The sequence below is a fragment of the Ranitomeya variabilis genome, chromosome 1, assembly GCF_051348905.1.
Source record: "Ranitomeya variabilis isolate aRanVar5 chromosome 1, aRanVar5.hap1, whole genome shotgun sequence".
Lineage (NCBI taxonomy): Eukaryota > Metazoa > Chordata > Amphibia > Anura > Dendrobatidae > Ranitomeya > Ranitomeya variabilis.
Window position 1 is genome coordinate 694299044 of NC_135232.1, and position 72089 is coordinate 694371132.

The 72089-nt window shown below is 44.7% G+C and overlaps 1 long non-coding RNA gene across 1 annotated transcript; it reads right to left on the bottom strand.

Moving 5' to 3' along the window:
- Positions 1-43019: 43019 nt before the first annotated feature.
- LOC143817645 (uncharacterized) lies at positions 43020-46145 on the bottom strand. The gene is made up of 3 exons (XR_013224179.1): positions 45801-46145; positions 45548-45613; positions 43020-43322 (listed from the first exon to the last, which is right to left on the bottom strand). It is a non-coding gene; the product is annotated as an uncharacterized LOC143817645 (long non-coding RNA).
- Positions 46146-72089: the final 25944 nt, after the last annotated feature.

Genomic DNA, 72089 nt, shown 5'->3' on the forward strand with positions numbered 1-72089 from the left:
ACAAAACTTCAGCTGCGAACTGGAACAAATAGGCAAAACAAAACATGGACAAAAGTCCAACTTATCAGTAGTTGTCTAGAAGCAGGAACAAGCACTGAGAGGCATCAGATAACATTGTTGACCGGCAAGAAACCACCAGAGAAATGAGCTTAAATAGCGACACCCACTACTGATGGAATCAGGTGAAACAGGAAAGAGGATGACAAGTCCAATTCCACAAGCGGCCACCGGGGGAGCCCAGAATCCAAATTCACAACAGTCCACCTTCATTGGCTGAGAAATGGCGCTTTTAGCGTCATTGAAACGCGACTTTGGCGCGAAAGTCGCATACCGCATGGCCGACCCCACACAGGGATCGGGTCATGTTTCATGAGACGCCGACTTTGCCAAAAGTCGGCGACTTATGAAAATGACCGATCCGTTTCGCTCAACCCTAGTGTTAAGTTCTGCGTGTGCAAAGAGCTAAACTAAAATAGCTACCTTTTCCTTGTGCAGCATTACTGCTGCACAAGGTGGCTCTTTCAGTAACAAACGCCTGGGGGGGGGACAGGTTCCCTTAAATTTCAGTTGTTGTGTCAGCGTGGCGGTCCCAGGACACATTGCCGGCAACACAGCTGGGGATCAGCTGACGTTACTGAAACCCAATAACACTGGGTCGTATGTTTTGACTGTGCAGCCTGCACTTCTGAGCCTCAGCTGGCGGTGTTGGAGCCCAGGAATTACAGTTCAGGTGGTAAAAAGATGAACACAACAGGAGACCTGGATACTGTAGACAGTCACCCAATTATTTAATCAGGAAGAGGAGTGGCAAATTCCTGCGAGATCCAGGCCTGGTTCATTTTCAGAAAAGTAAGCCGGTCAACATTATCGGAGGATAGTCGCATGCGACGGTCTGTTAGTACACCACCTGCAGCACTAAAGACGCGTTCCGATAATACACTAGCCGCAGGGCAAGCCAGCACCTCCAATGCATACTGGCTTAGCTCTGGCCATGTATCCAGCTTAGAGACCCAAAACTTGAAAGGGGAAGAGCCATCTGGGAGTACAGTAAGAGGGCAAGACATGTAGTCTGTCACCATCTGACGGAACCGTTGCCTCCTGCTGACTGGAGCCGCAGGTGATGGTGTAGACATTTGTGGTGGGCACACAAAACTGTGCCGCAGTTGGGCCATACTGGTCTTGCCTTGGGCAGAGGCACTGCTTCTGCTCCCTCTTTGTGCAGAGCCTCCTCCACTGCCTCGACGCACTGAGCTGCTTTGTAACGCACTAGCAGCACTGCTCTCAGTTGGACTGGAGAAGATGATGGAATTCACCAGTGTGTCTTGGTACTCCCGCATTTTACGCTCCCGGTTCAACGGTGTGATGAGGCTTTGTACGTTGTCCCGGTATCGAGGATCGTGGAGGGTATACACCCAATAATCAGCCATGTTGAGAATGTGGGCGATGCGGCGGTCGTTTCTCAGGCACTGCAGCATGTAATCAACCATGTGCTGCAGACTGCCAACTGTCCAAGAAATGCTGTCCCCTGCTTGAGGTGTGATCTCTGCCCGCTTTTCATCACCCCACCCTCGCTGTACACACTGACTACTGGACAATTGTGTAACTCCCTCCTCTGGACGGATGTCTTCCTCCTCCATTGACTCCTCCTCATCCTCCTCACAAAGTGTCCCCTGCCTACGCATTTGTGAGGAACCACGTGGCGCTGACTGTCCCGAAGCTGATGGAAATGGTGACTCCTCATCCTCCACCTCTTCCACAACATCATCCCTTAGCGCTTGCAGTGTTTGTTGAAGCAGGCAGATAAGGGGGACAGTCATGCTGACTAGTGCATCATCTGCACTCGCCATCAGCGTGGAATAATCGAAGGGACGCAAAACCTGGCAGACGTCCTTCATAGTGGCCCACTCTGTGGTTGTGAAGTCTGAACGGCGCGGAATGCGACTTCTTTGCGCCTGATGCAGCTGGTACTCCATTACTGCTTGCTGCTGCTCACACAACCGCTCCAACATATGTAACGAGGAATTCCACCTGGTAGGTAGGTCACATATGATGCGATGTTCTGGAAGGCAGAATCGGCGCGATCTTGCCGTGCTGGAACGCCGCAAGTGAGCACGCTCTAGGCGGACCTTGTGCAGCAGTGCATCAAGATCCGGATAGTCCCTCAAAAAACTCTGCATGACCAAGTTGAGCACATGTGGCAGACATGGGATGTGAGTGAGGTTGCCGAGGCCCAGAGCTGCCACCAGATTTCAGCCATTGTCACACACTACCATGCCTGGCTGGAGATTCGCTGCCACAAACCACACATCGCTCTCCTGCTTGATGGCATTCCAGAGCTCCTGCGCTGTGTGGCTTCAATTCAACAAAGAAATTAATTTCAAGATGGCCTGTTGACGTTTGGCCACAACTGTGCTCATGTCGGTCGTAACAGGTAAACGTTCACGGGTCCATGTGGAGGTGGACTGTGACGGCTCCTGCAGGGATGATTCAGAGGAACTTGTGTATGAGGAGAAGTCAATGCATACAGACTGGATTCCTGCAATCCTTGGAGTGGGCAGGACACGTCCTGCGCCACTCGCACGATCTGTACCCGGCTCAACAACATTAACCCAATGGGCAGTGAGGGAAAGGTATCGCCCCTGTCCATGGTGACTGGTCCACGCATCGGTGGTGAGGTGGACCTTGCTACTGACGGCGTTCAGTAGCGCGTGTTTTATGTGTCTCTCCACATGCTTGTGCAGGGCAGGGATGGCTTGCCTGCTGAAATAAAAGCGGCTGGGCACAATGTACTGTGGGACTGCCAATGACATCAAGTCACAGAAGCTGTCAGTCTCCACCAGCCTGAATGACAGCATTTCCAGTGACAGAAGTTTGGCAATGCCTGCAGTCAGAGCCTGTGCTCGTGGTGGTTTGCCGAGAAAGGCCGCCTTTTCTCCCATGCCTGTACTACCGATGGCTGTAGACTGGGCTGGGAGTGTGAAGATGACTGGGAACGTGGTGCCAGAGGATCTTCCATGGCGATCCTGGGAGGAAGCCAAACCAGCTGTGTGTGAGCTGGAGGAAGAGGCAACACGAACTGAAGAGGTGGTAGCTGCTGCTGTTGGTTGGCCTAGGTCTTCAGTGTGTTTTTGTAACTCCACCCCGTGCCTGGTCCGCACATGTTTCCACATGTTTGAGGTATTGAGGTTGCCGACATTTCTCCCTCTTTTGATTTTATGATGACACACCTTGCATTTGACAAAGCAAATGTCATCTGCAACTGTGTCAAAAAAGGACCAGGCACTGCAAGTCTTGGGAGCACCCTTTTTGGCTTTTGGAAGAGACATGCTCCTAACGGGTGCCAAAGTGGAGGTTACAGGCTCCGCAGTCTTCCCCCTCCCTCTCCCTCTTTGGCCCGTTCGGGGAATCTCTTCCTCAGAGCTGCTCCCACCACCTTCCTGTCCCTCACGCCATGATGGGTCAAGGACCTCATCATCTACACTACCCTCTGCCACCAACTGCTCCTCCTGGGTAGTCTCGGCAGCACAGCATGCACCAGAAAGTGGCACCTGAGTGTCGTCATCAGATGCGTACTGCGGTGTGGTGACCGGAGGCACTGGCCCACCCACCTCTTCAGAGTCAGAGAGACAAAGCTGTTGCGCATCACTGCACACTGCCTCTTCTTCCATTTCTCCAATGCTGCTTGGCTGGCCCCCTGTTTCCAAGCCAAGAGATTCAGAGAACAGAAGTAGAGACGGCTCCTGTCCTGGGCTCTCTGACTGCCTGGGCAATTTGGCAGGTGGTGAAGAGACAGATGGGTGCTCTCCAGTGCTCTGTGCCTGAGAGGATGTGGCACTAATTGAAGTCGATGCGTTAGCTGCCATCCATCCGACAACGGCTTCAATTTGGTCTTCACGCAGCAGCGGTGTACGGCGCTCTCCGACAAAGCTGCGCATGAAGGACTGTTCCTGAAACTGGGTGATGATGAGTCACTAGTGCCCGCAGCAGGCACAGAATCCCCACGTCCTCTCCCTGCTCCGCGCCCACGCCCACGTGCCTTACTCCCTGCCTTCTTCATCTTGGTTGACTGATAAAGATAAGCAAAAAAGTACTAAGGGCTTAGTGTGCTTATTCCTGAACAGCTCCTAACAGGTATAAGAAACACTAATTTTCTAAAGTGTGGACTAGACTTTAATATGAGCTAATGTGGCCTACTCAACTGTAAAGTGGTGTGTTTGGTGAACTTTATTATTTTTTTTATTTTTTTTGGCAGAACTGACTACAGGGCGAGCTGCACTCACACGGAGACCGTGCAGACAGCAAAAAAGGACAATGTATTTTACGGTATGAGGCAGTGACGCACCCTGAGCTGGATACAACTGGCTGTGGCTGCACACAGACTACCGGGTGAGCTGCACTCACACGGAGACCGTGCAGACAGCCGTAAACGGCGCTGCAAGGCCCCAAAAAACCTCCTCTATGTTATCCTATGTAGTGTTTTTCCACAATTTAGCTGGATACGGGTGGAAAGCCACTAATAGGAATTATTTGAAAAAATGTGCAGCAGCCTGCACTATTTGCAAAAAAGGACTATGTATTTTACGGTATGAGGCAGTGACGCACCCTGAGCTGGATACAACCGGCTGTGGCTGCACACAGGCTACAGGGCGAGCTGCACTCACACAGAGACCGTGCAGACAGCCGTAAACGGCGCTGCAAGGCCCAAAAAAACCTCCTCTACGTTATCCTATGTAGTGTTTTTCCACAATTTAGCTGGATACGGGTGGAAAGCCACTAATAGGAATTATTTGAAAAAATGTGCAGCAGCCTGCACTATTTGCAAAAAAGGACTATGTATTTTACGGTATGAGGCAGTGACGCACCCTGAGCTGTATACAACCGGCTGTGGCTGCACACAGACTACAGGGCAAGCTGCACTCACACTGAGACCGTGCAGACAGCCGTAAACGGCGCTGCAAGGCCCCAAAAAACCTCCTCTACGTTATCCTATGTAGTGTTTTTCCACAATTTAGCTGGATACGGGTGGAAAGCCACTAATAGGAATTATTTGGAAAAATGTGCAGCAGCCTGCACTATTTGCAAAAAAGGACAATGGATAGAACAGTATGAGGCAGTGAACCACCCTGAGCTGAATACAACCGGCTGTGGCTGCACACAGACTACAGAGTGGGCTGCACTCACACACACACACAGAGACCTTGCAGATCGCTGTGAAAACAGCGCTGCAAGGCAAAAGCAAGGTGAACACACAGCGGTTGCTAAATTAGCCTGGAAAAAGCACAATGAAGCAAATCGCTATCTCAACTGGCCCTCAGTCAGAACACAGCGTCCTATGCCTAACTGAATTCACAGCAGAGTGAGCCAGAAAGGGCGGCAGCGTTTTTTTATAGTGCATCATGACATCATTTCAGCAGCCAATCACAGCCTTGCCAGTAGTTACATGCCCACCATGCTGAACAGGATGTGCCCACACTTGTAATCATTCCTCATTGGCTGATTTTGTGCAGTTTGAATCCTGGGAACTTCCGATTCCGGTATCCGATATGCGGTAAGTATCGGAACTCGGTATCGGAATTCCAATACCGCAAATATCGGCCGATACCCGATACTTGCGGTATCGGAATGCTCAACACTAATCCTAACAGGTTAAATGTCTCCCGAGGATACCATTGGTAGCAGGAGGTGACCTGTATAAGGCACCGTCAGGCATACCAGGGTGAGTTATGAAGTCCATATGCTCATACTTTAGCCCATATACCCAAAAAAGTTTGTGCAATTTATAAGGTTAACAAATAAAGGTGTATACAAACCTAAGAAAATGTGATACACGAGCGTTGGAGTAACAAAAGAAGATTACTTTAAAAAGTCTTTATTTTCCCTCTACCAAGATGGCGCCCGCATGTCAGAATAGACAAAATGCGCAGGTGTTGAAGGGATGTTGACACACATTGTACCTCATTGGCTGTAAAAGCCGGCTGACGCAATGAGAATCTTGCGCAGGCGCAATAGAATTGTATACACGACATACAGGGTGGAATAGCGTCCTCCATGTGTTTTGTTGTGATCCCTACTTAGCGGTGAGTTTTCTTAAAATGTTTTAAAGCACAGTAGCACTTTATTAAGAATTAATATAGAATTGCTTTGTTTACACTGCACGATGCACTTTAGGAGATGATATTTACTAGCAAGAAGCACAATGTATTACATGTTGGATCCATGCACAAAGTAAGGGCTCTTTCACACGTCCTGATATTTCCGGTACCGGAAAAAAACGGTACCGGAGATATCCGTGTCCGTATGTCCGTGTGCTCAAGTGGCACATACGTGCGGCATCCGTGTGCCGCCCGTGTGCCGCCTGAGGACCACACGGACCGTGCAGGAGAGACAGGCTACACTAAGCGCTGTCCCCCCCGCATGTGGTGCTGAAGGTAGAATTCATCTCTTCTCCCCCAGCGTTCGTTGGAGAGAAGAGATGAAAGATCTTTTTTTTTTTTTTTTTTTGGGGGGGAAATAAAGTTTGCATGTGCGTCCGCGTCCCCGTCCCCCCCCCCCCTCAGTGCGCCGCCTGCCCCCTTGCCGCAGAAATACTCACCCGGCCAGCTCCTGCGATGTCTCCTCTGTCCTCTCAGCGCCGGCAGCTTCTCCTGTGTGAGCGGTCACGTGGGAGCGCTCATTACAGTCAGGGAATATTCACTGACTGTAATGAGCGGTACCACGTGACCGCTCACACAGGAGAAGCTGCCGGCGCGGAGAGGACAGAGGAGACATCGCGGGAGCCGGGTGAGTATTTCTGCGGCAAGGGACCAGGCGGCGCACTGAGGGGGGAGGCGGGGGGCACATGAAAACTTTATTGTTCACAAAAAAAAAAAAAATGATCTTTCATCTCTTCTCTCCGGCGGGGGGAGAAGAGATGAATGCCGCCTTCAGCACCACAGCGGGGGGGACAGCGCTTACTGTAGCGCTGTCTCTCCTGCGGGCAGTACGTGCACACGGAGGAGAGTGGACACTGTTCTCCGTGTGCATGTGTGCTGTCCGTATTGTGGTCCGTGCTGCCGGTAGAAAACGGACATGTCGACGTGTTTTCAGCACGGACATACGGTCCGGGTGAAAACACGCACATGTGCATAGACCCATTCATTTAAATGGGTCTACGTGTGTCAGTGTCTCCGGTACGTGAGAAAACTGTCACTACACGTATCGGAGACACTGATGTGTGAAAGAGGCCTAATATGTATTTGTTTTTGCAAAAAATGAGCAATGTTTGTGACACTGTTTTTACTTTTAGGCTTGAGAAAGGCTCATCCAGAGCCGAAACGTCACCTGCCATGTGGGTCTGAATTAAAACACAGATTTTCACTTGAAGAAAAGGAGTGCTGCCTTATTTTTTCTTCATTTTGGATTTATGCATAGTGGATGGATTGCAATTAATGCCTGTGCATCCGAAAGGCATTTATAGTGTGCTGTTTTGGTTTATATATATATATATATATATATATATATATATATATATATATATATATATATATATATATACTAGCTATTGAACCCGTTCTACGCCCGGGTGGCGAGCATTTATATTGGTATATGGTCTCCATCCTGGTATGTGCTGCTCCCATCTTGCTCTCCCATCCTGTCATGTGCTGCTCCATCCTGCGCCCCCATCCTGTCATGTGCTGCTCCATCCTGCGTCCCCATCCTGTCATGTGTTCCCATCCTGCGCCCCCATCCTGTCATGTGCTCCCATCCTGCACCCCCATCCTGTCATGTGTGCGCCCCCATTCTGTCATGTGCTGCTCCCATCCTGCACCCCCATTCTGTCATGTGCTGCTCCCATCGTGCGCAATCATTCTGTCATGTGCTGTTCCCATCCTGCGCCCCCATTATGTCATGTGCTGCTCCCATCCTGCGCCCCCATCCTGTCATGTGCTCCCATCCTGCACCCCCATCCGGTCATGTGTGTGCCCCCATTCTGTCATGTGCTGCTCCCATCCTGTGCCCCCATTTTGTCATGTGCAGCTCCCATCCTGTCATGTGCTCCCATCCTGCACCCCCATCCTGTCATGTGTGCACCCCCATTCTGTCATGTGCTGCTCCCATCGTGCGCAATCATTCTGTCATGTGCTGCTCCCATCCTGCGCCCCCATTCTGTCATGTGCTGCTCCCATCCTGTGCCCCCATTCTATCATGTGCTGCTCCCATCCTGCGCCCCCATTCTGTTGTAATGTGCTGCACCCATTCTGCCTGTTCCTGTTTCCATTCTGCCATATGTTGCTCCCATCTTTCTCTCTCCGGCTCTACTGCCCGAGTGCGGCTGTGCTGAGTGCGGGCGGCTGTGCTGAGTGCGGGCGGCTGTGCTGAGTGCATGGCGGTGCTGAGTGCGGGCGGCTGTGTGTGGCGGTGCTGAGTGCGGGCGGCTGTGCGTGGCGGTGCTGAGTGCGGGCGGCTGTGTGTGGCGGAGCTGATTTGGGGGCGGCTGTGCGTGGCTGTGGTGAGTGCGGACAGGGACACCGGCGCGCTGTGGGGGTCAGGTGCCGGAGTCGCCGCTAGCTCAGGCCCCCGGCACTTGCTATATTCACCTGTCCTGGCGTTCCACCGATGCGCGCTGCTCCATCCTCCACATCCTCTGGCTGTGACTGTTCAGTCAGAGGGCGGTGCGCATTAAGCTCGTCATTGCGCCCTCTGAACTGAACGTCACAGGTAGAGGATGTGGAGGATGGAGCAGCTGAATGCCGGTGGCTGTGCGTGGCTGTGCTGAGTGCCAGTGGCTGTGCGTGGCTGTGCTGAGTGCCAGCGGCTGTGCGTGGCTGTGGTGAGTGCGGGCGGCTGTGCATGGCGGTGCTGAATGCAGGCGGCTGTGCGTGGCTGTGGTGAGTGCGGGCGGCTGTGCGTGGCGGTGCTGAGTGCGGGCGGCTGTGCGTGGCGGTGCTGAGCGCGGGCGGCTGTGCGTGGTGGTGCTGAGTGCGGGCGGCTGTGCGTGGCTGTGGTGAGTGCGGGCGGCTGTGCGTGGCGGTGCTGAGTGCGGGCGGCTGTGCGTGGCGGTGCTGAGTGCGGGGGGCTGTGCGTGGCTGTGCTGAGTGCGGGCGGCTGTGCGTGGCGGTGCCGAGTGCGGGCGGCTGTGCGTGGCGGTGCTGAGTGCGGGCGGCTGTGCGTGGCGGTGCTGAGTGCGGGCGGCTGTGCGTGGAGGTGCTGAGTGCGGGTGGCTGTGCGTGGCAGTGCTGAGTGCAGGCGGCTGTGTGTGGCGGTGCTGAGTGCGGGCGGCTGTGCGTGGCGGTGCTGAGTGCGGGCGGCTGTGCGTGGCGGTGCTGAGTGCGGGCGGCTGTGCGTGGCGGTGCTGAGTGCGGGCGGCTGTGCGTGGCGGTGCTGAGTGCGGGCGGCTGTGCGTGGCGGTGCTGAGTGTGGGTGGCTGTGCGTGGCTGTGCTGAGTGCCGGAGGCTGTGCGTGGCTGTGGTGAGTGCGGACGGCTGTGCGTGGCTGTGGTGAGTGCGGGCGGCTGTGCGTGGCTGTGGTGAGTGCGGGCGGCTGTGCGTGGCTGTGGTGAGTGCGGGCGGCTGTGTGTGGCTGTGGTGAGTGCGGATGGCTCTGCGTGGCTGTGGTGAGTGCGGGTGGCTGTGCGTGGCTGTGGTGAGTGCGGGCGGCTGTGCGTGGCTGTGGTGAGTGCGGGCAGCTGTGCGTGGCTGTGGTGAGTGCGGGCGGCTGTGCGTGGCGGTGCTGAGTGCGGGCGGCTGTGCGTGGCGGTGCTGAGTGCGGGCGGCTGTGCGTGGCTGTGGTGAGTGCGGGCGGCTGTGCGTGGCGGTGCTGAGTGCGGGCGGCTGTGCGTGGCGGTGCTGAGTGCGGGCGGCTGTGCGTGGCTGTGGTGAGTGCCGGCGGCTGTGCGTGGCTGTGGTGAGTGCGGACGGCTGTGCGTGGCTGTGGTGAGTGCAGGTGGCTGTGCGTGGCTGTGGTGAGTGCGGACGGCTGTGCGTGGCTGTGGTGAGTGCGGGCGGCTGTGCGTGGCTGTGGTGAGTGCGGACGGCTGTGCGTGGCTGTGCTGGGTGCCGAGTGCTGGGGGCCTGAGCAGGCGGGGACACCGGTGCGCTGTGGGTGTCAGGTGCCGGAGTCGCCGCTAGCACAGGCCCCCGGTACTTGCTATATTCACCTGTCCTGGCGTTCCACCGATGCGCGCTGCTCCATCCTCCACATCCTCTGGCTGTGACTGTTCAGTCAGAGGGCGCCGTAGCGGTCATATATTGGTCCCCATGCTCGCCCACCCAGTTCCTTGACAACTTCTCAGCCTGGCTGCCGCACTTCATGTCCTCAGAACTCCCAACCCTTATGCTGGGAGACTTCAACATCCCAATAAACAGCCCCACTTCCACATCTCCATCCCAGCTTCTATCATTAACCACTTCTCTCGGCCTATCACAGCTCTCAACCTCTGAAACCTGCTTAGATGGTAACACCCTTGATCTGTTCTTTGCCCGACTCTGCTCAATCTCCCACCTAGATAACTCATTGCTTCCCCTCTCTGACCACAACATTCTCTCCTTTGCGCTCACAATCCCTCACCCACTCCAGCACACTCCTACCTACCACACATTCAGAAATCTACATGCCATTAACTCTCATACACTTTCAGACTCCTTAGGCTGCCGTCACACTAGCAGTATTTGGTCAGTATTTTAAATCAGTATTTGTAAGCCAAAACCAGGAGTGGAACAATTAGAGGAAAAGTATAATGGAAACATATGCACATCTTCTGCATTTATCACCCACTCCTGGTTTTGGCTTACAAATACTGATGTAAAATACTGATCAAATACTGCTAGTGTGACGGCAGCCTTACACTCATCACTGTCCCCAATCTCCTCTTTTTCCTGTCCTGAACTGGCTGAACATCACTATAATAACACTTTCAGAAGCACCCTGGACCAAGTAGCTCCCCTCAACCTCAGAACCTCCAAGCACAGAGTAAAACAGCCCTGTCATGAATCCCCAATGGCTAGGGATAGCACAGGACAAGCAAAGTACAAATAGATAACGGACGAGCTCTAGGGTGATGGAACCTGGGCTGACCGCTGCCCTACGCCTGACAAACGCAACTAGAGATAGCCAGGGAGCGTGCCTACGTTGGTTCTAGACGCCACGCACCAGCCTAAGAGCTAACTAGTACTGCAGAGAAAATAAAGACCTCACTTGCCTCCAGAGGAATGAACCCCAAAAGATATAGTTGCCCCCTCACATGTATTGACGGTGAAATGAGAGGAAGGCACACACATAGAGATGATATATATAGTTTTAGCAAATAGAGGCCCGCTGTAAACTAGAAAGCAGAACGATACAAAAGGGGACTGAGCGGTCAGCAAAAAACCCTAATCAAAAAAACCATCCTGAGATTACAAGAACCCATGTGCCAACTCATGGCACATGGGGAGAACCTCAGTCCACTAGAGCTACCAGCTAGCATAGAGACATAATAAGCAAGCTGGACAAAAAACCAAACAACTGAAAATCAGCACTTAGCTTATCCTGAAAGATCTGGGAGCAGGTAGGCAGGAACCAAACAGAGCACATCTGAATACATTGATAGCCGGCAAGGGAATGACAGAAAGGCCAGGTAAAATAGGAAACACCCAGCCTCTGATGGACAGGTGGAAACCAAAGGCCGCAACCCACCAAAGTCACCCAGTACCAGCAGTAACCACCAGAGGGAGCCCACAAACAGAATCCACAACACAGCCCTGGCTCACATCACAAACTCGTCTTCTCCAGCGATGCTATAGAAGTGCCGAACGCTTATGGAGGAAAACTCGCACACCAGAAGACTTCATCCACTTCAAATTTATGTTAAGAACCTATAACTCTGCTCTTCACCTCGCCAAACAGACCTACTATACCACCCTGATCTCCTCACTATCCAACAACCACAAGAAACTTATTAACACCTTTCACTCCCTCCTCAGGCCAAAAGCACAAGCCCCTATCACAGAAAGTTGTACTGATAACCTGGCCTCCCACTTTATATATATATATATATATATATATATATATATATATATATATATATATATAAAAAATGGATAATATCCTACAGGAAATCTGCTCCCATCTACTGTGCTGTGACTCGCATCCCTCCCTGCATTTCCCCTGGCTCACTCTCCACATTTGATCCCGTCACAGAAGAAGAAGTCTCCAGGCTCCTCTCTTCTCATCTGACTACATGCACAATGACCCTATTTCCTCACATCTCCTCCAGTCGCTCTCTCCAGTCGTCACAACTCACCTAACTACAATATTTCATTTCTCCCTCTCTTTGAGCATCTTCCCATCCTCCTTCAAACACTCTATCATTACTCCATTATTAAAGAAACCCTCTCTTGATCCATCCTGCACAAATAACTACAGACCAATCTCCAACCTCCCCTTTGCCTCTAATCTCTTGGAGCACCTGGTCTACTCCCGCCTTACTCATTACCTCTCCACTCACTCCCCCCTAGACCCTTCACAGTCCGGCTTCCGCCCCCTACATTCGACAGAAACTGCACTCATCAAAGTGACCAATGACTTTCTGACAGCAAATGTAACAGTGACCACTCTCTGCTCATTCTTCTTGACCTCTCTGCAGCTTTTGACACTGTTGACCACCATCTCTGTCATGATCTCTGCAGGCAGAGATCATAGCAAGCCTATAGAGGGACAAGCTCTCGGAAGATGGAACTATACTGACCATGAACTAAGCCTGCCGCGCAACTAGAAATAGCCAGGTAGCATTTCCTATTTATAGCTAGATGCCCAGCTCTGGCCTAAGACCTAAATAGCTAGCAGAGGGAAATATAAGACCTGGCTCACCTCTAGAGAAATATTCCAAAGAAGACAGTAGCCCCCCACATATAATGACGGTGAGTTCAGATGAAACAACAAACGCAGCAGGAAAATAGTCTTAGCAAATTTGAGGTCCGCTTACTAGATAGCAGAAGACAGATAGTATACTTTCATGGTCAGCAGAAAAATACTAACAAAACACCATCCAGAGATTACCTTAAACTCTGGCATTAACTCATAACGCCAGAGTAGCAATCCCTGATCGACGAGAGCTTTCCAGACACAGTAACAAAACTTCAGCTGCGAACTGGAACAAATAGGCAAAACAAAACATGGACAAAAGTCCAACTTATCAGTAGTTGTCTAGAAGCAGGAACAAGCACTGAGAGGCATCAGATAACATTGATGACCGGCAAGAAACCACCAGAGAAATGAGCTTAAATAGCGACACCCACTACTGATGGAATCAGGTGAAACAGGAAAGAGGATGACAAGTCCAATTCCACAAGCGGCCACCGGGGGAGCCCAGAATCCAAATTCACAACAGTACCCCCCCCTCAAGGAGGGGGCACCGAACCCTCACCAGATCCACCAGGGCGACCAGGATGAGCCCTATGGAAGGCACGAACAAGATCAGAAGCATGAACATCAGATGCATTGACCCAAGAATTATCCTCCTGGCCGTAACCCTTCCAGTTGACCAGATACTGGAGTTTCCGTCTGGAAACACGAGAGTCCAAAATTTTCTCCACAACGTACTCCAACTCACCCTCAACCAACACCGGAGCAGGAGGCTCAAGAGAAGGTACAACAGGTACCTCATACCTGCGCAATAACGACCGATGAAAAACGTTATGAATGGAAAAGGACGCAGGGAGGTCCAAACGGAAAGAAACAGGATTAAGAATCTCCAATATTCTATAAGGGCCGATGAACCGAGGTTTAAACTTAGGAGAAGAGACCCTCATAGGGACAAAACGAGAAGACAACCACACTAAATCTCCAACACAAAGCCGAGAACCAACACGACGATGACGGTTGGCAAAACGCTGAGTCTTCTCCTGTGACAACTTCAAATTGTCCATAACCTGCCCCCAGATATGATGCAATCTCTCCACCACCGCATCCACTCCAGGACAATCCGAGGATTCCACCTGACCGGAGGAAAAACGAGGGTGAAACCCCGAATTACAGAAAAACGGGGACACCAAGGTGGAAGAACTGGCCCGATTATTGAGGGCGAACTCTGCCAATGGCAAAAAAGCAACCCAATCATCCTGGTCAGCAGAGACAAAACACCTCAGATATGTCTCAAGGGTCTGATTAGTCCGCTCGGTCTGGCCATTAGTCTGAGGGTGAAAAGCAGATGAAAAAGACAAATCTATGCCCATCCTAGCACAGAATGCCCGCCAAAATCTAGACACAAATTGGGTACCTCTGTCAGAAACAATATTCTCAGGAATACCGTGCAATCGGACAACATTCTGAAAAAACAGAGGAACCAACTCAGAAGAAGAAGGCAACTTGGGCAGAGGAACCAAATGGACCATTTTAGAGAAACGGTCACAGACCACCCAGATGACAGACATCTTCTGGGAAACAGGCAGATCTGAAATAAAATCCATCGAGATGTGTGTCCAAGGCCTCTTAGGAATAGGCAAGGGCAACAGCAGTCCGCTAGCCCGAGAACTACAAGACTTGGCCCGAGCACAAACGTCACATGACTGCACAAAGACTCGCACATCTCGTGACAGAGAAGGCCACCAGAAGGATCTTGCCACCAAATCCCTGGTACCAAAAATTCCGGGATGACCTGCCAATGCAGAAGAATGTACCTCAGAGATGACTCTGCTGGTCCAATCATCCGGAACAAACAGTCTATCAGGCGGACAACGATCCGGTCTATCCGCCTGAAACTCTTGCAAGGACCGCCGCAGATCAGGAGAAACGGCCGACAAAATTACTCCCTCCCTAAGGATACCTGTGGGTTCAGAATTACCAGGAGAGTCCGGGTCAAAACTCCTAGAAAGGGCATCTGCCTTAACATTCTTAGAACCCGGTAGGTATGACACCACAAAATTAAAGCGAGAAAAAAATAAAGACCAGCGCGCCTGTCTAGGATTCAGGCGTCTGGCAGTCTCAAGATAAATCAAATTTTTGTGGTCAGTCAATACCACCACCTGATGCCTAGCCCCCTCGAGCCAATGGCGCCACTCCTCAAACGCCCACTTCATGGCCAAAAGCTCCCGATTCCCAACATCATAATTCCGCTCTGCGGGCGAAAATTTGCGAGAAAAGAAGGCACAAGGCCTAATGACGGAGCAGTCGGAACCTTTCTGCGACAACACTGCCCCAGCTCCGATCTCCGAAGCGTCAACCTCAACCTGAAAAGGCAGATTCACATCAGGCTGACGCAACACAGGGGCAGAGGCAAAACGGCGCTTAAGCTCCTGAAAGGCCTCTACAGCATGAGGGGACCAATTAGCAACATCAGCGCCTTGTCTGGTCAAATCAGTCAGTGGTTTAACGACATCCGAAAAACCAGCAATAAATCGGCGGTAAAAGTTGGCAAAGCCCAAAAATCTCTGAAGACCCTTAAGAGAGGAGGGCTGAGTCCAGTCACAAATAGCTTGCACCTTGACGGGATCCATCTCAATGGAAGAGGGAGAAAAAATATACCCCAAAAAGGAAATTTTCTGGACCCCAAAAACGCACTTAGACCCCTTCACACATAAAGAATTAGACCGCAGAACCTGAAAAACTCTCCTGACCTGCTGGACATGAGAGTCCCAGTCATCAGAAAAAATCAGAATATCATCCAGATATATTATCATAAATTTATCCAGAAAATCGCGGAAAATATCATGCATAAAAGACTGGAAAACTGAAGGGGCATTAGAAAGACCAAAAGGCATGACCAAATACTCAAAGTGGCCCTCGGGCGTATTAAATGCGGTCTTCCACTCATCCCCCTGCCTGATCCGCACCAAATTATACGCCCCACGAAGATCAATTTTAGAGAACCACTTAGCACCCTCTATACGAGCAAACAAATCAGTAAGCAATGGCAATGGGTATTGATACTTAACAGTGATCTTATTCAGAAGCCGATAATCAATACATGGTCTCAAAGAGCCGTCTTTTTTTGAGACAAAGAAAAACCCAGCTCCCAAGGGAGAAGAAGATGGACGAATATGTCCCTTTTCCAAAGACTCCTTTATATATTCCCGCATAGCAGCATGTTCCGGCACAGACAAATTAAACAAACGACCCTTTGGATATTTACAACCCGGTATCAAATCTATGGCACAATCGCACTCACGGTGCGGAGGTAACGACCCAAGCTTGGGTTCGTCAAAGACGTCTTGATAATCAGAGAGGAACTCAGGGACTTCAGAGGGAATGGACGACGAAATAGAAACCAAAGGTACGTCCCCATGAATACCCTTACATCCCCAGCTCAACACAGACATAGCTCTCCAGTCCAAGACTGGGTTGTGAGACTGCAACCATGGCAATCCCAGTACCAAATCGTCATGTAAATTATACAGCACCAGGAAACGAATAATCTCCTGGTGATCCGGATTGATACGCATGGTTACTTGTGTCCAGTATTGTGGTTTATTATTAGCCAATGGGGTGGAGTCAATCCCCTTCAGAGGAATAAGAGTCTCCAAAGGCTCTAAATCAAAACCACAACGATTGGCAAAGGACCAATCCATAAGACTCAGAGCGGCGCCAGAGTCAATATAGGCGTCCGTGGCAATGGATGACAAAGAGCAAATCAGGGTTACAGACAAAATAAACTTAGACTGAATGGTGCCAATGGAAACAGACTTATCAAGCTTCTTTGTACGCCTAGAGCATGCCGATATAACATGAGTAGAATCCCCACAATAGAAACACAATCCATTCTTCCGTCTAAAATTCTGTCGCTCACTCCTGGACAGAATTCTATCACACTGCATACTTTCTGGCGTCTTTTCCATAGACACCGCCAGATGGTGCATCGGTTTGCGCTCCCGCAGACGCCTATCAATCTGAATAGCCATTGTCATGGACTCATTCAGACCTGCAGGCAAAGGGAACCCCACCATAACATCCTTAACGGCATCAGAGAGACCTTCTCTGAAAGTTGCCGCCAAGGCGCACTCATTCCACTGAGTAAGCACAGACCATTTACGGAATTTTTGGCAGAAAACTTCAGCTTCGTCTTGCCCCTGAGATAGTGCCATCAAAGTTTTTTCTGCCTGAAGTTCCAAATGAGGTTCCTCATAAAGCAAGCCCAAGGCCAGAAAAAACGCATCCACATCGCGTAACGCAGGATCCCCTGCTGGCAATGAGAAGGCCCAATCTTGAGGGTCACCCCTGAGCAAGGAAATCACAATCCTAACCTGCTGAGCAGGGTCTCCAGCTGAACGAGACTTCAGGGACAAATAAAGCTTACAATTATTTCGGAAATTCTGGAAGCTAGCTCTATTCCCTGTGAAGAACTCCGGCAAAGGAATTCTCGGCTCAGATACCGGAGCATGTACTACAAAATCTTGTAAATTTTGTACTTTCGTAATGAGATTATTCAAACCCGCAGTTACACTCTGGAGATCCACCATTGTCAGGTGCACACAGAGCACACAGAGATTAGGAGGAGAGAGAGAAAAAAGACTGCAGCAAGGCAGACTGGAGGAAAAAAAAAAAAAAAAATTCCAGCAGACTTCTTATAACTCTCCTTTCTCAACCTGGGTCTTTAACACTTTACTGGCCGGTCAAACTGTCATGATCTCTGCAGGCAGAGATCATAGCAAGCCTATAGAGGGACAAGCTCTCGGAAGATGGAACTATACTGACCATGAACTAAGCCTGCCGCGCAACTAGAAATAGCCAGGTAGCATTTCCTATTTATAGCTAGATGCCCAGCTCTGGCCTAAGACCTAAATAGCTAGCAGAGGGAAATATAAGACCTGGCTCACCTCTAGAGAAATATTCCAAAGAAGACAGTAGCCCCCCACATATAATGACGGTGAGTTCAGATGAAACAACAAACGCAGCAGGAAAATAGTCTTAGCAAATTTGAGGTCCGCTTACTAGATAGCAGAAGACAGATAGTATACTTTCATGGTCAGCAGAAAAATACTAACAAAACACCATCCAGAGATTACCTTAAACTCTGGCATTAACTCATAACGCCAGAGTAGCAATCCCTGATCGACGAGAGCTTTCCAGACACAGTAACAAAACTTCAGCTGCGAACTGGAACAAATAGGCAAAACAAAACATGGACAAAAGTCCAACTTATCAGTAGTTGTCTAGAAGCAGGAACAAGCACTGAGAGGCATCAGATAACATTGATGACCGGCAAGAAACCACCAGAGAAATGAGCTTAAATAGCGACACCCACTACTGATGGAATCAGGTGAAACAGGAAAGAGGATGACAAGTCCAATTCCACAAGCGGCCACCGGGGGAGCCCAGAATCCAAATTCACAACACATCTCCTACTCTCTAGGCTCCAGTCACTAGGCATTAAGGATATTGCCCTCTCCTGGTTCTCGTCCTATCTTTCTGACCTCTCCTTCAGTGTTTCGTTTGTTGGATCCAATTCGTCCCCTCTTCCTCTCACTGTTGGGGTACCTCAGGGCTCAGTCCTTGGCCCACTTCTCTTCTCTCTCTACACAGCCCCAATTGGATGGACCATCAGCAGATTTGGCTTTCAGTACCATCTTTTTGCCGATGACACAACTATACACGTCATCCCCTGACCTTTCTCCCGCTGTACTACAGAACGCCAGTGACTGTCTATCCGCAGTCTCCGACATCATATCCACCCTCCATCTGAAACTCAACCTCTCAAAAACTGAACTTCTTCTGCTCCCACCATCTACTAACCTCCCTAAATCTGACATTTCCCTCTCCGTGGGTGGCACCATAATAACACCCTGGCAGAAGGCACGCTGTCTGGATGTTACTTTTGACACCAATCTCTCCTTCACTTCCCATATACAATCTCTTGCCTGCTCGTGCCGCTTACACCTAAAGAACATCTCTAGAATCTGCCCTTTTCTCACCATGGAAACAACAAAAACCCTCACTGTCACCCTAATCCACTCCTGCCTGGACTAATGTAATGCTCTATTAATTGGCCTCCCTGTTACTCGACTTTCCTCTCTCCAGTCTATCTTTAGTGCAGCAGCCAGTGTCATCTACCTGGCTAATCGGTATTCAGATGCAGCCGCTCTTCGCTAGTGATTACACTGGCTGCCCTACATTAAAGGATCCAATTCAAAGTACTTGTTCTCACCCACTAAGCTCTTCACAGTGCAGCACCCCCTTACATCTCCTCCCTTATTTCTGTCAATCAGTCTAACCGACCGCTGCGCTCTGCAAATGACTTTCAACTAACCTCTGCACTAAACCGTACCTCCCACTCCCGTCTCCAAGACTTCTCCCGCGCTGTGCCAATACTCTGCAATGCTCTACCCAAGAAATTAGGACCATCCACAATCTGCATAGTTTTAGGCGCGCCCTCAAAACATATTTGTTTAGAGCGGCCTATCACGTTACCTAATCAAAGTAATATTATGTGTAAGGGCGCGTGTGTGGCCCATTCACCATCTCCACCTATCCCCCACTCCCTCAAGATGGCTGGACCATCATTGAAAATACATAATTTTAAATAAGTTCCTGAACTTTGTATCTCCCTCACCTCATTGTAGATTGTAAGCTCTCACGAGCAGGGTTGTCTTATTTTGCTTTAATTATTGTATTGTTAACGTTGTTACTTATAACTTGCATTTGAAATTGTTAAACTGTAAAGCGCTGCCGATTATGTTGGCGCTATATAAATAAAGATCATTATTATTACTATTATTTAATGAAAATCATTAGGTCAAAGGAACTGGCCAAGGAGCTCAGAGACAGAATTGTGGCAAGGCACAGATCTGGCCAAGGTTACAACAGAATTTCTGCAGTACTCAAGGTTACTAAGAGCACAGTGGCATCCATAATCCTTAAATGGAAGAAGTTTGGAACCACCAGAGGTCTTCCTAAACCTGGCTGTCCAGCCAAACTGAGCAATCGTGGGAGAAGAGTCTGGGTGAGAAAGGTAAAGAAGAACCCCAAGATTACTGTGGCTGAGCTCCAGAGATGGAATAGGGAGATGGGAGAAAGTTCCACTAAGTCAATTATCACTGTAACCCTCCACCAGTCGGGCCTTTATGGCAGAGTGGCCCGACGGAAGCCTCTCCTCATTGCAAGACATATGAAAGCCTGCATAGTTTGCTAAAAAACACATGAAGGACTCTCAGACTGAGAAATAAGATTCTCTGGTCTGATGAGATGAAGATAGACCTTTCTGGTGATAATTCTAAGTGGTATGTGTGGAGAAAACCAGGCACTGCTCATCACCTGCCCAATACAATCTCAACAGTGAAACATGGTGGTGACAGATTCATGCTATGGGGCTGCTTTTCAGCTGCAGGGACAGGACAACTGGTTGCCATTGAAGGAAACATGAATGCGGCCAAGTACAGAGATATCCTGGATGAAAACCTCTTCCAGAGTGCTTTGGACCTCAGACTTGGCCTAAGGTTCACATTCCAACAAGATAATGACCCTAAGCACACAGCTAAAATACCAAAGGAGTGGCTTCAGAAAAACTCTGTGACCATTCTTGACAGGCCCAGCCAGAGCCCTGACCTAAACCCAATTGAGCATCTCTGGAGAGACCTGAAAATGGCTGTCCACCAACGATCACCATTCAAGCTTAGGGAACTGGAGAAGATCTGCAAGGAAGAATGGCAGAAGATCCCCAAATCCAGGTGTGAAAAACTTGTTGCATAATTCCCAAGAAGACTCATGGCTGTACTAGCTCAAAAGGGTGCTTCTACTCAATACTGAGCAAAGGGTCTGAATACTTATGACCAGGTGATATATCAGGTTTTTTTTTATATAAATTTGCAAAAATTACTACATTTCTGTTTTTTTTTCAGTTAAGAAGGGGTGCAGAGTGTACATTAATGAGAAAAAAAAATGAACTTTTTTTATATTTACCAAATGGCTGCAATGAAATGAGAGTTAAAAATGTAAAGGGGTCTGAATACTTTCAGTACCCACCATAAGTCCTAAATATACCCCAAATATTCTGCCCTCTCAAGGTTCCCAGAGCATAAAGCCCACAATGGCCAAGTTCGAAGTAAAGAACATATTGGGAGAAGGCACAATCCTTACACTTGTCTGGCACAATTTGCTGCCCCAAAATGGCATAAATGTCTTGTACCACATTAAGGGGCAATTTATCATTTGTTCTACAGGCATCAAAAAGTTCATGCTATTCAACCATGTTTAGAAGCTACCAATCAGTGATTGGTTAGAATCATAGAGGAGAAAGACTACAGCGTGAGATCACTGTGTGGCAATTGGGCAGCATAATAGACGGGAAGAACTGCACACCCAGAGAAAAATTTTGTGACACACCCTCTTGGAACACAAGTATACTTGGGGCCAAAAGAGAAACAGCATATCTCTATACAGCCCAGGAGGCGAGTATATGTTCTTATTTTACATAGGGGTTTACAGCATTTAAGAAGAAATTGTCTAGTAATGGACAACCTCTTCAATACTGGCATATAAGCTTTTAAACACTTTTGAAGCATGCTCAACAAGGTTGGCATGATCTATCTGGAAAACACATACGACTTACAGTAAATGAGGTTTGGATTGAAAGGTGACACGATTTGAACAAAATTGGAGCAAACAAAGCCATAAAATAAATGGAGAAAAGTTTGGTATAAAGTCTCTAAAGATGAACCAAATGAATCAGTATGAGCCAGTTGGGATATATTTGGGATATGTTCAGTCTTATTAGAATTTGAGAACTAAAAATGAGACAAGACTGGTAAATCTGTCACATCTTTAGAGAAGAGCATCTCTAGGCACAGAACTTGTAAGGCAATTCACAGCAACCACACAGATGCCATGTATGGAGCAATATGGCCTCCAGCTGATGATGTATGGGCTTGGTGTGATTCCATAAAGTTATGAAGATGTTTTAGTGTAGAGTATCTCTACAGGTACTGCAGATGAATGACTATGTCACAATCATATGTAATTGGAGGCTGAGCCTCATGTCCTTCCATGGAAGCACAATAATACAGTGACATGTAACAGATCGTGATCAGTGAGTATGCTCGTTACTCGGGTTTCTCGGAGCATGCTCGGGTGGTCTCCGAGTATTTCGACGTGCTCGGAGAATTAGTTTATGTTGATGCAGCTGCATGATTTGTAGCTGCTAGACAACTTGATTACATGTGGGGATTGCCTGTTTGTTAAGCAACCCCCACATGTATTCAAGCTGTCTAGCAGCCACAAATCATGCAGCTGTGTCGACATAAACTTAACCTTCGAGCATGCCGAAATACCCGGAGACCACCCGAGAATGCTCGGAGAAACCCGAGTAACAAGCATACTCGCTCATCACTAGTAAGAGGTCTTATGGAAACCTAGAATTGCTCTTTAAGAAAAACTTTACATGGACATATCTTAGGTATCGTTACTCTTGCATAAGTTGAAGCATCAGATGATGAAGGGCCATCATTAGGACATAAAAAGCTGAGAAGGTGCCGGAATCTGCCCTATGAACTGTGAAAGTATTTTCTTCTCGTTTTATTTATTTTACTCACTTATAATAATTTTTATAGAGCTTTACAGACATCATCATTTCTGCCCCCATTGGGACTCAAACTATAAATCTGCTATGAGTATGTATTTGGAATGTGGGAGGAAACCAGAGAACCCGGAAGAAACCCACGCAAACACGGGGAGAACATACAAACTCCTTGCAGATGTTGTCCTTGGTGGGACTTGAACCTAGAACCCCAGCACTACAAGGCTCCATTGCTACAAGTTCTCCACCTGCTCCATATAATTGACTACCTCTTGTCTAGAATATCACACATAACGATTTGTTGCTGGTTTTTGCTAAGCATTAGAAACAAATATTTTGCTAGTCTCATGGAAATATCTCCTTGGTATCTCCCTTAATTCTTAAGAGTCAAAGAATCTTTTTGAAGATGATCTAGACAGTTGACTATGAGACGGCATCATTGATCTACGCAATCACATAGTTAATTTCCTGTGTTGTCTCCTGGGAAATCAACTGTTGTATATCGGTTTGATTGGCCCAGTGTCCTGGCACAGTTTACTCCTATGTCAATGAGTCAGGAAAACGTGACGTCACACACAAGTATTTAAACAATGGCAACTGGAACACAAGCCATTTAGAATCCAATTTAAAAGTACAACATCTCAATGTACAGTGCCTACAAGTAGTATTCAACCCCCTGCAGATTTAGCAGGTTTAATAAGATGCAAATAAGTTAGAGCCTTCAAACTTCAAACAAGAGCAGGATTTATTAACAGATGCATAAATCTTACAAACCAAAACGTTTTGTTGCTCAGTTAAATTTTTATACATTTTAAACATAAAAGTGTGGGTCAATTATTATTCAACCCTTAGGTTTAATATTTTGTGGAATAACCTTTGTTTGCAATTACAGCTAATAATCGTCTTTTATAAGACCTGATCAGGCCGGCACAGGTCTCTGGAGTTATCTTGGCCCACTCCTCCATGCAGATCTTCTCCAAGTTATCTAGGTTCTTTGGGTGTCTCATGTGGACTTTAATCTTGAGCTCCTTCCACAAGTTTTCAATTGGGTTAAGGTCAGGAGACTGACTAGGCCACTGCAACACCTTGATTTTTTGCCTCTTGAACCAGGCCTTGGTTTTCTTGGCTGTGTGCTTTGGGTCGTTGTCTTGTTGGAAGATGAAATGATGACCCATCTTAAGATCCTTGATGGAGGAGCGGAGGTTCTTGGCCAAAATCTCCAGGTAGGCCGTGCTATCCATCTTCCCATGGATGCAGACCAGATGGCCAGGCCCCTTGGCTGAGAAACAGCCCCACAGCATGATGCTGCCACCACCATGCTTGACTGTAGGGATGGTATTCTTGGGGTCGTGTGCAGTGCCATCCAGTCTCCAAATGTCACGTGTGTGGTTGGCACCAAAGATCTCGATCTTGGTCTCATCAGACCAGAGAACCTTGAACCAGTCAGTCTCAGAGTCCTCCAAGTGATCATGAGCAAACTGTAGACGAGCCTTGACATGACGCTTTGAAAGTAAAGGTACCTTACGGGCTCGTCTGGAACGGAGACCATTGCGGTGGAGTACGTTACTTATGGTATTGACTGAAACCAATGTCCCCACTGCCATGAGATCTTCCCGGAGCTCCTTCCTTTTTGTCGTTGGGTTAGCCTTGCCTTTTCGGACAAGCCTGGCCTCGGCACGAGAGGAAACTTTCAAAGGCTGTCCAGGCCGTGGAAGGCTAACAGTAGTTCCATAAGCCTTCCACTTCCGGATGATGCTCCCAACAGTGGAGACAGGTAGGCCCAACTCCTTGGAAAGGGTTTTGTACCCCTTGCCAGCCTTGTGACCCTCCACGATCTTGTCTCTGATGGCCTTTGAATGCTCCTTTGTCTTTCTCATGTTGACCATTATGAGTGCTGTTCACAAGTTTGGGGAGGGTCTTCAATAGTCAGAAAAGGCTGGAAAAAGAGATAATTAATTCAAACATGTGAAGCTCATTGTTCTTTGTGCCTGAACTACTTCTTAATACTTTAGGGGAACCAAACAGAATTCTGGTGGGTTGAGGGGTTGAATAATAAATGACCCTCTGAAACAACTTTTCACAATTTTTTAAAAAAATAAGCAAAGAAATAACGTTCTTTTTTGCTGCAGTGCATTTCACACTTCTAGGCTGATCTACAGTCCAAATGTCACAATGCCAAGTTAATTCCAAATGTGTAAACCTGCTAAATCTGCAGGGGGTTGAATACTACTTGTAGGCACTGTATGTATTACTTCTTATAAACCATCAATCATCTCAACTGGCCCATCATAACATCAGAGTTTAATAAACTGTGGAGCATTTATTTATTTTTTATTTTATTTTGTTATACTATTTTTTTCAACAGATTTAAAACCTGGGCCAAAAAGGTCAATTCTTTATCAAATAAACTCCCAGTCATGTGAAATACTATTATCCCAACCTTCATATCTCATTTCAACCTGTTTCAAAAAAATCAATAAATACAATTATTATTTAATCCAGTTTATATCCCCCCCACCCACAGCACCACTCACACCACGGCCACCCCTGCCCTGGCTAAAGGATATCGCTATACGGAATAATCCTCTTCTAAGCTGTTACTTCTAATTGTGATTGAATAAAAGGACGAGTGGTTTCTTTTCACTTTGGATTAGTTTAAAAAAAAGCCTCTTCAGATCACGCATTTTCTCCACTAAGATTAATCAACCGGTTTAATCTTTCATTGAGTTCCCTGTAAATGGCAGAAGCCCCCCATGCAAACAATCTCATGGGGTTGGAAAAAGTAATATATATGGTCTTCATTATCTATTCATTTATTTCAAAGACACTTCTTTGATGACTGAGACACTTTCATTAACCTTCCGCAAAGTGGGTGCGACAAGGGATTGTTTCGCTAGTCTAGCTGGCAGTGAAAGGGTAAATGCCTCTGGGTTTTTTGTCTTGAAATAATGCAATTGATGCACTTGCAGTGCTATGTAAAACAGATTAGAAGGCATAAACTAAACTTATGCATTTTTAATACAAGGTTTCTATTTTTTTTATTCTTAATACAGATTGTGATATTAAAAAAAAAAGCACTGCCAACATTTTTAAGAAACTAGAGGTCATTTTCTGTTAATATCTTCTCATTAAAGGGATTTTTTTTTTCTTGAAAAACAACTCCCATCTATATGGTCTTCTCAAGACAGAGGGCTGATCTTGTTGGTGGCTGTTAGTGCCAAAATGGATGAGCCCCAGTCTATGAGTGGCTACGTTGCTGGTAGTCTTACATTATTAGAATGCCCATTTATCTAAAGAGCCACCAAGTAATGCTACATCTGCTCTGCGGTGGTCACCGTCTAGCCAAAGAAGGTTTTCTTTGACAGAATCAGAATTTAGGACCCACAGTGATCAGGTGATCACCACAGCAGTGCCAATTGAGAGGGGTTGTCTCAACAGAGCAGAGACAACCTCAACAATATTTCTAAAATATTTTTAGTCTTACGCTTCAAATGTTATAGAAGTCCAGATTAATTCTACAGTTCTATACTGGAATATAAACAGCAGAACGTTTTGATGTTACACACCTGTCCCGGGTATCCTGGGCCCTGCTTCCTTCTCCTGAATCTGCTGCCCTCTGTTGTGCTCCACATCTGGTGATTCAATTACATGATCTCCCTAGATCTATTTAAGGCCCATTAAGACACACACCTGTGTCTTGTGATTGAGGTTCTCGAGTCCTATGATTGGTGTGCTCCACCATCTTTACTTCAACTTGTATTCATCTCTGTTGGATACCTTTTCATCTGTCCTACTGTTCCTGAGGTTCCTGATTGTCCAAGTCTTCACTTTTCCATGTTTCCTCTAAAAAGCCGCACCAACGTCCGGGGTCTGTGTGCCCACCTGGATCTGAGGCTTAGTATGTCCACCTCACCAAATGAGCCTAACATATGAATTTCTGACACATTTGTAAATTTAGTAAAAAGTGATGAGAAAATATTACTCAGGTGAGTATGTATTTAGCGTTAAATATATGCAGAAAAATCAAGATATGAGACCTATTTTCTTTAATCTCCATACACTTCAATCAAGTCAGAACTTTTTGTCTGATTCCATTGGAAATGATATTTGTTTTATGACTTCTGTCATTAAAGCTACAGGAAGATTAATGCTGCACACAACTAATGTTAATGTTTTATTTATAGTCATATATGACTCAAGGGCCCGTATAATCACGGATCACAAATCAAATTAAGTTGTATGAAATTAAAAGCTTGAGAATCTCTTCATTACATTGTCAAGGTAGTTGCAAAAGTGAATGTGATTAAATAAATATGTAAAAATAAAAACTTTTTGATGAAGTTTAGTAAAAACGTGGATATTTCCACAGTTATGGTTTCCTGTAAATCCAATTTGTTTCAATGCATTTCTATTTTACTGCTTCACTGATACCAGAAAGCTGCTGGAGATAAAGATCTGCTTATCAGACTAGCTGATTTTTGGCTAGATTGGAAAACAAACTAAAGTATTTTAGATTTTTGGCTGATGTACTTCTAGGAGATGTTTGGAAGTTTATAGGAAAAGGATCAGGCATGTTGAATTTCAACATGCCTAATCTTCATTTTTTTTCAAAGTATATCAGCTGCTGTTTGAGGTGCCTTATCGAGGTTTACATCTCTTTATCCACAAGGAACAAATGAACAAACTGAGCAAACAATGTATGGAGGGAGGGGCAATATTTATAAGGTGAATGGAGCATGCATGTGTATGCGATGTTGTTAGGAATAGTTGTCAACTAACAACCATTTAAAATGTGTAGCTATCGGGGAAGACAACTCCAGACTACACAAATGTTATGTTCTTTGGAAAACTGATTTTCCTTAAGGGAAAATTGAGATTAACTGAGGAATTAATCGAGGCCCTCATACATTATCAAGAATGGAGAGCATCTATAAACACTATCCATTTCTCTGGATAACTCAGCACATCCATGAATTACAAAAACTGACCATTGATTTTAATGTTCATCATGCAATACTTCACTTCTTCTGCAGTGGTGCTGTAGGAAAACTGAACACCTACTGTTTCTTCACAGAACAAAGCTGATCACTAGGAATCTGGATAACATATGATCAGTTAGTCATAGGGAGACCCTTATAAATAAAAGTTATTTTCTAATTAACTCCATAAATGTGTGATTTTCTTATAAGCAGGTACTGTATATACACTAAAGAAAAGTGAATCTTTTTGAAATCTGACTTTGCCAAATTTTTTACATTTTCCCAGTAAATTTGATTCACTGTGAATTGAAAGTACTCTAAAGTCTCCAATGTACCTGAAAATTGTGCGTAACACTATTCTTTTTTCCTCACACGTTAATCTACATGTGTTGTCACACACTACCTGTACAGTTTCCACAGCATTTTAACTTTCTCTCCATATCTTTAAGACTAAGCTGTGTCATGTGACCTTATACACATTCATCTTAAAATGGCTGCTGCATTCCCTGCGTCGGATTTTATACAGGCTTTGATATACAATGTGATGTGATAACTGCAAAGCATTATGGGGAAGCTTGTCAAAGGTCATGTGATCCTTTTCTGGCAGCTGCAATCTTGTGCAAGGAGTAAAATGGCAATAGCCTTTTTACGCAATTGACATGAAGCAAAACACAAATTGTTTCAATTCCCCAGGTTCAGCGATATCTAAAAATGTAACCTTTCACATTGAATTGATTTTCTAATCTATACACAATGAATGTGGAAATTAAATACGTTGTTGATAAACTTAGTCTAGGGTCATATCCATACACCATCATCATCCAAGTGGAAGGGGTGTGTGGAAATGGCTTTATGTTTAGAAGCAGATATGTAAAACAGAACAGAGTCTGTGAAGGCCAATGAACAATTTCAAGATCATTTGAAATAAAATGTCAAGTGTTAATGGAAAGTAAAGTAAAGACTTCCCGGTATGTGGCCATGACCATTAGGAATACCTGGAAACCTAATTGTGTATGGTGTTCTGTCAACCAGAGTGTTATATTGATGCAAAATAATTCACCTTACTGCAATATTTTTTTCATATTATAAAAGATTGACATATTTCTGTTCAGTAAAGAAGAAAAGAGTAACATTCTTCTATCTATTGGAGTGAGTTTCCACTTTCTAACACCATTCCATAGGACCAATAACTATTCTTAAGGCATCTGTACCTCGATATGACTGGTACCTCTTTACTTCCTATAGTTATCCCTCTGCTGATATAATTCTCTTTCCCTACAATTATATATAGGGTACACAGTTAACACCAGCATATAGTTAGTGTATATTAAAAAAAAAAATTCCTAAAAGCAGGCAATGTGCTGAAATGAAAAAAAAAAGCTCAGTTACTGGCTGATTCCTGTGCTGATCCAATGTTGCCACTCCAGTAGTCCTCGCCAGTAGAGATGATCAAACCTTTTGAAATTTAAATTCATTTCCCAAAAATGTAATTTGCAGTAAGTGATTAGGCGCAAACCGCCAGTCCTGCTAAGCCTTTAGTTGTCCAATCCATTATGTGTAATACTCTGAAGTCTCATAGCACTGAATTGAATCTTTTTGTAATTTATGTTGAATATTGACAGTATTGAATTGTATTGTAGAAGGTACTGTACTGCAGTACATGACAGTTCAATTAATTCACAGTCACACTGATTCTGCAGGTCCTGAACCTCTCCATCACTTGAATCTATATATATTATTATTCCAGTTTTCTAGGTTCTTCAGTGCTGCCTAAGTATAACCCATTTCTGATTTCTATCCCCATCTCAAATAATGAGCTGTGTGCTTTGATCTCTTCTCCCTGGGCTGTAAAACCCTAAATGGCTGCTGCCTTCCCTGCTTCATCTTTTATAGGGGTTTTGTTAGTCCCATAATTGGTTGAATTAGATCATACAATGTAATAGTTGCAAAGTATGATGACACAGCAACAATGGATGTTTGCTTAATATGTTGATTGACCATTGTGTGGGTCCTGTGGCTTATTGACCTGCAAAACAGAGCAGAAAGAACTATGCAGATTGATTAAATGCTAAAACAATGCCAGTTAATGTCATCACACCTTCCTCTTGACTTCTGGGAGATGGCTTGAAGGACAACAGTTGTGAACTATATAAAGGAGAGTCAAGAGGCTTTATAAAACCACAGCCAGGAACATTATACAGAATGTCAGCATAGGGGACTACGGCCCCTGCTGGAAGAACACCGATCTGCTCTATTGACCATCGCTGAACCTTCTGATGTCTTGAATAATCCAGGTTGGGACAATCAGGTCACCTGGCAACATACCTCATTGCTTTCAGTCAGCTTGCTACGCTTGTTGTTACCTCCACCCTATGCTTGCCACAGATGGAGTTAGTCGGCCCTGGAAGCTCTGAATTCGCAGGTGCTATAATCCCAGTGAGTCTACGGAAGAGTGAGACTTTGAAATTTTGCACCATCTTGGGTATTTTGCTGGGACTGTTCTATGTGTTATTGTCTGCTTTGTTGTTCAATAAAATATTGCCACACTGTTCCATCCTCACCCTGTGTTGTCAGAGTATTATTATGCCCATGATAAAAAGAGAGCAGACGTTCAGTGGGATGAGCAATAGACCATGTGGTCTCGGGCCAGCAGACTAGAGCACTTGTCGACTCCCATGTATCCCCACAAAGCATTATAGGGAAGGCCACACAGACGTGCCAGACATCATGTTAGCTCACTCTCTAGCTGATACATCTTTGTCAATATGTGATTTTTTGTTAATGATCCAGGTGACTCGGAGCATTCATGAAAATCAACTCTAAGTCGATTTTCAGAGGATTAATTTAATCATCTCGGCCTGCCAGTCATTTACCTGTCCTGCAGAGACAATATGCATAGCATGCACATGCGATCTCTGCAGCCAATCACTGTCCTCAGCACTAACAACAGTAATTAAATGTAGATTAGTGATGAGCGAGCACTAAAATGCTCGGATGCTCATTACTCAAACCAAGCAATTCCTAATGCTCGAATGATCATTTTGAGTGACAAGTATAATGGTGTCAGGACTCTGAACATTTTTTATTACCTTTTTGTGCATTACTGTCCTTTTCCAAGATGGCGTCTTTGGTCTCATGTGCACTGTGTCTTCCTGCTATAAAACTCCACCCCAGCCTTCAGTCTGTGCTAGAGTATTCTGCCTTGCATCCAGCTCCTGACCTCTGGTGACTCCCTGGCTATATACCTGCTCCTGTGAACCTGTGGGGTTATCCTGCTACTCTGCTCTGAGTTCCTGCTGCATACACCAGTTCCAGTAATCCTCCTTCATCTGCTGCTCGTGTTTGCTTCCATCTGCATTTGCTGGACATGTAAGCTGTTTCTGCTCTGCAAGAACCTGAGACTATTACCCAGACCTCCCTGGTTGAGCTAAGATATTATTTGAACTGCCTTATAAGCATATCTATCTGTGTTTTGGACTAAGCAAGGACTTATTCGTGTCAAGTATCCTCAAGAATAATTGTGCTTCATAGACTTTCTGCGGGATTGCATTTTCCTCTGAAGTTTTCTATAGACTGCTGAGCTGCATTTGATATTTGCACCAAGTGTTGTGGACTTGAATTTCTCTCTGCACCTGTTTGAATCACTGCATGATAATATAGACTTTACCACTTATAAAACTGTGTCCTGTAGTTGTCTTGTTCCACGCAAAGAGTCTCCTGAGTTATCCCCTATAATTATTACAAATGGGAGTCAATGGGAAATCTGAACATTTTTCTGGAAGACCGTCCAAGGAGGTCTGAAGGGCAGTGAAAATGTTTAAATGAATGGAAAAATTGCTGAATGGAAGGAGAACAGCATTGGAAAGATGCCTGGAAGAATCTCTGACTCCCAAATCGCTGACGACTCGAGAACAATGGTGTCACACTTTTACTCCACTTTAAGGTCTGACAATAAAACATTCAAAATCAAAGAGAAACTGGAGTTTACAGGAAAAACAATGTTAAGAAACATTCTTTCCTGTGTAATGACTTGTATATAAGGCTAAATTGAAAAATAATTAAAAAAATAATTTAAATAAAACAAAATTTGCATTTTTATAAAAAATGTGGAAATTTCAGAGTCATTTATGAAGGAAGCATGATCTGCTATAAATTAGATGGAAGATGAACTCAGATACACCCTGTATTAGATGTAAAGGAGGGCCTCATAAAAAATTCTGTTCAAATTGTCATGTAATGATACTCCTAGATTCATAAACGCTATGCACTAAGTGCAAAGCCTACCAAAAATTACAAGCAGAGTTATCCATATGACCTTGAAGGCAACAACTGGAGGGCCTCATTAAAATATTAACCAAGCGTAGCTGTGGTACTTCTACACTCATAAAGGCTCTGCACACAGTGCAAAGCCAGGAAAAAATTATAAGGAGGGTCATCCATATGGAGCGCCCCCACTGCCGCAGGGCCGAGGGGTCCCGGTACCGGGCCTTTGAGTCTCTGCTCTGGGGTTGTCACGGTGGCTAGGCCCGGTCCGTGGCCCTGCCTGTCAGGGGGACGTCCGGAGAAAGTGTGGAGAATAATGGTGTAGTTGTGATATGCCGGTCGCAGTAAATAATGAGGACACCAGGTTGCAGTCTCTTTACCTCTTTACTGAAGATCTCTGAGTCCTCAATCCGGAATACGGTTAACCAGGCTGCGCAAGTCCGGCTGGTCCAATGGCACCTCTAGAGTTCTCTTTGCAGGTGGAAATCTGTGCCTTCCTGCTAGCGCTATGTGTTGTGGTCCTTCCCTGCGGTGCTTACGGAAAGTCCCCACAACTGTTGGGTCTGTTTCTTAAGTTCCCTCACAACTCGATTAGATGATGTTCTGCTAATCTTCCGTCCCTCCCTGATGTTACGGTTAGGACGGCACTCGTATGACGGGTAGGCTCGGAGCTCTTCCGGGACCCTAGAGTCGCCCCTCTCCACAAGTTGCCCCCTATGTCTTCGTAGGTGATTTAGGTGAGACAGCCCGCCTATGACTGACTGTCCTGCCGTTGGTTTAAAGTATTGCTTGAAGCTAGATTTATGAATACTTCCTCGGCGTTCCGGCCGCCGGTTGTGCGCCTCAGTAGGATGTTGCCTCGGTCTCACAGCATGACTCCTACTGGTATTCTCCTTGTTGCTTTGATCTCGTTTCTCACTCAGCACAATCTATCTCGCTTCTAATCCTTCCTTGGGCACCGCCGCTATGCTGAGCAGGCACGGTCCCGTAACGTTCTCTCAAGTTGCCAGGCCTCTGTCAGGATCCCACCCCCGACAGGGGCCCTACCGAATCTTCCCCCACAACACCCTCTGCCACAAGGTGTTACCTGGTTCCCACCCAGTCAGCTTTCTCATCTAACTTCCTGCCTGACCCCCAGTTTTACCAATATGTGAGGAGTGGCCTAATGAATAGAACCCTTAGCTCCCCCTGGAGGCCCAGCTGTGAAATGTATTGGTGTCTGTGATACCTGGTCAGGTGAACTCCTTCAGTGCCATCAGACGTACCATAGTTCCCCTTAGTGGCGGAGCCACAGTAATGCAACGACCAGGACTCTGGGGCGCTGCACTCCCCCCCGGTTAAATCCAGTACTCCTGGACTGGGAAGAAAACAACAATACAGGTTAGCAAAAAGACATACAATTTTGAAAATGCAATAACAATAAGTAAGCTTGAACAGAGCTTCCCTTTATGGGAGGTGAGGACACTTGAACGTTACAAACATGGTTAAACATTATAAATTACAGGCTATAAATAACTCCTGTTACCCAACCGGGTATTCTACTCAGTGCAAACTTTTGAATCATAAGTTAACATTGTCTTTAAGGACGTACACTTCCTATCCACTAAAGACTTACTTATAAAAAACACTATAATACCAATTAACTTTTCTCTTTTATTCTCCTACTTTAAGTCTGCAGGACCGCCTGTCCTAACGGCACCAGACCTTCTGCCTCTCCTTTCTATACAGGACCGCCCCGTTCAGCCCGGGCCTACTGCCTTTTCAACTACTATACACAGTATAGAACATAACATTAGTACATTACTTTCAGTTTGAAATCACTGAGCCATCCCTATAGGGCTCCAAAGAGGACTCACTGACTAACCCCGTACGGGTTCACTTTCTGTCCTCAGTCTTCTAGCAACATTGTCAACATTTCTTTACAATAAACTAATTTTCTACATGTAAGCATTATCATCACTTTCTCTTGTCAAGACATTATTGCTATCTATCTGTCTTAAAGCAATACCACTCTTTAACTGCAACAAGTGAACATCCCCTTTAAGAGAGGACCAAGTCTTTATGAGGTAGCACATCTTCTCAAGCTACCAGTCCGTACTCAGCAAAGGCTCCGGTGCGGTATCTTCGCAAAGAGTCCTTCTTTAAGTTAAACCAGTAGGGAGCACCTTTAAGAAGGTGCAAACTATTTACAAGCAGTTTGTATCATGCACTGTTCATGATTGCGGCAGTTCTTGATAACGAAGAAGAAAATAGAAAATAACCAAAAAGCAGTAGGGATCCCGGGTCAACTAAGGGATCCCTTTAAGAGTAACCCTAGACGGGTTTAAAGCAGCAAAACAGCAGGAAACAAACAGTTAACTATTTACAGTTTCAGGTTTCCGAGGTTTAGTTGGACGGCTTTCAGGGCTGCACCTGGCACTTAACCCTTCTTGGCCTGGGAAAAGTGAGGTCCAGGATTACACCCAGTGCTGGACAAACGCCATTAATCCGTCTTTCATGTACAGTTAAATCATGCGCAGCGATGGAGGTCCGCGCAGCTTGAGTATGGGCATTTGCTGCAGCAGAGGTAGCGGCTGCTGCAAGATCAGTCACTGGAACGGAATCAGCAGCTGTGGCACTAGCAGTCACTGGAATGGTGTCGGTCGTCAGGGCAGGGTCGTCCTTCATACCTGCTTCAGACGTGGTCCCACCGGTGCCGGTCTGCTCCGCCTCCGCTGGGGTCTGGAACGCTGGTTGCGGGGCCTTGCGCTGCGGCGTTGTCATCTCCGTTTGCAGCATCTCGCTTTCCGGCAGGGCCTTGCCTTCTGGCTTCGGAGCGCTGGAACTTCTTTCTTGCTCCGGACCAGACAAGGCTACCGACAGACGTCTGGCGAGGCTCCCGATGATGGTCTTCTTCCACCCGGCCTCAGTGCTCAGCTGCGTCTGCAGGGGTTGGCGGATCAGCCCGTCCGCTCCGGTCTGCTGGAGGTCAGCGTCAGCTGTGGAGGTCTGGCTGCGATGCCTCTCCGGGTAGCTGGGGGAGTCCTCGGCTCCGACCCCACGCTCCCGCTCCTGGTGGCTCGCCATGGCGTCCTCCATGTCGCTGACTTCTTCTTCCTGGTCCTTTTCCCGCTCTCTCCTTCGTGGGCGGTTTTGTTTTCTCTGTCTCTGCCCACCATTGAGGATCAGGAGGCGGATCTCGGCTGCTGACGGACACGTCCTCAAGGGGCCGAGATATTTAGACTGGGCAGCCATTGTCTTTCGCGCTCTTCAGCTTGTTCACACCCACTTCCACGCCCTTCTTCTTCTCCTGCGCTCTCCTTAGCGCTGTAATGGCGGCGGTTTTGGCGCGAACTTTTGGCGGCAAGTGACAATCCACAGTCTTTGCAATAAGTCACAGTTCCAAGGCACACATGACCTGATTCCTCAGGCTTAAGTAGATCCTGTTCGTGACGCCAAAATGGAGCGCCCCCACTGCCGCAGGGCCGAGGGGTACCCGGTACCGGGCCTTTGAGTCTCTGCTCTGGGGTTGTCACGGTGGCTAGGCCCGGTCCGTGGCCCTGCCTGTCAGGGGGACGTCCGGAGAAAGTGTGGAGAATAATGGTGTAGTTGTGATATGCCGGTCGCAGTAAATAATGAGGACACCAGGTTGCAGTCTCTTTACCTCTTTACTGAAGATCTCTGATTCCTCAATCCGGAATACGGTTAACCAGGCTGCGCAAGTCCGGCCGGTCCAATGGCACCTCTAGAGTTCTCTTTGCAGGTGGAAATCTGTGCCTTCCTGCTAGCGCTATGTGTTGTGGTCCTTCCCTGCGGTGCTTACGGAAAGTCCCCACAACTGTTGTGTCTGTTTCTTAAGTTCCCTCACAACTCGATTAGATGATGTTCTGCTAATCTTCCGTCCCTCCCTGATGTTACGGTTAGGACGGCACTCATATGACGGGTAGGCTCGGAGCTCTTCCGGGACCCTAGAGTCGCCCCTCTCCACAAGTTGCCCCCTATGTCTTCGTAGGTGATTTAGGTGAGACAGCCCGCCTATGACTGACTGTCCTGCCGTTGGTTTAAAGTATTGCTTGAAGCTAGATTTATGAATACTTCCTCGGCGTTCAGGCCGCCGGTTGTGCGCCTCAGTAGGATGTTGCCTCGGTCTCACAGCACGACTCCTACTGGTATTCTCCTTGTTGCTTTGATCTCGTTTCTCACTCAGCACAATCTATCTCGCTTCTAATCCGTCCTTGGGCACCGCCGCTATGCTGGGCAGGCACGGTCCCATAACGTTCTCTCAAGTTGCCAGGCCTCTGTCAGGATCCCACCCCCGACAGGGGCCCTACCGAATCTTCCCCCACAACACCCTCTGCCACAAGGTGTTACCTGGTTCCCACCCAGTCAGCTTTCTCATCTAACTTCCTGCCTGACCCCCAGTTTTACCAGTATGTGAGGAGTGGCCTAATGAATAGAACCCTTAGCTCCCCCTGGAGGCCTGGCTGTGAAATGTATTGGTGTCTGTGATACCTGGTCAGGTGAACTCCTTCAGTGCCATCAGACGTACCATAGTTCCCCTTAGTGGCGGAGCCACAGTACTGCAACGACCAGGACTCTGGGGCGCTGCACATACACCATTGAAGGCAACAACTGGAGGGCTTCATTCAAATAGTGAAGGTTAAAAACAATTTACGTGTTGCGGTCATCTGGTAGTGTGGAAAAATCAGGGCTAATCCAGGCTTTAACTTTTATCAGTGACCCTGTCAGCATTTTCTGCTGACAGACGAAAGCCCCTGTCTGTTATGACCTTCCTGGTGGCACTAAAAACTCATTCAGACAAGACACTAGCGGCAGGGTAGTACAACACCTCCAAGGCAAAGAGGGACAGCTCATACCAAGCGTCCAGCTTTGAGACCCAATAGTTGAAGGTCGCAGAGGAGCTAGGGAGTATGCTGGTTTTGTCATGCAGTTATTGCATGACCAACTTTAAAAACTGTTCCCTCCTTGTCAAAAATACCTTATCATCAGGGCCTGGTTGCTGGGAGGGTTTCATGAAATTGGCCCAGGCCTTGCGCAGTGTACCCCTGCCTCTGCTGTACCTGGTGTGTGTCTCGCTCACCTCTCCTCCTTGGTTGGGCAAGGATGCTTGCTCCTTGCCACTAGTATTGTCTGATGGGAATTTTTTCAACATATTATCCACAATGGCCTTTTGGTATAGTACTATTTTAATAGAACTCTCTGCCTCAGGAAGGAGAGATGCAAGGTTTTCCTTGTAGTGTGCGTGGGTCTAGCAGGGTGAACAACAGTACTCTTTCTTTGGGCAAGATGTCTATAGTGCGAGAGTCATGGCAATGACAGCAGTACATAAAGTCGGCCATATGTGTCAAGCTCCCTACAGCCAACACTTCCCTGTCTCCACCACGATAACGACTCTCCATCTCCTCCTATCTCTTTTCCTCCTTAGCCCATCAACGTAGGAGAGACGGGAAAAATCTTGTGTGGGTTCTAGCCTCTATTGCACAAGCAACCCACTCCTGTTCCTCCTCCTCAACCTCCACCTTCTCATTGTTACCCAATCTGCACTGAACAGATGAGACGAGGCTGGGCTGGGTAGTGTTTACTTATTTCATGTCTTCCTCCATTGGCACCTGGTTTGTATGTTTAATTGTGAGCAGTGACTGGCTAAATAGGCACAGAAGTGGTATTTTTGTGCTGATTGTAGTGTTATCAATGCTTACTGTTTTTGTTGAGTCCTCAAACTCTTGGAGAACAGAACAAATTTCAGACATCCATGCCCACTCTTCAGGTGTTATGTGCGGAGGCTGACCAGAATAACAATTGGCGTGTTGTAGCTGGTTTTCAACAACTGCCCTCTTCTGCTCACAAAGCCTTGCCAGTATACGTAGCGTGGAGTTCCAGTGCATGGTCACATTGCACACCAGTCGGTGAGCTGGCACTTCCATGTGCTGCTGTAGCACTACCAAAGCAGCGACAGCTGTAGCTGACTTGTGGAAATGAGTGCTGTATGATGTACCTTGACCAGAAGCTCTGGCAAATCTGATGACATGATGTACCTTGACCAGAAGCTCTGGCAAATCTGGGTAGGCTTTCAGAAACCGCTGAACTACCAAATCGAGTACATGTGTGAGCTTGCCAAGCTTCACAGCCACCACCAGGTTACGCCCATTATTATACACCACCATGCCTGGTTGGAGGTTCAGTGGCGAGAGCCACAGATCTGTCTAATTTGTTATTCCTTTCAATAACTCTGCTGCGGTGTGCAGTTTGTCTCCCAGACAAATTAGCTTCTGCACAGCCTGTTGCCTCTTTGCTGAGGCAGTTCTGCAGAGCTGATGTGGACGACATGGCCTGAGATACCAAATCGGAGTTGAAGGCGGAGCAGGAGGGGGTGCAGGTACTGGTGTAAGTGAAGGAAACCCTGATAGAATTAGGACCAGCAATCCTCTGTGTGGATAGCACATGTGCCATGCCAGGGTGGGTCTTGGCCACAGATTCCGCAATGTTCAACAAGTGCGCCTGTAAGGAGGAAGACCGGGTTGCGGGTACCTATATTGAGCTGGGTCTGGAACTGTTAAGGCTGTGTCCCATGATACCTGGGGGAAGGAAAAGTGGATCGGACAGGCCCCATGCCCCGGGAAGAAGGGGCGTGTCTAGACAGACTACAGATCAGAAAGCGCGCAAAGGTGCAGTCATTTTCCCACCGTCAGGAAGAGTGCAGGCGGGTGAGCAGTGTGCTCCGCACCCAGAGCAGCAGCACCGCAATGCATTGCGGTCGAGACCTCCTGGACACTTCGGCGGGGTATTAAGAGTGGGAAGCGCTGTGCACCTGGACGAAGGTAACCCAGTGCTTGTGCAGGAGAACGTGAGCCGGTTATAGGACATTAAGTTGCGGTACCCCCTGCTGGACAGCGTGCATCAGCCCACGTTTGATACTGGGATCTCTGCAGCTCTCTTTACTCTAGCTGCACAGGCTTATGGACTAGGGGCTCAATGGGTAAAACAGGAGACTGCCCGTTGCCACTAGAAGTTGGACCGTTAGTTTTGGTAACCCATCTGAGGACACTATGCCGGCCGTTGCCTGTACTACAAAGCCCAACTGATCATCTGCAGCAGAGGAACCTAAGGACAGGATAAGTTTGTTAACTGGACTGTTGTTACAGCATCACTTTCTCTTTCAATTTAACTAACATTGTGCCAAATAAAATTGTTAACCCTTGCTTTGCCTCCATTGTGTAACTGCATCCCGCAACCTGCTTACAGGCCATCAGGGAAATGTAGTTTCCCTGGCCACAAATGCTTGTCCATGTGTCAGTCGTTAAGTGGACAATCCCAGTTAGTGCCTTAGTGAGGGCACAGGTGATGTTCCTGGATATGTGCTAGTACAAGGCAGGGATGCCACACTAGTAGAAAAAAAGTGGCGGATAGGGACCGAGTACTGAGGGTCAGCTGCCGCCATGAGTAGGCAGAAATCCTCTGTCTACAAGCCTAAACGGCAACATTTCTATGGCAAGCAGCCTGGAAATGTGTCATTTAGCATTAGGACCTGTGGATTGGTGGCTGGAAACTTTTCTTTTTGTTCCAAAACCACCTGGGGCAGGGACAGTTGCACGCTGTTTTGGGACAAGGATTTGGAAGTGCCTGATGATGGTGCCTCAGAATGTGCAAGGACAGGTGTAGAGTGGGCGGCATCTGCACTTGTGTCATGAATAGGGGAATGTCAACCACCTAGCACAGGGGAGGAGGCAGTGGTGTCACCCACTGGCACCAATTGTGGACCCAGGCCTTTGGTTCACCTAGTCGGCCACTTAAATAACATGTGCCTGATCATGCTGCTGGTGGTTATGCTCTTAGTGGTCAGGCCCCTGCTGATCTTGGCATGGCACATGTTGCAAATCACCATTTTTTTGTCTCACAACTCCTTTAAAAAAGTCCCAGCCTGGGGAACACCTAACTCTTTGATGGAGAAATTCACGAGAGTCGGTGCTCTGTGGAACAGTTGCCAGGTTTTTCCCTCTGGTCACCCCACTGCCTCTTTTGGCCTGTTTCAGTGCTGCCAATCCATCCCTGTCATCGCTTCTGAACTCGCTCTGCATGCCAGCTTCCCAGATTGGGTCAGTGACTTCATCATCCACCAACTCGTCTTCCATCGCCTCACCCTGGTCCTCCTAACTTGGTGACTCTAAGTTTTGTGCATCACTAACAGCATGTCCTCTTTTCGCTCTTGGAACATGCTGGGTGAAAGGCCACAATCAAGAAATTATTATGCAAATAGCTCCTTGAAGTGTCCTATTGTGGCATCACAGGTCTCCTGAGACTCTACATGGTGGGAGGAAGGAGGATCATGGTGAGGAATAAGTGATCCAGACTTTTGGCTTGCAAGACTGGACCTTGTGGAAAAATGGATGGTGCTGGCAAGCATGCTGGAACCATTTTCTGCTATCTAACCGACCACCTCTTCGCATTGGTGTGGCTTCAGAAATGGTGCCCCTTGCGTACCTGCAAAGTGGCACAGGAACCTATATGTTATGGATGTGCGTGTTTCTTGTGCTTCAGCATCAGGCACAGGCGCACCTGCTACACGTCCTTGCCGTGTTCGTGCACCATCATAAGCACTTTCTCTTCCCCATCCCATAAAACACACCTTATGCATTTTCTAATAGCTAGGTCTCTGGAGACCAAGTTTCATTGATTTAATTGAAACTAATTTTTTAATTAAAAAATAAGTTGGTCACTTGTAAAAGGCCAAGCATTTTTTTTGAAAAAAAAAAAAAATTAAAACCACTGTAATTTCATGCAAAGCAGATTAAACTGTATGGATGACAAAAGCCAATTTTTGAAACAAAAAAATTTGGTTACCTGTAGCAGCCAAGCAGTTTTTAAAAATTTCAAACCACCCTATTTTCACACAGACAGGTTAAACTGTGTGGAGGACAATACAGTAAATTTTTTCACCAAAAAGAAAAAATGTGGTCACCTGCAGCAGCTATATACAGGTCCATCTCACAAAATTAGAATATCAAAAATTAAATTTATTTCAGTTCTTCAATACAAAAAGTGAAACTCATATATTAGATAGTCATTACAAACAGTGATGTATTTCAAGTGTTTATTTCTGTTAAAGTTGATTATTATGGCTTACAGGCAATGAAAACCCAGAAGTCATTATCTCAATAAATTAGACTATTTTATAACATTAGCATGAAAAAATGATTTTAAAATCTGAAATGTTGGCCTACTGAAATGTATATTCAGTAAATGCACTCAATACTTGGTCGAGGCTCCTTAGACATCAATTACTGCATTAATGTGGCATGGCATGTAGGCAATCAGTGTACCTATATCAGCAGATGACATAGCTTCCCAAACCATCACTGATCTAGACCTTGAGAAGCTTGGATTGTCTGTCTCTCCGCTCTTCCTCCAGACTTGCCTTGGGACCTTGATTTCCAAGGTCTAGTGTGAAGTATCCACAATCAATGATGGTTTTGGGAGCCATGTCATCTGCTAGTGTAGGTCCACTGTGTTTTATCAAGACCAAAGTGAGCGCAGCCATCTACCAGGACATTTTAGAGCACTTCATGCTTCCCTCTACCTACAAGCTTATTGGAGATGGAAATTCCATTCTCCAGTATCACTGTGCTTGATTGGCCTGCAAACTCGTCTGACCTTAACCCCATAGACAATCTATGGGGTATTGTTAAGAGGATGAGAGGCACCAGTCCCAAAAATGCAGACAAGCCGAATCCTGCTATCAAAGCAACCTTGGCTTCCATAACACCTCAGCAGTGCCACAGACTGATCACCTCCATGCCATGCCACATTGATGCAGTAATTGATGTCTAAGGTGCCCAAATATTGAGTGCATTTACTGAATAAACATTTCAGTAGGCCAACATTTAAGATTTTAAAATAATTTTTTCAAGCTGATGTTATAAAGTATTCTAATTTACTGAGATAATGACTTTTGGGTTTTCATTGGCTGTAAGACATAATCATCAACATTAACAGAAATAAACACTTGAAATAGATCACTCTGTTTGTAATGACTCTAATATATAAGTTTCACTTTTTGTATTGAAGAAATGAAATAAATTAACTTTTTGATGATATTCTAATTTGAATAACAACTTATATGACTAATCACCATGGTAACTCATAATATATCAGAAATCTGTACCATATGTGAACAGGGACCAACAAGACCTATCATCAAGATAAGCACTAAACTCACGACGAAAAGACGATGACAAATGGTCAAACACGAAAAGTAAAAAACTGTAAACTTTATTAATAATATACCATAATATCACGAACAGGTGCAAGGAGGGAAGGTAGTAGCAGCAATAAACACTGTTAAGAGATTGACAGGAAGGGCGCCACCAGAAATAACAGTCCTACAGGCTTATATATTATCACAGTAGAAAAAATCAACAAAAATAGAGAAACTCAGTAATAAAAAAAAACTAAATAAACCACAAAGTAATAATTTAGATCCTCCAACAGGCAGGAGAAACCGAGCCAATAATACAAGTCAGCATATATGATAGGTAGCTACAGAGTCGTATAATAGGCAGATACAAAGTCGTAATAATGCTATCCTAGTAGAAGTGCCATAACCTACCACCCAGAAGTCGCTATAATGGTACCTCAATTAAAGTACCATTACCTATCACACAGACATAATGAAGACCATAAAAGCAGGGTACCCACCGCACTGAGGACTGTAATACTGGAGGCACGCTTCCACCCCAACGCGCGTTTCGGCGATCACACCTTCATCAGGGGGCAAAGGCAAGGAGTGCACATGAGTTTAAAAAGCTCCCGAACAGGAAATGAACGGGTGCAGCAACCAAAAAAAGTCCGTGCGGCAACAGGAAGCTAGAAAACAGGGACCGCTACTGCCGGAAGCAGCGGGGCGTGGCTAACAAAATGATAGCGCGGTGCCATGGAAACCATGACGCAACAGCGTAGTGAAAAGAGCGCTGTAACGTTAGAACCATAACGCAACCGCGTCAGAAACCTAACGCTCGATCGTGTGATTAATAAAGACCATAACGCCGGCAGCGTCCCCAGGAGACCAGAAGAAGCCGAGGACCACTGGGGCCCCAAGTGATCCGCAGCATCAAAAGGCCATCACAGAAACGCTCCGGCGCATAGGGAACCCTATCATTATAACTATAGAATAGGCTTATTACAAACCCAAAAATCTACAAGGACCCCGTACTTGGATCTACCTACCCAAATGAATTCCTAAGAATAATCCCACTATGTACAGCGTATCCAATAGAAAAGGGAAAAAAAGTACAGATAAATACATAGGGCACAGACCTCACATGACTTAATCACCTATAATCCTATAACAATTGACCCACAATTCATAAAAATTATGACAGAGGACTTATCACACAGTCTATGCATTATAAATACAGTACAGACGGATACCAATTGACATATATGGATGATGATAATAAATACACTATGGTTGTAGGTGCAACGCTCAATCATAGTAGCCACAGTCCATTAGTCTTTTTAGCCTTCTGAATCCTTTTCTTTCTTTCAGATTAATACCGAGATATCATCTTCATGAAATTGTAGAATAGGAATCTGGAATATGCCGCAGAGTACTACCAGGTCGACATGTGCTAAAAACAATAAGGTAAGTTAAAAACATAGTTAAAAACAAAGAACTAACAGCATACATGTGCGGCTACTGAGGGCAGGACCGACAATCATAGATACAATCTTAGAAGAGGAGCAATATACTAACACAACCTTTACGAATACCAATATTACAAGAATGGAGCATAGCTAATATTGTCATTAAGACCGGTCGGCTGTACCGTGCCCAGAGTCCATATCCACCTTGACTCAACACGGGCCAGCCTCTGGAAGGTACCACCGCCACGGATCCCTACTTCAAGTAAATCAATCCCTCTCGCCCTGAGAAGGTCAGGATTACAGTCATGAAAGATCTTAAAGTGGCGTGGTATTGTTTTGAGGGTGGATGTGTCTTCCACAGTGGACGCTGCGCCGATACCCAAAACATGTTCCCGAATACGTGTTTTGAGTTGGCGGGTGGTCATACCTACATACATTTTGTCACAAGGACAAGTGACAACATAGATCACATTAGTGCTAGTACAAGTGATTTTTTTCCTGATTTTAAATTCACGTGATCTATCCCAGTTGGCAAATACGCCAATTCTTTCAATGTTTGGGCAAGCGACACAGCGGCCACACGGAACACACCCCACCCGAACCGCCATACTGTCCAGGAACGTGGTCGTTCTTTCACCAGTATAGTGACTATGCACCAGGGCATCCCTAAGGTTCCTGGACCATCTGACTGCAATCCCAGCCCTCTCAGGGAGATATCGTGCAATCACAGGGTCGGCCCTCAATAAATGCCATGATTTTTGTAGGATCCTTTTCATCATCGGGAATTGGGAGTGGTACCTAGTAACAAACCGGACAACATCTTTTTCTTGTTTAGCATTACTTTTATATAAGAGTGAATCCCTCGAGGAATATTTCGCTCTATTAAACGCTTTTTTAATACTGCGTTTACTGTGGCCTCTGGACAATAGTCTGTTCGTTAGGTCTTCAGCCTGCTCACAAAAATCCGTCTCAGTAGAGCAAAGTCTACGTAGACGGAGAAATTGTCCCGTGGGAACTGATTGGATGACATGATCAGGATGTGAGGAGGAGGCGTGCAACAAAAGATTGGTGGAGGTAGGTTTCCTATAAATGACTGTCTGCAGATCCCCACGCCCATCCCGTTTAATCATGACGTCCAAAAATTCTATGGTATTGCCATCGAATTTGTACGTCAATTTAATGTTACTGATGTTATTGTTGAGGGATGTCATGAATTCCTGCAAACTAATAGAAGAGCCCTGCCAGATCATAAAAACGTCATCAATGTACCGTGTCCACAGGAGGACACGGCACATTGATTCCGAACGATCCGGCAGGGAGAGGTCCCTCTCCCACAGCCCCAAGAACAGATTGGCGTAAGCAGGGGCAAAGGGGGCACCCATTGCTGTTCCTTGGAGCTGCAGGAAGAAGGACCCCTTAAAAACAAAAAAATTATGAGTTAAAGAAAATTCCAGGAGATCACAGATGAGTTTTTTGATTTCAATTGAGGAGTTGGATGCATCTAAGAAGAACTTGACCGCTCGAAGTCCATCAGAATGTCGAATGCTGGTGTACAACGATTCGACATCTGCGGTGACTAATAAATCCTCATCCCCAAGACTGACCCCATCCATAAGTCTCAGGAATTCACCCGTATCTTTGAGATATGACGGAAGACCTAAAACCAAGGGCTGCAACTTGGAGTCGATCCATTGATTTACCTTCTCGAGGTAATTACCTCTGCCTGAAATTATAGGACGACCAGGGGGCGTCCTCGTGTCCTTGTGTATCTTGGGGAGAAGATAGAATGTGGGAATTGTAGGATCACTTGTCAGTAATGCTGATGCTAGATCATTGGTGATGGTACCCACATCTCTAGCCTGTTTAACAATATCAACAAGTTGCCTAGAGAAGGCGGACAAGGGGTTAAAGGTGAGTTTTTTGTAACAAACTTTATTGTTTAGCTGGCGGTAGGCCTCCTTCTCATACATAGAATTTGGCCAAACCACCACGTTACCCCCCTTGTCCGCCGGCTTAAACACAACATCCCCAAGACCCTGAAGGACACGAAGACGTCCCCTCTCCTCATATGTTAGATTATCTTTATAGATGTGTTTGGGAATTCCCTGGAACTCTTTGGTGACCATTTGTACAAACAAATCTACGTTCGGGCATGAAGATAGGGGAGGAAATTTTTTAGATCTAGAACGGATGGAGGTTGGGATCATACCTCCTTCAGGGGTGTTGTGTTCAACTGCCAATTCTTCCAAGGTACGAAGAGCTATCTGTTCTTCCTCTGTGGGGAAGAGTGCAGCCAGATTACCATCAAAGAAATACTTCTTGAAAATCAAAGATCTGGCAAAGAGGTGAAGATCTTTTACAGCCTCAAATACATCAAAAGATGCTGCAGGTGAAAAAGATAAGCCCTTCTCTAGTAACTCTAAATCAGTGTCAGTAAAATCATGTGAGCTAAGGTTAATTACCTTGTTGTTATGTTTGCGGGGTTCAGTGGAGAAGTCGTCTCGTCTATAGGGGTGAAACATGAAGTCTCTCTGGTTCCGTGTAGTCATCCTTGACCGTGTGGTCACTGAAGAGGTAGATCGTTCCGAGGTGTCACTTACAGAAGAGAGAGATGACTGGGACTGGGCCCGCCTCATCTGTCCATCACCCTGTCTACTTTTCCTCCATAGATACACCCTCTTACACTCATAATCGTGGCGGTCTCTGCCAATTTTAGATGATTGGGTGTCTTGGATTCTTTTAACAACATTTTCCAATGATTTCTCAATTTGTTTGTTGCATAGCTCGAGCTGCTCCACAGTCCCACATAATTTCAATTCCTCCTCTGCTACTTTAATAGATGCATCCAGCTGTTCAATGATACCTTTATTGTAATCTCCCAATAACTTCATAAGTTGACCAGAGCAGTTATTGCACGCCTCCTCCCAACCAGCAATAAAGACCGCATCCTCCACAGGGAAAGTGGGGATGACCCGAACTCTCAGGCCACGTGGGATCATCTTTCTATTTTGGTACCCTTCCAAAAAGGTACAATTCCACCAAAGTTTTGTCCGCTTTACCACCATATTTTGTAGCTCCATAACTTGTTCCTCCCATCTGCGGTCAGTAGCCTGCTGTGTAATGGAAACATCCCCTCCAAACACCTGATCAATATGTGAACGCCAAGCTACTTCCTTGGCTCTGAAGTCCATGCCTATAAGCAATCCTGTGCAAAACACAGCAAAGAATGAATAACAACTTATATGACTAATCACCATGGTAACTCATAATATATCAGAAATCTGTACCATATGTGAACAGGGACCAACAAGACCTATCATCAAGATAAGCACTAAACTCACGACGAAAAGACGATGACAAATGGTCAAACACGAAAAGTAAAAAACTGTAAACTTTATTAATAATATACCATAATATCACGAACAGGTGCAAGGAGGGAAGGTAGTAGCAGCAATAAACACTGTTAAGAGATTGACAGGAAGGGCGCCACCAGAAATAACAGTCCTACAGGCTTATATATTATCACAGTAGAAAAAATCAACAAAAATAGAGAAACTCAGTAATAAAAAAAAACTAAATAAACCACAAAGTAATAATTTAGATCCTCCAACAGGCAGGAGAAACCGAGCCAATAATACAAGTCAGCATATATGATAGGTAGCTACAGAGTCGTATAATAGGCAGATACAAAGTCGTAATAATGCTATCCTAGTAGAAGTGCCATAACCTACCACCCAGAAGTCGCTATAATGGTACCTCAATTAAAGTACCATTACCTATCACACAGACATAATGAAGACCATAAAAGCAGGGTACCCACCGCACTGAGGACTGTAATACTGGAGGCACGCTTCCACCCCAACGCGCGTTTCGGCGATCACACCTTCATCAGGGGGCAAAGGCAAGGAGTGCACATGAGTTTAAAAAGCTCCCGAACAGGAAATGAACGGGTGCAGCAACCAAAAAAAGTCCGTGCGGCAACAGGAAGCTAGAAAACAGGGACCGCTACTGCCGGAAGCAGCGGGGCGTGGCTAACAAAATGATAGCGCGGTGCCATGGAAACCATGACGCAACAGCGTAGTGAGACACACCTGTATTTAGCAATGGACTGCAAAGCCCTAAGCCCTGTCTAAAGGCTGTATTCATCACACAGGTCTGGACAACAACTTTCCCTCCAGTCAGAACTGTCCCAAAGATGCATGATGTGGATTTGAGCATTCGATCCAAGCACTAGCCAATGCTTAAAGGGAACCTGTCACCCCCAAAATCGAAGGTGAGCTAAGCCCATTGGCAGGCACCGGGAAAGGTCAGATAGGCCCGGCGCCTGCGCACTGCAGTACTTTGCTCTGCCCTCAACAGGGCAGACAAAGTACGCCTGCGCCGGAGCCGCAGCGTGAAGACAAGAAGAGGACGTCATTGTGAGAAGATGGGAGGCCCCGGACCGCAATGCCCATCGGATCGAACCTCTTTTTCGCATCTATCAGGTTACATCAGGGGCTTATCTACAGCATTCCAGAATGCTGTAGATAAGTCCCTGATGCCGGTGGGCTTAGCTCACCTTCGATTTTGGGGGTGACAGGTTCCCTTTAATGAGTGCCGAGCTCATCCGAACACACCAAGTATCAAAGAGCATGTTCTCTGGCATGCTATTACTGTAGTACCAGTGAGAAATTAGCACAGACCATCATTGGCAGAATTAGTAGGACAATATGAGGTGGATTTTTACCATATTTCCATATTGGCATTAGAGATTTACTTTTTGTATTCCAGACAGCAGCTTTAAGTTTTCAATAGTTGATTTCTTAAGTAAAAATGTAAAAACTCAGTTGGTTGAAAGGAGTAATAGAGGGTCTTGCAGTCGGCTAAGCAGACAGACAAGTAAAACTCTAAAGAGAAGTGGAAAAAATAGAGAAAAAACCCTTTGTCAGCACAAAGATGGAAGGCATACTCATTCCAAGGGACATTAATTCAGGAAGATAGCAGACTTCCAAGCTCACAATCTCCTGCTGCCCTTCACACAGTACAGTGGTAATATTCTGGCTGCCTATAGTCATCACTAGGGGGAGCATACTAAAGACAGACAAGTTGTTTGTTATATCTCAATGATTATATGAAGTAAAATCCCTCTTGCGGTGGCTACAGATCGAGTTTTTGCCTTTAACACTCCCGCTATTTTGGAAATTTGGAGTTCTCTAGTAGGCCCCCTAAAAAATATATTAAGAAATGAATCAACACATTATTTCAGCTTCAGATAACCAATGCAGCCAATCATTTGGCACATGGATCATTGTCTTCTTGGATCTGATTGATCCTGGGAGGAGTGGGAAGACTGCAGGCAAGGAGAAGAAAAAGAAAGACCTGCAAGGTCACTGTAGACTAAACTGCCTGGGCAGAAGGACAAAAGAAGAGGCTAATGTAGTAAACCAATAATCTGAGAAAGTAATTTTTTATGGATTTGGGGTTCTAGGAGAACAATTAAAAAAATTATTTGCATTGCATTATTATTGCATTAATAGGAACTCAAGAGTGAAATGCATGTTCCCTCGGAAGAGATTGCAGAATACACCAGATCAGGTGATAGCTGTGGCAAATTAGCAATTACAAAAGGCCTAGGAGGGCAGTAAAGGGGAGGAGTTGGCACCCAAATCTGTAGCAAGACGGAAGTGCAGTACAGCGAGAATGCTTATAGTCGCCATTACGAGACACCAGATCCGAATAAAGGAGTCGAAAGACAAGGACTGAGTAAAGGACTCGAGAGACCAGATCCAAGTAGAGGAGTCGAGACACCAGATCAAGCAGAGGAGCTGAGATACTACATACAGGTAAAGTAGTCAAGAGACCAGATCCAATTAAAGACCCAAGAGAGATCAGAGCCAGAAGAGCTGACTTGAGCGAGCAGAACCAGGGCAGAGCGAAAAAACAACTAGACCGCAGCAAAGGGACATTCTTGTGAGACATCACTTCCTGTGTAGACGTACGGTACAAAGAGGGAACTGGGGCCATGCTTCAGGGAACAGAAATGGCCAGAATGATGACTGTACTGAGTTCCAATGGGTAACGTTTCTCCTTGTGGAGAGTGACATGTCAAACCTGACATGCTAAGGTGAGAAGACTTTAAAGCCTTAAATTCTCTTCTTCGAAGTTAAATATGCAAATTGCCTCTTCAGAGAGGAAGAGGACTAGAACTCTAGTACCACGTATTGTAATTATTAATTCTAAATGTCAATATTGACCCTTTAATGAGCCTTGCCACATGGCTTAGGATAAAAGCCAAACCAGAATCTCAATTAACAGACACTGTGTTTGGGGGTGCCATAGCTCATCAGTGCAAAGTGTGAGATCTGGTTTGGCTGAATGAAAGGCATCTCGCCAGGATACAAGGGGTAACATTTCTCCTTGTGGAGAATGACATGACAAGGTGAGGAGACATTTAAGCCTTACAATGATCCTCTGGGAATTTAAATATGCAAATTGCCTCTTCAGAGAAGAAGAGGACTAGAATTCTAGTGCTACCTATTGTCAGGGTAGGAATGTCACTCTCGACAATTTCCTAGATGAGCATTGCAAGTCTTAAACATTTCCTCACCTTGGCATGTCAGGCTTGGCACATCACTCTCCACAAGGAGAAAACCCTTGGATTCGGGTCAGGCGCCTCTCACCCAGCCAAACCAAATCTCACACTTTACAATGATAAGCAGTGGAACCCTGAAAAACTGTTTGTAATTTGCAAATTGAGATTCTGGATTGTCTTTTATCCTAAGTCATATGGCAAGGCTCGTTAAGGGGTCGATATTGAGTTTGCTGAGTATTTTTGATTCACGTTATGGCCTGTATGGCATTTTGTGCTGCCTAGAGAGTGATGATGTTGACGGGCCTAGTAGTGAAAGTGATGCCCTTTAGGTTAGGGTATTAAGACTAAGACATCGCTGACAATAAATTATTTAATGGTAATAGAATGATAGTGTGTAAATAGTGTTGCGTCAATATCTTGTTCATCTGTATTCTTCTTGTAACATACCTTGCTTAACTTTCACCGTTAGTGCTATACCTTGATAGGCGCCCTTTCTATTGTTTTAATCAAATAAATAGCTGTCGGTTTAAGTACAGCTGTCTCCACGTTCTGTGCTGTTACATCAGCGTACTGTTAACAATTATCTTCACTAGATCCCATGCCGTCTTGTGTGGTATGACCCACATTAATAACATGCATCAAACTGCACACAAGCACATCGTACGTAACATACATTATGGCCATGAGTTCCGTTGTGTCTTACTTAACGTGAAAAGTGGTGGTGTGGGAGGCACGTAAATAAAATAGGATAGAAAACAGAAGAGAGAAAATAGAAAATGGTAGACAGAGGAGCTGATCTGAGGACTAAGGGTGGTAAGTATGAATTGGGATGATCAAGGAGAGGTGACTATAAGAGGTTTCTCATTTTTATCCCTTATTCCATGAAAATCAAATTTCCCTGCTGAACTTGAACAAATATGCTGAATTTCAAATTTTGCTAGAATTCTTCTTCTTTACTCAGGAGAGGATGAAAAATTAAAAGGGTTGTCCACTACTATGACAACCCCTTCTTAAACTAAATCTTATGCCCTGATAAAATAATAAAACCTATATCCCCTCCCGTGCTGCCATCATTCCAGTGGTGTCAGCACTCGCAGTCCTGGGGCTCTGATGTGGTGTTGTGACATGTGATGCCTGGTGCCCAATCAGCGCTGGGGTCACTGTCTCCACCTTTGGACAAACTGAACATGAAGAGGAAGTCTGGGCTGCAGCTGATCCCTGGCTTCCTCTTCTTGTTCAGTTTGTCTGAAGGTGGAGACAGTGACGCCACTGCTGATTGGGCACCAGGCATCACGTGTCATAACACCGCATCACAGACCAGGGGAGAGTGAGTGCCTACTCACTACCACTGGAACGGAGCCAGCACAGGAGGTGAGAATAGGCTTTATTTTATTGGTTCTGAACATGTAGTTTAAGTAGGGGTTGTCCTAGTGCAGCGCCCCAGAGTCCTGGTCGTTGCAGTACTGTCGCTCCGCCACTAAGGGGAGTGATGGTACGTCTGATTGCACTAAAAGAGTTCACCTTGCAGGTATCACAGACACACATTACACTTCACACTCCGGCCGCCAGGGGGAGCAAAAGGTCCTATCTACTAGGCCACTCCTCACACATGGGTAAAACTGGGGGTTGGATAGGAAGTCAGGGAGAAAGTAGCTGAGGAGAGCTCAAGAGAGGACCTGTCAGGGGTGGGATCCTGACAGAGCCCTAGAAAAGGACAGATCGTTACGGAGCCGTGCCTGTGCCTTATAGCGGCAGACTCCTAAGAAAGGACACGAAGCGAAGCATATTGTGGAGAAGTGAAAAACGGGATCACAGCACAAAGGAGATAGAACCAGAAGGAGTCGTGCCTCAAGATCAGCAACATCCTTTTGAGGCGCGTAGCCGGTGGCCGGAACGCCGAGGAAGTAAGAGACTCTACGCATTACTTTGAACTACGGCCGGGCAGTTAACTTTAGGTTGGCTGTCTCACCTTTACACCTAACGAAGACAACGGAGGCAATTGAGGGAGAGGGGCGTCTCTAGGGTCCCTATAAAATAACTCCAGGCCTATCCCGTCATACGAGTGCGTCCTATCCATATCATCTGGGGGACGGAGAGAAAGAACAGAAACATACACGACAGTTGTGAAGACAATCCCGTGGTGCTCAGCAGGGAGGTACTACAACACACAGGCGCTGGTAGGAAGGACACTGATTTCCACCTGTAAAGGGAACTCTGGATGTGCCTTCGGACTGGCCGGTCTCAGCCAGCCCTGTTAGCAGTGCTCTGGATTGCGGATGCCGAAGCCTTCAGTAAAAAGGTAAAGAGACTGCAACCCTGTGTCCTCGTTATTTACTGCGACCAACACCACCACCTACACCTTTTATTGGGCGCCCCTTAGCAAGACCACAGACCGGGTCGGGCCACCGTGACATCCTCAGAACTGAGAGACCCGGATTCGAGTACCCCGTCGTCCTCCACTTATAGTTGACAACCCCTTAAAAGATGACCTTTAACTCAGATCATTAGTTGGCTGGGATTGTTGGATCAGACCTCAACCAATAAGCAAAACACTGCATTGTTTAATTAGACAGTGAACCACACATACAAGTCTGGTTTTGCCTGGTTCAGCAGTACAGCATTCACTTCAGCAGACGAAGGGTCCAGCAATGATCATTTGGAGGACAGCAGGAATGCTGGACTTAGCCAAGCACCACTGTGTTCTCTTGGAGAGCCACTGCCATACTCTACCAGAAATGGCTTATCCAGCCGAGAACAAAATGATTGGTTGTTGGAAATCAGGAAGTTTTCATACACAATAGACTATCAGATGATCCTGCCTACTTCAGCAGGCTTGGCCAACGTTAGCCAATCTGTATAGGGGCCTTTGGCGATAGCACTGGGTGCAGTCACAATCACATGGCACAGAAGAAAAAAAGTCTTGGGAATCAGACTCCCACAAACATACATTAGATAGGTCTTCTAATGGCAAAATTATCATTATTACTATTATGTGTGGATGGAGAATACTGGAAGGCGCTTCTATTTGAATAGAAGGAAATTCCAAGAGGAATCAACAGAATGTCATCATTATTACTAACAATTAATAATACTGATTCTCAGTTTGTTGCAATCTGTAAAGGATCAATACCACAAACGTGGCATTAACTGTGCATTTCATTAACTTGCATTGGACACGCAAGTGTATTTCTATTAAGGGGTTTATTATTTATTACAAGTGCCACATTATGGCGAGAAAAGTTACCTTGAGGACAAATTATATAAATTATATTCTATCCGATTGCCTTTGGTATTGCCAGCAAGATAGGCAATTAAAGTACTAATATGAAATTATCACTTGGGAAATCTGAATTTGCTTGCTAAGTAAAGGAAATTAGAATATGTAGAAAGTTCCTCTGGAGGCAAACTCCTAAATGACTCCTTTTTATTGTTTCCAACTGATTCCCTAATTTGGAACGTACACCGCTCTGCAAAAATGTGAGATTTTGGATTCTGGGGGGAATGCATTGCTACTGATAAATGATAAAGGAGAATATTGGGAAAATACAAAAAGTCACCACGGACCATGTTGATTGTGTTCGATGTTCAATTTAAATGGTAATTTTGCTGACCTGTACTTGATCTAATCAAATTTCATTTAAATAGACTTCAGTACAGTAGAAATCTCTGAGATAAGCCAGATGGTGAAAGCCGTTTCGGATTCCATAAATATTGGCAGAACCATCACACAGAAAATATGCATCGGAATGAACCAATCGGAACTCTAGAAACAACCTTGACTATGGCGAGTTTTCATGTGGAATTAGGCAGGTGAATGAGAATCTTTCCACTGACTTGAATACGACTGAAAAATGTATTTTTTTTTACAGAAGAGGTTCCCAAAATGTTATAGTAAAAGTTTAGTAAGTTTATGATCTTCCTAATCACACAGATAAAAAAAAAAAATATGATACTTGCAGAAGGTTTATGTCTAAGTGTGTGGGACATAAGGAATCGCAGGCTCTCTCTATGAGTGGCTGGGGAAAGCAAGACGTCTCACAGGCTTTCTTTGTGAGTGGGTGAAGAAACAGGACTCACAGGCTTTAAAGAGTGGGTGGGTAAAGCAAGACTGATAGGCTTTCTCTAAGGCCTCTTTCACATTTCTGTCGGTACGGGGCCATCGCAAACCGTCGGCCCGACGTACCGACGGACGTTGTGCAAAACTGTGCACAACGTGGGCAGCGGATGCAGTTTTCCGACGCATCCGCTGCCCATTATGAAGTCCGGGGATGAGGGGGCGGAGTTCTGGCTGCGCATGCGCGGTCGGAAAGGGCAGATCCGACGGACGAAAAAGCGTTACATTGAACGTTTTTTCATTACGACGGACCGCAAAAACACGACACATCCGTTGCACGATGGATGCGATGCGTGGCCATCCGTCGCAATCCATTGTCAATAAAAGTCTATGGCAAAAAACGCATCCTGTGGGCACATTTGCAGGATCCGTTTTTTTACCAATATGACGGATTGCGACAGATGGCAAAAAATGGAAGTGTGAAAGAGGCCTATAAGTCGGTGGGAAAACATGACTCCTTGGTTTTTTATTTGGCAGGCAAAGAAATTACAAACAAAAGAAATTACAGACTTTCTCTATGAGTAGGCAAGGAAAGCAGGACTCGCATGCTTTCTCTGTGAGTGGACGAGGACAGCAGGACTCACAGGCTTTCTTTATGAGTGGGTGTGGAAAGCAGGACCCACATGTTTTCTCTATGAGTGGGTGGTGAAAGCAGGACTCACAGGCTTTCTTTATGAGTGGGTGTGGAAAGCAGGACTCACATGTTTTTTCTAAGAGTGGGTGGTGAAAGCAGGGCTCACAGGCTTTCTTTATGAGTGGGTGTGGAAAGCAGGACTCACATGTTTTTTCTAAGAGTGGGTGGTGAAAGCAGGGCTCACAGGCTTTCTCTATGAGTGGATGAGGGTGTGTGGAAAGCAGGACTCACATGGTTTCTCTGTGAGTAGGTAGTGAAAGCAGGACACACAGGCATTATCTATGAGTGGGCAGTGAAAGCAGGACTTGCAGGCTTTATCTATGAGTAGGTAGTGAAAACAGGACACACAGGCTTTATCTATGAGTGGCCAGTGAAAGCAGGACTCACAAGCTTTTTCTATAAGCGGGTGGGGAAAGCAGGCAGGACTCACAGACTTTCTCTCAATGGATAGGCAGGGAAAGCAGGATTGACAGACTTTCTCTGAGTCAATGGGGAACTAGGACTCAAAGTATTTCTCTATGAGTAGTAATGAAAAGTAGGACTAATAGGCATTCTCTATGAGTGGATACAGGAAAATATGGAGCATATAGAACACAAAAAAATCATGAAAAAATATAAATTTACTTTTAATCAATATTGCATAGTGTACAAAACAATACATACATGGCATAGTTGTATCAATGACAGAGGTATTAATTACAGATCACAGACTCACCACAGTGTAGTGTGGCACCACAAGTACAGACACCATAAAGAGCCTAATTATTCAAGTAGGTAATTAACCAAAGTGACAGTGCAACTGATTAGAGAAACATGGGTGTAACGGCATATTCATAACACCATGCAGGGGATGTAATTCAAAATTCATATGTTAAAATAGATAGTGATCAGGGTTGTATCCACAGTAATGATGAGATGAATGCTACCATTGATGACTCTCACCTGTATGGTGATATGAATATGCCGCTACACCCATGTTTGTCTAATCAGTTGCACAGTAATTTTATTTACCGTAATTACCTATTTGAATAATTAGGCTTTTTATGGTGTCTATGCTTGTGGTGCCATACTACACTGTGGTGCACCTGTAATCTGTAATTAACAGCTCTGTCATTGATACAACTCTGCCATGTATGTATTGTTTTGTATACTATGTAATACTGATTAAATGTAAATTTACATTTTTTCAGATTTTTTGTGGTCTATATGCTCTATGTTTTTCTGTATTCATGCTATGTAGCAGTCCTAATAGATAGGGTTTGGACTGGTTTTCAATAATATGGTTTCTGTTTCTGAGATCTTGAATTATTCTCTATGGGTGGGCAGGGAAAGCAGGATTTACAGACTTTCTCTATGAGTGGGTGGGGCTCAAAGGTTTTTTCTATGGTTCCTGGCAGCATGTTAAAAGCATTTTACATGAAAATACTGAGTCAAATAATAGAAAACTGCATATACTTGAACTCAGCATCCCATTTTCTACCCTATTCTGCCCTCACAGAGACCTGACTGATCCAGTTTAAAGGAAATCTGTCGGTAGGATCAACCCTCCTTAGCCATCAAGATGAGCATGTAAGTCATAGGATGATTAATAAAATGATACCTTGATATCTGTGATCTGATGTCTTATTCTAAAGACATCCATGTTTCTCCTAATCTGTATATGAGCTGTTAAGATCTATGGGCCGAACATACAGTGCCTTGCGAAAGTATTCGTCTCCCTTGGACTTTTCAAGCTTTTTCCACATATCATGCTTCAAACATAAAGATACCAAATGTAAATTTTTGGTGAAGAATCAACAACAAGTGGAACACAATTGTGAAGTTGAACGAAATTTATTGGTTATTTTAAATTTTTGTGGAAATTCAAAAACTGAAAAGTGGGATGTGCAATATTATTCGGCCCCTTTACTTTCAGTGCAACAAACTCACTCCAGAACTTCATTGTGGATCTCTGAATGATCCAATGTTGTCCTAAATGCCTAATGATGATAAATATAATCCACCTGTGTGTAATCAAGTCTCCGTATAAATGCACATGCTCTGTGATAGTCTCAGGGTTCTGTTTGAAGCACAGAGAGCATCATGAAGACCAAGGAACACAACAGGCAGGTCCGTGATACTGTTGTGGAGAAGTGTAAAGCCGGATTTGGATACAAAATTATTTCCAAAACTTTAAACATCCCAAGGAGCACTGTGCAAGCGATCATATTGAAATAGAAGGAGTATCATACCATTGCAAATCTACCATGGCCGTCCCTCTAAACTTTCATCTCAAACAAGGAGAAGACTGATCAGAGATGCAGCCAAGAGGCCCATGATCACTCTGGATGAGCTGCAGAGATCTACAGCTGAGGGAGGACAGTCTATCCATACGACAATAATCAGACGTACACTGTACAAATCTGGACTTAATTGAAAAGTGGCAGGAAGAAAGCCATTTCTCTAAGTTATCCATAAAAAGTGTCATTTAAAGTTTTCAACAAGCCACCTGGGAGACACCAAACATGTGGAAGAAGGTGCTTTGGTCAGATGAAACCAAAATCGAACTTTTTGGCAACACTGCCAAACAATATGTTTGGCGTAAAGGCAACACAGCTCATCACCCAGAACACACCATTCCCACTCTCAAACAAGGTGGTGGCAGCATCATGTTTTGGGCCTGCTTTTCTTCAGCAGGGACAGGGAAGATGGTTCAAATTGATGGGAAGATGGATGGAGCCAAATACAGGACCATTCTTGAAGAAAACCTGTTGGAGTCTGCAAAAGACCTGAGACTGGGACGGAGATTTGTCTTCCAACAAGACAATGATCCCAAAATCTACAATGGAATGGTTTACAAATAAACGTATCCAGGTGTTAGAATGGCCAAGTCAAAGTACAGACCTCAATCCAATCGAGAATCTGTGGAAAGAGCTGAAAACTGCTGTTCACAAACGATCTCCATCAATCCTCACTGAGCTCGAGCTGTTTGCCAAGGAAGAATTGGTAAGAATTTCAGTCTCTCGATGTACAAAACTGATAGAGACATACCTCAAGTGTCTTGCAGCTGTAATCACAGCAAAAGGTGGCGCAACAAAGTATTAAGTTAATGGGGCCGAATAATATTGCTCGCCCCACTTTTCAGTTTTTGAATTTCCACAAAAATTTAAAATAACCAATAAATTTTGTTCAACTTCACAATTGTGCTCCACTTGTTGTTGATTCTTCAACAAAAATGTACATTTGGTATCTTTATGTTTGAAGCATGATATGTGGGAAAAGGTTGAAAAGTTCCAGGGAGCCAATACTTTCGCAAGGCACTGTAGATCTCCAAGGATATATGTCCATATACAGTGGGGAAATAAGTATTTAGTCAGCCACCAATTGTGCAAGTTCTCCCACTTAAAAAGATGAGAGATGAGCCTGTAATTGACATCATAGGTAAACCACAACTATGAGAGTCAAAATTCAGAAAACAAATCCAGAAAATCACCTTGTCTGATGTGGCAAGATTAATTTGCAAATTATTGTGTAAAATAAGTATATGGTTATTAACAAAAGTTCATCTCAATATTTTGCTATATATGTTTTGGCCCATTCCTCCATGCAGATCTCCTCTAGAGCAGTGATGTTTTGGGCCTGTCGCTGGGCAACACGGACTTTCAACTCCCTCCAATGGTTTTCTATGGGGTTGAGATCTGGAGACTGGCTATGCCAGTCCAGGACCTTCATATGCTTCTTATAAAGCCACTCCTTCATTGCCCTGGCAGTGTGCTTGGGATCATTATCATGCTGTATGACCAATCCGCATTTCATCTTCAATGCCCTTGCTGATGGAAGGAGGTTTGCGCTCAAAATCTCACGATACATGGCCCCTTTCATTCTTTCATATACATGGATCAGTCGTACTGGTCCCTTTGCAGAGAAACAGCCCCAAAGCATGATGTTGCCACCCCTATGCTTCACAGTAGGTGTGGTGTTCTTTGAATGCAGCTCAGCCTTCTGTCTCCTCCAAACATGACAAGTTTTGTTTCTTCCAAACAATTCTACTTTGGCTTCATCAGACCATATGACATTCACCCAATACTCTTCTGGATAATACAAATGCTCTCTAGCAAACTTCAAACGGGCCCGGGCATGTACTGGCTTAAGCAGGGAGACACGTCTGGCACTGTAGAGTCTGAGTCCCTGGCGACGTAGTATGTTACTGATAGTAGCCTTTGTTACGGTGGTCCCAGCTCTATGCAGGTCATTCACTAGGTCCCCCTGTGTGGTTCTGGGATTTTTGCTCACTGTTCTTGTGATCATTTTGATCCCATGGGGTGAGATCTTGTGTGGAGCCCCAGATCGAGGGAGATTATCAGTGGTCTTGTATGTCTTCCATTTGCTTATTATTGCTTCCACAGTTGTTTTCATCACACCAAGCTGCTTGCCTATTGCAGATTCAGTCTTCCCAGCCTGGTGCAGGTCTACAATTTTGTCTCTGGTGTCCTTCGACAGCTCTTTGGTCTTCACCATAGTGGAGTTTGGAGTGTGACTGTTTGAGGTTGGAGACAGGTGTCTTTTATACTGATAACAAATTCAAACAGGTGCCATTACTACAGATAATGAGTGGAGGACAGAGGAGCCTCTTAAAGAAGAAGTTACATGTCTGGGAGAGCCAGAAATCTTGCATGTTTTTAGGTGACAAAATACTTATTTTCCACCATAATATGCTAAATAAATCTTGCCAAATCAGACAAGGTTATTTTCTGGGTTTGTTTTCTCAAATTTGACTCTCATAGTTGTGGTCTACCTATGATGTAAATTACAGGCCTCTCTCATCTTTTTAAGTGGGAGAACTTGCACAATTGGTGGCTGATTAAATACTTTTTTCCCCACTGTAGGTGGCTTTAGGATGGTTGATCCTACTGACAGATCCCCTTTAATCTCACTACATAACTTCTATATGTTAGCTCCATAGGTGAATCAAACTATTAATTCTAATGTTGAAATTCATGAAAAATCCAGTTGTCCTAATACTATCTGAGGTCCTAGCATGTGATCTCATAAATGCCTTTGACTGCTCTTTCCACTGGAGTAAATTTCCTAGGATTAGAGATTTTTATGATTCCTGGCTCACAGGTGTGACACTTCCCCATATTTCAGAACTAAATCCATAAGAGTTTGCCTGAGGGTCCACATAGGTGTACTTCTGTGATCTCTTTATGACTGTTAGGGGATATAAGCCAAACATTTTGAAACAGGAATATCCGAATTTACTATACCTCATAATCTAAATCCTAGAAACTTGAGAAACAAATCATCAAGTGTTAGTTACAGGGGAGAAGTTGAAACAAACACAACATGCAGAAATGGTCATGAACTTCTACACTTTTCAGGAGCAAAAGTCGTGAACAAAGGAAAAGTGCATCACCATGGTCTCTGCTGTTACAAAGAGCCATTTCCATCTCATGTGGGGGAATAAGCTGTGATTTAATGACCTTCAGAAGTGCAGCAAGATGTATGTTTATATAAAAGGATGCAAGCAACTAGATAGTATTTCATCAAAGCCAGCCGTCACTTTGTTACATTATGCAGCCTAATGACATGACTTGTCAGGATGATGAAATGCTGCCACCGTCTAGGAGCCACAGTTAACTTAAACTAATCTCCACTGTGATCCTGACTGGCTGTTGATTCATTGGCCTTTCCAAAAGTGTCATTTAATATATGTTCTATCCTATTGAATAAACAATAAGCTATAAGAATACAATGGCGGGGATATAGTTTGCATGTATTTTGATATGCGGGATTTGATATGCAGGAGCTGGCAAGTTTAAGTCCAGTTGTGGCTGCTATGATTGACTCATCATACCTAGACATTGGGTAGGATTGATCACTATCTGTCTTCTGTTTCAGGGGCTTATAAATTATGTCCATTATGTTGCTTTTTATAAGGGGTTTATGCATGTATATTGTAGAGCTGTGGATTTAGTCCAAAAAATCCTGCAGCTGTATATATGAATTTCTGGTACAGGTGAGCAAATTAATATGATATGAATCGAATTGGTGTCAAATTTTATAAAATTGGCAGATCCTTGCGAATCTGAAAAATTTGCGATTTGATTTGCGTAAATCTCCCCCAAAAAATGCCCACTAAAATTTTACACATTGCAGAATATTACATAAGCCACAAAAGGCTCAAATAATCTCAGGCGTGACTGCCCAGGATTTTCCATAATGTTTTGCTGCTGCTACATCTCAAAGAAAAGCACAGCCAATCCAGAGAGACTGTCATAACAATATAAAAGTCAAAACAGGGAATGCAGCAGCCATCATAGGGTCCTTAAGGATAGTGAGAGTACATCAGAGCTCACTGCTCAGCAGAAGAGAAATGAATGGAAAGTCTTAAAATATTGGACAAATACTCCAGACTAGAGATGAGCAGATTGCTTCCAAGTTCATGGTCCAGGTCAGTGCTTTCTGGCTGTGGACAGGAGCTGTGTGCATTTTTTTTTTACCTTCTAGGATCCCAGGCTCTGCTTGTAGTTTGCTGGGTTGGTGAGATGTCACCTTTGTGCCACTTGCCACATAAATGATGTCATGCCATGATGGCAAATGACATGCCATGCCGGGTACACAGACGCATATGAAATTCATGCAGCTCCTATCTATGGCCTGAGAGCACTCTGGACCGGAGTTCAGTGAAGCGATCCACTCAACTCTACTCGACAGTAATGTGTTGCATAACTGCAGGAGTGAAGAAGATGAGTGTAGTAGTCTGCAAATAATACATAGTTTCAATTGATAGGGGGAAAGAAAGATAGGAGAGGTGCCAGTAGCAGTGCCAGAATCAGTATAATTCATCTGTGATATAGTGTAGTTCATTCTGTCCTGCTTTGAATTGCAATTATGCTTTTCTAAATTGTTAATCCACTAGAAAGCAGCAGCAAAGCAGCATAATAGTTTTTACCGAAAGAAAATCTGAAATTAGAGTCAGTCACCAACAACTATACTGTGTTTTACATTTCTCATGCAATTCTTTTTGTCAAGAAAGGAATAATTATTTATCAAAAATACAAAAGATGATTCCCCAAAATCTAGACAAGTGTGAATTTTGCAAATGATTTTTTTTTGCATGTCTGTTACACTAGTAAAACTTTCATATTTTTGATGTGTGCCTAATTAGTATTTTTTTAAACACCCTTTTGGAAAAGGGATTGATATTTGCTGAAAAATAGCATACTTTTTTCAAAATAGACAATTAACTGTAAATGTCTATTTTCGCACACCTGGTTTATTAGTCAAACTTGATAACCCCACATGCCACACCAATAATGTGGCCTGCTGACTCACTTTGCTTTTTATACATGTACCTACATACTTAACATTTCATGTTAAAATCCTTGTTGTAAAGAACAATTAGGGTTGAAAAGATAGTCAAAAGTTAATAACAAGCATAGCATGATAAAAAAATGTGACACTGGCAATGGAAAAGGGAGTCTAAAATAGAAACGTTCCCATATCACAACTAAAAATGTAGAAGTAGCTAGCAGCAGAACCAATACCACCACCAACAGGTCTTGTCATTCAGGCAGTACTACTACCAAACGTAGGTCAGAGTTGGCCTCTTTTGCCTCCAGCATACACACAGTATTAGTGGAAAAGAAGCAGATGTATGTATGGAATATATGGCACATCACTTGTCTTATTCACAGCGGGATGATGTTGCCTCTGACAGCGACATTGTCAGTTTGAGTGTTTTGCAAAGATTGGTCTGCCTGATGACTAAAATGACTAAAAGGAATGATTTTTTTTATAAATAATGGAAATGATTCTTCAAAATGTTACACACATCTCTTCATGACCATTGAAGTTTCTGCAGTATTGTGATTTGTGTGAATCGAATAACTGCAAATCAAATTTTATGTAAAAAATTTCTGAACGTAGCATATTTTGAATTTCAAAAGATTTTATCATCTCCATTTTCTGGATATTTGTGACTCACAGAAATATGTCACTTTTATAAAAGCTTTTATCCACTTTAATGGGAGCTGAGCTGCAGTAACCAATAATGGCACTAAACAGTGAATCCAACTATGCTTCGTGGCTCTATATACTGTGTCATTCTGGTGGCTTGGTACCAGGTTTCAAGTGTTCGGTGGGGGTCACCAGTTATTTGATTCCCAGCAATCTAAAGTTTGTGACATATTCATCTACCATTGCTTTATTAGTTTTAAATGTTACATAATAAATAATCAAATGTCATATTTACAGTATGATACTGTACATTTCAATAATGCATTAATACAGCATAATCATATGAGTGTTACATATTGGATGAGTCATCTTAACTGTTATGGGACGTTATATAAGATGTGAAAAAAGGTACCATTTTTTCCCCCGAAACAACACTACTCATCTTTCTCCAGCCGAATTCAAGAACATAATACTGATTGTAAATCAGTCTAAGAAATTAGATAATTGAAGTGATATGTGCCACTGGGATTAAAATATGAACACATTGTAGGGACTCCTCCAATCAGGTAGGCCTTAGGCAGCGTTCACACAGTCAATGTGGTTTGGTCCAAGCAGGTGCAGTTTTAATGTTTTCATAAATCTCTAAAGGATTTGAAATTAAAGACAGCCTCTTCAGGGCACAAAGGTATCATAGCAAATAAACAGTTTATTTAGCAGGGCATATATACTGTATATCAGTGTGGGCTCACCTGAACAGATTACAATTCTTTCTTTTGGAACAATCTTTATATACAGAAGAGGCACAATCCTACCATGTCTCGGTATCACCTTCAGCCTGAGCTGCAGCAGCCTCCAGTGCCAAACTGAAGGGTTCAACTCTGGGCGCAGTTCAGACTGAAGAGGCTTCAGTTTCCACACGTTTCTCTGCAGCTTCAACACATAGACTGCTCAGCCTCCCTAGCTGACCCATGCAGTCTGCATTCAGAAAGAGACGCTAGCATGTTTCTCTCCCAGCTGTGGCTCACATGTTGGCTGGACACTCACTGGCTTCAGCACAGTTGATTCTGCTTCATTCAGCAGACTGATGCACTGAGTGAACTCAGGCCCTGGTTCTTAGTTACTTAGTTAATAAAGCTAGTCAGGTCCATCTAGTCAAGACCTCCAGTGCTAGGATTTACCACAGTCATTCCTGGATCGGCTACAACCTTGTAACAAAGTTGACTTTTTGGGGACTGTCAAAACCTCACAAAATCACACTTTCATAAATTTTTTTCCAACATTTGCCTTATTTTTAGGTTTGTTCTGCGGAAATTTGGTGCTTGTTCTATGGATGTTTCTGTGCCGCGTGCGCCTCTTTATGCTCTCCCCATCGTGGCTAGATACCCGGGTAACTATGGATGCACGGTAAGCCCCACCCACCATTACACAAGCCCGATCACATGGTCCTACGTCATCAATGACGCGGCTATCCATCTCTTACACTGCAAGTCCCTATAGTGAATGGACGCTGTGAATACCTGCCCATTGTTGTCATACATGAATTAGGCACATGACTATACACGAGTTTTGCACTCTAGTGATGACGCGGCCTCTGATATCCGGTAATTTCCGGATCTCCTCTACGATTCTTCCTGTATTGGTACACGTGCACACATCTTCCTTTTCTATTGGCCGCCTTTTAAATATATACTCCCTCTGGCCCTAATGACGCCACCCCCTGATGAAGGCAAGAGAGCCGAAACGCGCTTTGGGGAGGACGCCATCCAGGAGCTCGGGATCCATAGACCTATTGTGAGTGAACATTTAAACTGGTATTCAATCCTTCCTCCCTCACTATTCAACCCCCATTGTCTTCACCACTGTATTACTAATTTTTCGTCACTTTGTGATCTGATATCACATCTAAAATGATTTGTATAGGTTGATTTATGGTGGTTTTGATGATTGTATTATACACTGGTAATTTCAAAGAGATTTTATCCATTTTTTTGGAGATATTTTACTCACTTGATTTACCGTATGTTGATTGTTCATCAGCCACATTATCGTCTGTTATCCTATTGTTCACCCACATTATTGAGAGTGATCCCTTGTTATTTTCTTACATTTTCTTACACCTTTGTGGTTTACTTTATTTGATTATATATACAATTATTTGTCTCCTGGATATACGTCCCTGTTGTCTTATGAACACTATTTGTTCATACCATGTAGATTAAGGCACTATGTCTTACAAGCTATATTTGCACTGGTTCCTTTTCCCTATAAATTGTTGTTTTTACATGTAATTTTATTCTAATAAAAATTGTTTATATTGGACTTATGGTCGGTCTTGTGGTTCTCTTTCGCTTTTAATATTGTATTTTCCGACTGTCCATCTCTTTTACGTTGGTCCGGCTCACTAGTATCGTATACCACGTGGATAATCATAGTATATTACTATATTTGTGTATTACTTTCCCACCACATTTACTGTGAGCGCTCCTTTGGTTTATTTAGGATTTAACACAGTCATACCTGGATCTGCTACAACCTTGTAACAAAGTTGACTTTTTGGGGACTGTCAAAACCTCACAAAATCACACTTTCATAAACTTTTTTCCAATAGTTGCATTATTTTTAGGTTTGTTCTGCGGAAATTTGGTTAGGGATGCTTTCAGACTGTTATACAAGTGCTTGTTCTCTTGACGTAACACCGTGACCTCACACAATTTATCAGAACCATAATTACATCATCACAAAAGCTCTAACTGCAGATTTAGTAAACCATTGGAGGTCAAGGTGCTGAGTCTGCATTACAGGTGGGCAAAGTGCAGCGCCCCAGAGTCCTGGTTGCTGCAGTAGTATTATTCCTCCACCAGGGGGAGTGATATTACGTCTGGAGGCAATAAAGGAGATCTCTTGTCCAGGTATCACAACGACACACCACACACTTCACACTCCAGTCCACCAGGGGGAGCAAAGGTTCTATCTACTAGGCCACTCCTCACAGATAGGTAAAACTGGTGGGTTGGTTAGAAAGTGAGACAGAAGCTGGCTGGGCTTCGTACAGACAGTCAGATCCTGACGGAGTTTGGCAGAAGCTGGCTGGAGTGGGTTCCAGCCAGATCCAGACTGCGGTCTGTGGAAGACGAGGGTCCACGGAGCTGCGCCTGTCCCACGTGCGGCAGCATCCAAAGAGAGAGACATTGAAAGGAAGCGTGTTGTAGTGAGTGAGAAACGAAGGCATAGCAACAAGTGGATACCAGAGAGGATAGTGGCTGAGAGAAGCGGCATCCTTCTGGTGCGCGTTCTGGTAGCCAGAATACCCCCGAGGGAGTAAAGTGCTCTACGCCATAGCTTCAGAGACTGGCAGGACAGTCAATTCCAAGTTGGCTGCTCGACCTTAATACCTAAGAAGACAGGTGGCAACTTGTGGGGCTCGGGGAGTCTCTAGGGTCCCTATAAATAAGCCTCAGGCCATCAGTCATACGGGTTTTGTTCTACCCGACCACGGGGAACAGAGAGAGAAGAGTAACAACAGTGAGGATCTCATTAGAGCTTAAGCAAGTGAGGACTTACTGTGTTGCTGTGCACATAGGAAGGCTATTGCATTCCACTTAGATAAGGAGACTCTGGCTTTGCCTTCAGACCAGCCGGACTCTGCCTATCCTGTGATCCGGTGCCCTGGACTGCGGACACTGAAGCCTTCAGTAAAAAGTAAAGCGACTGCAACCTTGTGTCCTCATTCTTTACTGAACCTCGCACCATCCACCAACTACACTCTGGGAAGCCCTGGGGATACACTTCACCAGTGGGAAGGTATACCATCTAGCTGCCATAACATCACCCCAGCGGACCCCTAAGCAGCGTCGGTCACGCTGACCGAATACCACAGGTGGCGTCACGAACATTCATTCAAAAACTCTTGTCCTGTCATTACTGGACGCCCCTAAAAGGGCCATGGGCCGGGTCGGGCCACCGTGACATCCACCGAACCGAGGGCGATCCAAAAACACACATCCTTATTACACTTGTCTGAAAGCTGGCACTCATGGGAGACCATGCCCACTCACTGGACACCCTGCCTACCCATTGGAAATCACACTCAACCTTTTGGATACCATGCTAATTTTTAAGTTACTTTCAGGTTTGTATTTTCAGAGCAAGTGTTACAATTAGCAACTTTTCGATGCACTTTATGATAAAAAACTGGTATAAAATACTTACAAAATATGAACATAATCCACGACTTAACTTACTTAAGTTCACCCCTGCTACTTTGGTATCTGCTTTGGACATTTCCTAGGACATAAACTACTCTCTTATGAATTTTACATTCATGGGTAAGATATGGCATAAATTATACCATATTTTACCCATGAATTAACACCTAACCCACTAGATCATCTACATATGAGCATCTTCTACCTGTGGTCAGCTAACTGGGTCAGGCAGAGTGCCCTTCACCATTATATCCATCAAATTCTCCCTTAAACCATGTTTTCCTTTTCGATTTGAATGAAAAATGCAGATTTTTCAAACTCAAAACTTAAATTTGGCGATCTTTTTAATTTTTTAGGACTTAAACTGCCATATGCTTCCGCAAAATTACGGTTGGCCATAAAAAAGATAATTTTAATTATCCGTAGGCACATACTTCAGCTGTGAGATAGTGAGTTTCCGGCTCCACTTATGTAAATGAGATGGCAGCTGGGGAATTTAGATTTAATTGTCATTGCTGTGGTTGGATGACTGTAATATATTATACACATTTAATCTAACGGAAGTTTCATTTTAACCAGATTTCTGCCAAAGCCACGCACGTGACTCTCCATTGTATCACGCTCCGGGCCTTATTTGCAAGTGGATGTTTAAGTTAATGAAATTCTCAATAACTCATCCATCAGGCAAGTCAGGAGAAGCTTAATGGGGAGGTGTCGGTGCTATCAAATATTTATATTTTCTAGGGATTCTTGTTAATTAAAACAATAGACTCTCTTTTATCAATCAGAGGCATCAATCCAAAATAAACACATCACGTTTTTGTGCATGTCTGAAAAAGATGAATTCTATCAGGATGGAGGCCAGACATGGTCCAAAGTGACTAAAGTGTCGGCTTTAGTTTTATTTTACTCATTTATGTGGCACCATCATATTCCACAGTATCATCACTGTCTCTGTTGGGCTTTAAATTCCTGTTTTTAGGGTATAATATTAAGGAAGAAAAAAAAGCGCAACATGTGTACATAAACCAAGGCCACCAATGATAAAGGTTAGTCAAAAGTTTATCTTTAGTGGTTGTGCATCCAGGCTCAACCCTGTGGTAAACACGTGAATCCCTAGGGCTGCTGCTCCACCCTCTGGATTCCCCACAGTATCCAGAACATGTTGAAGAAGGAGGTTTCTTGTTGAGGTGATCTTACAGCACTGCCCATGAAGTCCAGTCCAGACCGAGAAAAGAAGGTTTTAAAAACGCATTTCTGAGCAGTTCCTGCTCCTACTTCAGGCAAGATATGTCTTCCTGAAGAAGGAGCAGGAATTACTGTGAAACATGTAGTAAATAAAGTTTTTTAAACCTTCTTTTTTCGTTCTGTAACTGGAGGTTTGTGGGCAGTGTTGTAAGATCACCTCAACAAGAAACTTCCCTTTTCAACATGTTTATGAGGTGTGGAAGTAGAAGAACATTCAAACTTTTTGCAAATGTTGTCTTTGGTGGGATTTGAACCCCAGCCCTGCATAGCATCAGTACTAGCCACTGAGCCATCGTGCTGCCTTTCCCTTCAAATTGAATGGTTCCATCGGAGTTTTTGTCACAATCATGTATTTTTGGAGATTCCTCCAGAAGCCCTGACATAACACTAAATGGCAAGGTCTGTGTGAGTGTGAACATAGCCTTATTTTTTTCTGCTTGTCAATCCAGATTATTCCATTAATTGTATTTTCTTTGTTTCCACTTTAATAGGAACCAGTTAGATGTTACATTTTCAACACATCTAGAGTGTAACAAGATACATTGCATTTATGAAATGGGGAGAGATGAGAACTACAGGGCAAATTAGTGTTCACAGAAGTGTAGATAACAGAAGCGTAAAGATACATTTTATATTCTGTAAGGAGTAGATAACTCGGCGGAATAGAAGAATTTTATCTAAAGAAACTTTTCATTTCGATGATGAGCAGCTGAGCAGAAAATAGCAATTATGCTCAATGTGGGTTCCGATCTACAACCTCATAACGTAAGAACGGTTGAGCAGCGAAATTAGTTTTAATCTGCCTCTTCTTAAAGATGGAGCAGTGATATCATAGTTCACTTTCAAAAATAAGAACACCTGAAAATAGACTAGTAATTAGCTTTTCACATACCCTAATATCAGGCGGAGAAATTCCACCCACTCTGCTGAACACTCAATTAATTGTTCTTGTCAAATTGAACTTTGATTATAGACTTAATGAATTCTCAGATTTTCTAAATATACCTCTATGTAAATTTTATTAATCTATGCATGTTGTCTTAGTTTAATAAAAATATAGGATTTGGTTCAAGAGTTGAGGTTTGCAGTATTTACCAATAGCATTGAGTGGAGAACTGATGTGACACATGTCTTGAGATCATGTTGGTGGCACACCAAATAATACAGTTTATACTGATATGTCATTACTTATCTTGGCTGATCATATCCTGAGATGAGTGATGTGAGATGACTAGCTTGAATAAAAAAAAATTGTGATACTCTGTCAGGAAATGTTTGCCCTAATCCAGCCTCGTTGTCTGAGTCTGATCATGCCCAATTTCTATCTCAAGGCCAAGAAAACTTTGGGGGAACGTTGCTTTGTGGAAAGCATGAGGGACTTGTCAAGTCTTCAAAAAACCCAAGAGGTTTTTCCTATTTCTGGGAACCTCCTGGATGTCTTGGGAAAGTTCACAAATCTGATTTATATGGATATATGTTATACATGGTGGTCTGGTGGAGTTAATATCTGGTGACCAATTATTACACACCTGTCCCAGATCCTGGCTTTGCTTCCCTCACCCCAGTATGTAAACTCTGTGGTGCTGCATATCAGGGATTGCTAATGGCCCAACATGATCCCAGGTGATTATCTATCTGCCTGGGCCTATACAAGGCTCACAATACCTGTGTCTTTGTATTAAGACTTTAGTGTTCCTGAATGGATCTTTGTCAAGATCTTGACTTGACAAAGGTCCATTTTGGATCGAAACGTTGTATTGTTCTATGGCGGAATAAAGTTCTTTTTTTTCTAATACACCTGGATGAAGCGCTGTTCCTCTATTTTCTACTATTTGGATTTTCCAAGAGGGTTCCTTGGATCTGGAATGGGCGCCCCAATACTGTGAGTGCTGTCAGCTATTTTCTATATTTAGTGTTCCTGAGTCCTGTCTGTCTGCGGCTTCAGCACCTCTAATACCTGTCTGCAGTCTCCATGACCTCTGCTACCTGTCTGCAGTACCTCAACTACTTGTCTGTGGACTGCAGGGTGTCTTCTGTCTGCCTGCAGCTACCATGACCTCTGGTACCTGTCTCCAGTACCTCTGCAACCTGTCTAATGTCTCCAGGATATCTCCTTTCTGCTCTGCTACCTGTCTGTGGTACCTCTGCTACCTGCCTGCCATCTTCAGGATGTCTCATGTCTGTCTGTGGCTTCCATTTCCTCTGCTGCCTATTAGCAGTCTCCAGGATGTCTCCTGCCTGCCTGTTGTCTCTAGGATGTCTCCTGCATGCCTGATGCTTCCAGAACCTCAGTTACCTATTCAGTCTTCTGTCAACCTGCTATCTTCAGTACCTCTACTACCTGTCTCCAATGTGCCTCACCTGCCTGCTGCACTGACGCCCCTTGGCCCATGTGTCCACCTGGACTTTGGACTTGGAGGATCCACCTCACTAAGTAAGCCTAACACCAACATTATATAATACCATAATGACAGTATATGGTTATTATTACTTTGTTTCGAAAGGCAAATAGGTTAATGAAGTTCATCCAGGACAGGAGATTGTACTTATAAATTAATGTTAACCTAATTAGGGCCTGAAAAACATATTAAATTGCACCTGTCATTTTAGTTGACTTTCTATAATAAGCTTTCATGTGTGTACATGAGAAATAACACTATTTCTGGCCATAATATGACTTGTATACTTGATTCGTTTTTATCAGTTTCCTCCATCTCTCATTTTTAGCTGCTTCGGAGCTAGTGAGTGGAGGCTAGCTACTATGATGCTTCCTGTGAACAGCAGAGATAGATATGAATGATTCCTGCTCTCCTCTCATTCAGTAGCAAATGTTCAGAAGCAGCAGCATGAAGGACATAATACAGAAGTACTGAACTGTGTGGCTGTGAATCCAGCTGTACGGCTATGAATCCGGCACTGAACTCAGAAAAAATATTTAATAGAAGCCACAACAACAGCTGTCCATGTGTGCTTAGTGCTCCTCTCCATAGAAGTTTAATAGGGAGTAGAATATAACATGTGGGTTTGTGGTTGCATCTGTGTGCAGCAGAGCAATGTTTTTCATGGAACTGCAGGTAAAAACCTACAACAAAATCTATCATTGTGCACATACATGCACTTCAAAGAAAAATAATTCATGCATTGTTATAGTCTTGAAAAACCTTAAGGGACACATTGAGATGCGGGGCTTGAAGTAAAGAAAAAAGGGGCTTATTTTATTTATTGATCATAGGATTCTGTTTCTTTGCCTTACAGTTCACTGAGCTGATGTTTATTTATATGGAATCTCCACGGGGAGATCTCAATCAATACTGAGATCAAGACTGTACACATCTCTGCAAACAGAACTCCTGATCCGGGCACGATGGGGATCACTATGGAGGGGGATGCATTTTACGAAATGTTTGGTTTCACAGGCAACACAAGATGCCTGAAGGCCAAAGGCACGAGCTCGCTCCACGGTGAGGGCTGCTGGGGCACGTGTGGCATTTCCCATGCAGTCTGTTATCAGCAAGTAATAGCCTTTTAATGAGTCATGATTAATGACTTTTCTGTATTAAAAAGAAATGGCAATCACTTTGTGTCCATACTCAATGCATTTTTTTCTTTTGTACGTTGCAAGAGGTGAACTTCCACCTCTAAATAAAATTTTTCTATATGCCTTGGTCTAAAATTTTGCCTCCAAATTTAATTTCTTTATAGGACTCACTCCAAATTTCTGCTTTGATAGATATTTTGCTATATCGTTACAGTTGTCTGAATTTTGCTTTTACTTCACAAAGTGCCAAATTTCCTGCTTAGCCAAATAGTTACATTTTAAAGTCACAACTTGCAGGTGCTTGGAGATTACTATATAAAAGGCTATCAACATCGTCAAACATAACTTTTTTTCTAAATGATTGCTTATTTGCATCTTAAATGAAGAATGAATCAATTTTCTAAATAGTCTTCATTAAAAATGTTCAACATTTTTGCTACTGCATAATATCTGTAAGTCATTTATCAAGTTGAATGCTTTGCAAAAATGTTACAGATATA